The sequence below is a fragment of the Monodelphis domestica genome, chromosome 7 (assembly GCF_027887165.1).
Source record: "Monodelphis domestica isolate mMonDom1 chromosome 7, mMonDom1.pri, whole genome shotgun sequence".
Taxonomy (NCBI): Eukaryota; Metazoa; Chordata; class Mammalia; order Didelphimorphia; family Didelphidae; genus Monodelphis; species Monodelphis domestica.
Window position 1 is genome coordinate 275579430 of NC_077233.1, and position 72089 is coordinate 275651518.

General features: G+C 36.4%; 1 pseudogene; it reads left to right on the top strand.

Moving 5' to 3' along the window:
* The first annotated feature begins 6059 nt into the window (after positions 1-6059).
* Positions 6060-53497, top strand: LOC100619844 (glutaredoxin-3-like; annotated as a pseudogene).
* Positions 53498-72089: the final 18592 nt, after the last annotated feature.

Here is a 72089-nt window from a genome sequence, read left to right on the forward strand (position 1 = left end):
GGCAAGCTCTTGAATCTCCACAGCTTCTGCTATTTGCTGCCCTTCTCTGTACTATCTTCCCGCTAGTGTCCATGGTCTGCTCTCATCAGCCTACTGGGGTTTCAGGTGTAGCTGCTCTCAGGGGTAGGTCTTTGGCGGGCTTGGTCAGCTGCCAAGGACCTAGAGGTGCCCCTCACTCACTGTAGAGTTGTCCCTTGCTCACTAACTGATTCTGACATGTGCTGGCTCTGACTCTGGCTCTATAGGTGGGATGGGGGAGGGTAGATTAGCTTGCGGTTTTGGTGGGAGATTTTTCACCCCCTTATAGTGTGGAAACGCCCAAATCCTACGTACCTTCAATGCTGTGCCCTACTGTAGAGTCTCTTCATTCTCATGAATTTGGATTTTTGGTCTTTTAAGGTAGTCTATATCAGTAGGAGCTGAAGAGAGGAAGAGTCCTGCATCTAGCCTGCTGCCATGTTTACCCAGAAGTCCCTGGGAATTTGCTGTTATGGAAAGCTTAGGGCCAATAAGAGTACTTTTCAAATTCCCAAAGCAATCAGTTCTCTCTCCTCCTTTCTGATGGTGGACCCAGCTCATTTTTATCTGTACATATTGTCTATCCCAGGTATACCAAGTGTTGTTAGACAAGCTCTGTAAGGGGTCTGTCTATCCAAATGCCTATGGAAATCTGATCAATAGAAATCCTTTTTCTATTTGGTATTTCCTGGGTGGATGGACAGGCCAAACTCCTTTGAGTGATTAATATTGTCATCTGGGAGGCTTTTCTGTCTTGGGGCTTGATCCAACCAATGCAATGTCATCCATGAATAGGAGGATGTAGATGACCTCACCCCTGACTTGGAATCCCTCCTTAACGTCGACTGGATTCCTTCTACCCTGGTAGTGAATGGCATGCATATATGCACATATATGGCATACATATGTCTCTCTCTTTTATGCCTTTCCTGAAGGTTATTATCAGAAGGTTTTTGAAGAGGCATTTCTTTCTTCTTAAAAAAAAATTGCCTTTTGTCTTAGATTCGATACTAAATTTCAAAGCAGTTTCAAAGAAGATCAATTAAGGGCAGGGAATAGGGGTCAAGTGACTTGCCCAAAGTCACAGAGCAAGGAAGTGTCTGAGACCAGATTTGAACCCAGGACCTCCTGCCCTAAGCATGGCATTCTATCCTCTGAGCCACCTAGCTGCCTCAGTAGTTTATTTATAATGCTATATCTTCTTAGTAATCACTAGTGATCTTGATATATGAATGGGATATAATTCATGAAAATCCTATGAAGGAGCATGACATTTTGTTGGGTCAGTTATTTTTCATAACCATTAAATGGTATTATTCTCAAATAATGCGATCTTATATTCTCCATATCTTTTACTCTGTTGCAACATGGCAGATATCATGTGCTGTTGAACATTATTTGGGAAAACTTTCTTATTTCCCATAAATATTCCTATCAGGGAATTCATGTTTGGGTGACCCTCATTGGGATTTTATATAGTCTGGAGAGCAGGAATATGCAGGTCAGCAGATAATGATTTCTTAATAACATTATTTTAGAGTCAATAGGGTCTTAGATTTTTTTTAGTGCTTTTTGTATCTTCCCCTTCCTTGAGACAGCTTGGAAGAATTAATGCCCTCACAATTATAGTTCTTCCATCATGAATCTCTTCTATTTATATATGACTGACTCAAAACTGCCTGTTAAAATATAGTTAGTTTTCATTCATTATATTGTTTTTTAGTGTTTACTACATTTAGCAGCTAACAATTCTTTTTCTTGTTTGTTTTAAGCTAGTATTTGTATTATAAAGGGCTGACGTCTCTATCTTGGCTACAAGCCTATAATCTCTCTTACTTCTTTTTCCTGAACCATTTTTTTCTTTTTATGTTCTTATATATTTATGCTTATATGTGTTTTAATACTATATTATACATTTTTATTCTTATGTTTTCTTCTCTTCAGTGCCACCTTTTCTCTTTGCATGAATGTCACCAAGTTTTTGAGTGTTTATAGATTCAATTTGCAGGGGTTTATGACAAGTCTTCATAGAATTTATCTAATGTTTCCATTTCAGTAGCAATTATTTTAGGATGGTTTTAATACAAATACTTATCAGTAAAATTGCATTATAAAATGACTGCATTTCCCATGAAATAATATTTCTTGTGGTTTCTGGATTGGCAATAGAACCCATTTTGGTCACTCTTTTCTTTGCCTCTTCAAGGAGTGCCTGTGAGCTACGTGAAGTAAAATATCCGGGGGAACCTAGATTCTAGCTTTGATCCTGGACACCCTAGTGAATGGCAAGGCATAGGAGTCACAGAGACAGGTGCCTGACCCCTGACACTGTGTCCCCAAGCAGTGAGGCTGAGCCAGACAAACATGGTCATAGAGGGAGGAGCATGTTTGATTTAAAAAGTAAGTGCCAGGAAGAAGAGCTTTTTCACTTCAGCTCTTGAACTAACTGGCTTCCTGGGCTGGCCCTTTGCTCTCTTGTCTCTTGATCTTGGGCATGCCACAGTGTGGAGGAGAAGTGATATTACCTTAACTTAGAAAGGTTAAGCCATCTCTCTAGGGGTCAGCTGGGTAGCTCAGTGGATTGAGATCCAGGCCTAGAGATGGGAGGTCCTAGGTTCAAATCTGGCCTCAGACACTTCCCAGCTGTGTGACCCTGGGCAAGTCACTTGACCCCCATTGTCTAGTCCTTACCACTCTTCTGCCTTGGAGCCAATACACAGTATTAACTCCAAGATGGAAGGTGAGGGTTTAAAAAAAAAAAAGACATCTCTCTACATCTATCAGTCTCACTTTCTTTACCTATTAAATGCTTACAAATCTGGCAATTAGTCTCCAGATCAATTTCTACTTATAACAGAGCCATCTTTCTATTTAGCTGCATGTTTGTTCTTTTGTCTAGTTTCCGTTCTAGAAAGATTATAGTCAAGATTGATATGATTCAGCTACTCAAGCAATATGGCTACTGTTGTTAGACAAGGCAAAATGGAGACAGTAATACTTTGTTGGTGAAACTGTGAACCGATCCAGCTGTTTTGGAGAGCAATTGGAATTATGGCCAGAGAATTTTAAAATTATGTATACCAACAGATCTACTTCCCAAGGAGAACAAGGATAAAGTAAAAGAACCTACATGTTCCAAGATATTTATAGCACCCCTCTTTGTGGTGGCAAAGATCTGGAAATTGAAGGGATGTCCATCAACTGGGGAATGGCTGAACAAATTGTGGTACATGGTTGTGGCGGAATTCTCTGCAACATAAAAAAAGAGAGGCCATTTATAAGAAAAAAACAACAACTTGGGAATCCCAACATGAAACGATGAAGAGTGAAACAAATAGTACCAAGAGAACATTATACATAGCTACAGAATTAACAGTTGAAGAATGACTTATGAATATTTACCCACAGAGAAAAAAGCTAATGAATAGAAACACGAAAGATATAATTTATATTACATATCTTTTTGTTGCCCTCTGTGGTATAGGGAGGGGAAGGAGAAGTTGAGATGCTTGAGAATAAATTATATTAAAAATAAATGAACAAATGGAGAGAAGGAAGCATTTGAGTACCTAACACACAGCAGGCACTTAAGAAAGATTTGTTCCCGTTCTAACTCTTCCCCTCACCCACCCATTCCATCCCACAAAGGCAGGTTGATTAAAAAAAATTTTTTTGTAACCCTTACCTTCCATCTTGGGTATAGGTTCCAAGGCAGAAGAGTGGTAAGGGCTAAGGGATGGGGTTTAAGACACTTGACCAGGGTCACACAGCTAGGAGGTGTCTGAGACCAGATTTTAACCCAGGACCTCCCATCTTTGGTCTGGCTCTTAATCCACAGAGCTACCCAGATGCTCCCATGTTGATTTGATTAATGTTACCAGAGGTAGATTTTGGAAGGAGGAGGGAGAGTATGAAAGACACAACAGGTATCTTGGGAGTAGTAACATGAGCATGAAGGTTGGGTTAAAAATGATAAGGCTTCCCAATTAGAAGGCAAGAGATCCAACACAGTTCAGTGGAATTTCTGACTAGAGAATGATTCTTGTACGAGATTAAGTTACATTGAATGGCATAGCTTCCAGGAATAAGGAAGTAATAGGGATTTCTGGTTAAGATGGCAATGTGAAAAATTCTAGAGGAGCCTGGCTTTCCCACAAATACTCCAGCAAAGTTCTAAAAATGTGACTCAAAGAAAAAAATGAAAAGAAAACCAAGAGAAATAGTAATTAGTGACTCCATCCAGTCCAGGAACAGAAGACTGCCAGAAGCCTGAAAGTTCTAAGTTTGGATAAGACAGAAATGGAGGCATCATGAACGTGCCATGAACTGAAGATAAAGGCCAGTGATTTAGAGCCATATGAGCATTAGGGAAAAAGCAAATTCTGAAAGCACATCGCAGTTATCCAGCACAGTGGCTGGACCTCGGAACCTGGAGTCAGGGAGACCTGAGTTTAAATCTGGTCTCAGATACTTCCTATCTATGTGACCCTAGGCAAGTCATTTAACCCTGTATGCCTCAGTTTCCTCATCTAAAAAAGTAAGCTGGAGAAGGAATGACCAACCACTTCAGTATCTTTACCAAGAAAATCCCAACTGGTATTGAAATGACTAAACAAAGTTTATGATAAAATGATAACAAAGCTCACTGCACAAGGAGGCAGGGTTAAGTAGCATATGCTAGCCTGGTGACTTTCAAAGGGATGAAGTCAGAGAGAATCATAGATGTCTATCTTTGAGCTATATAGAAGCAGATAAATGCCCTGACCGGTAGCAACCAGGTAGCTCATGCCACAGCCATAGCAGAAGACTATAACTATAGCAGTCAGCTGGCCTAAGGATATTGTATACTGTGGTACCCTTAAAGGATCCTGAAAGTAATGTTCTTATCAAAGTTAGTGCAATAGATAGAGCAAGAGCAGCAACCAGGCATTCCCAACAACTGGGGAATTAGATGGTAGTTTGAACAGTGTAATCTAACAACATCTAGGCAAAGTTGAAGAGTTTCAGTTATAATGAATCATGAAGGTATGAAAGATGTATTCAAAAGCTGACTCTACTGAACAAGGTGCTCATGGACTAGACTTAGGAATAATTCTAATATTCCACAACATTTAAATCCTACCTGTGCTCTAGCCGGGGACTTGAGGCAAGGGAAAGAAAAGGCAAAGTCAAAAGTCCTGTGGGTTCAGCTGAAGAGACAGAAGTAGAAACCAGGGATTTTGATAGAAAGAAGGACCTAGTCTTGGCTAGATCTAGACTCACAGTAAATGAGACATGCATCCTACAGAGGGAGTTGGACCACATCTATCTACTTTATCCAAGAAGAAGACTGTGACCCTGGAACAAAGCTCCGACTGATAGTTGAGTTTGGAGATACAAGGAAACAAAAGACATCACCAAAATGTAATGAGGAAATTCTCTAGGTTAAGAGAAATCATGAAATAAATAAACCCAGAAGAAGGTTTAATAAATAAAATAAACCCATCCACAATGGATGAAAGTCAAACATCAGAAAAAGAAGAGCTTGTCTATAAGAATGACTAAGATTAGCTTGAAGTGCAGCAAGAGATAGAAAAAGAAATTATTTGTGAATTTAGAGATCTTGAGGAAAAAATAATTGGAATGAGAAAAGTTTAAAATGAAGATGTAAAAATTTATCCAAATAGTAGACCTCCTGAAAAATGGAATGGTAGATATTAGAATTGAATGACTATGTGACAAAACGATAAATTGGGACAAAGTCAAAATATTGAAAGATAAAGAGAAAAATAGAATGTTTTACTTCTTTTTAAAAATTGACTTGGAAACAAAAAGGTAGAGAAAAGATCATTTAAGAATCATCAGACTCCTGTGTCACTTAATCCCAATTGCCTAGCTCTTACCACTCTTTTATCTTGGAACTGATTCTCAATATTGATTCTATAAAAACAACAACAAAAGAATCACCAGATTCTGTGGAAACCATGATTAAACAAGAAACCTAGGTACCATTCTAAGCATGGGTCCAAGATTTCATTGGTTTTTCTCATTGGTAAACAACGATGCCTTGTGCTGGCATGAAGCTTGAGGAAGAGTTAAGTAAGAGCTGGAAAGAAGAATGGTACGGCCTCATCAAGCTCTTGGTTCTGCAATGGTTTCAAGCATTTTTTTGGCTTCTGGCTTCAAGAGAAAGACAATGGCAATTCCACTTTAGGTTTCTGAAGGGAGAATAAGATCATAGAAAGAAGATGACATGAGAAGAGCTAGCAGTCTTGATTGTAACTTTATCTCTACCTTATTGGCACTTGAAGCTTCAGGAAATTTCCTCTCAGGTGAGATAAAAGACTCTGCCTTGGTGAATCTGAGTTACATCCTTCCCAATAGGAAAGTTAATTTGCTGTGCATTATTTGGTATCTTCTTTTTTTTCTTCAAATTTTTACAAAAGCAAACAAGCATTTCTATATACAAAGAAAAAGATAGTACACAAATGAAATCATGAATGTCCTATATGTTTAGCTTACTTTTCTTCATCTCTTCATAAATCATAAATAAATCCCATCAACAAGTGGCCCAGCTCCTCCCCACCCTCCCCACATCCCAAAAATATTGTCAAGGAGATGAATATGTATATATAAATTAATTTTCACATGTTTTATCTTTCTGGAGGTAACATTCATAGTTTATTCTTCCAGCATTGTATCTATATCTATATCTATATCTATATCTATATATCTATATCTATATCTATATCTATATCCATATCTATCTATATATATAATGTTCTCCTGGTCCTAATTTCATTGTTCATTATCTTGTGTAGTTCTTTCCAAGTTTTAAAAAAAAGCATCCTATTTATTGTTTCTTATAGTACAGTGGTATTCTATTACAAGCATATATCATAATTTGTTCAGCAATTTCACAATTGATGGGAATACCCTCAATTTCCAATTCTTTGCCACCACAAAGACAGTTGCTATGAATATTTTGGAACATATGAGTTCTTTCCCTCTTTCCCTGATTTATTTGGGAAACAGACCCAGCAAAACCTGGGTCTAAGGGTACACACAGTTTTATAACTCTATGGATATAATACTAAATTGCCTTCTAAAATGTTTGGATCAGTTCATAACTCCACCAAAAGCACCCTTGTTTTTCCATATTTCCTCCAATATTTATCACTTTTCTCTTTTGTTATTTTAGTAAGTCTGATGGGTATGAGATGTCTGTGTTGTTTTGATTTGTATTATCCTAATCATTAGGGATTTAGAGAATATTTTCATATATCTATGAAATATATGTCTGAAAATTGTCTTTTCATATCACTTTCCCATTTATCAGTTAACGTACAGCTCTTATTCTTATAAATTTGATGAAGGTGTTGTGAAAGGGAATTCTTTATTCCATTTGTCAATTTTGAGTTAACACATGGTTAAAAAATAACTTAAATTCCCCTAATTAGTACCTCACTTGTGACTTTCCTTTGTCCTTTGACCACTTTTGGATTGAACCAACAAAAGCTTGAACTAGACGGAGGAGTTCACAAATCACTTAATACAATGGGTTACAACTCCAGAAACACGTAAATCCTTTGATAAGACTTTACAGCTTCAGAGGATGAGAGGTATCGATTCCAAACTTGTGAATCCTATGATCAGAGTTGATACCTTCAGAGATCTTTGATAAGGGTTCACTCCTCTGGAAGGTGAGAACTGGTTCCCACAAACACTACCCCTTGGGAAGTGCTAGCACCATAAAAGCCATGAATCCTTTGGCTTGAGTCAGTCTTGTGGAGATAATCTCCTGACTGGAGAGAATCTTGGAGGGAGCTTTGAAGGAGACTGCAGCTTGGATTGTGGACTTGGAGCTTAGCTTCAACTTGTATTTGGACTCCTAGACTACTTAGTGGGGTAAGTAAAAGACTGACTCCTTTCCTAGTTTCTGGAGAGACTAGCTTCCATTTTGGAGAAGGCCATGAGAGATTTACTCACTACAGGCTTCCTGGTTGAGAGCTAATTAATCTCTGTTTGGATTAAGGTAGGATAGACAACTTGTCTATCCCCTTCGCATTTCTCTTCTTTATTGTTTCCCCTGCTATTTCATAAATATTTGTAAATAAATTTCTTCTCAAGATATAATAAATACTGGCAACCACATAATTTCATATAATTTCAGTCAAACCATTATTTTTTAACCCTTACAGTCTCTATATAATATGATACCTCTATCTTAGAGGCTGCCTATAATTTTTTTCCCCTAAAGTTTAGGCTTTCCTTCTAATCTTTGTAGCATCTGTTTTGTTTATACAAAAATGATTTAATTTAAAATATTCAAAATTATGTATATTTCACAATGCTTTCCATCTCTTGTTCACTCATAAAATCCTCTCCTATCCACAAATCTGGTATATACTGTTTCCTGTTCTTTTAATTTGCTTATTATGTTTCCTTTTATGTCTAGATCATGTATTCATTTTTATCTTATCTTAGTGAATGGTATAACATGTTGGTTTATAACTAGTTCCTGCTAAACTACTTTACATTTATCCCAGCAATATTTACCAAGCAGTAATCTCTTATCCCCCAAACCTATATCTATGGTTTTGTCAAATATATGATTATTATAATCTTTTACTCTATTTGTTGTATGTCTTTTCTGTTCCACTAATCTACCTTTGTAGTTCTTGGCCAGTATCAAATAGTTTTAATAATTACTGATTATAATACAATTTAAAATCTTTCACTGCTATACATTTTTCCTTTATATATTTTTATTAATTCATTTACTATTCTTGATCTTTTATTCTGCCAAATGAATTTTGTTATTATTGTTTTCTAGATCAATAAAATAATCTTTTTGTAATTTAATTAAAATGACATTGAGTAAGTAGTTTAATTTAGGTAGAATTGTCCTTTTAATTATATTGCTCTGCCTATTTGTGAACATTTAATGTTTCTCCAATTATTTGGATCTGATTTTCTTTGTGTAAAAATATTGTATAATTATGTTATTGTGGTTCCTGGGTTTGTTTTGATGGGTATAATCCCAAGTATTTTATCCTATTTGTGGTTATTTTAAATGGAGTATCTCTTTCTATCTTTTCTTACAGGACTTTCTCAGTAATATATAAAAATGATGATAACTAATGTGGATTTATTTTATGTCCTGCTACTCTGCTAAAACTATTGATGGTTTAAACTAACTTTTAAGTTGAAATCCTAGAATTTTCCACATATACCATCATGTCATAAGCAAACAGATCATTTTATTACCTCTTTGCCTACTCAGATTCCTTCAATTTCCTTATCTTCTCATTGCTATTGTGAGCATTTCTAATACTATGTTAAATAATGATGATATTGGTCATCTTTGTTTCATTACTGATCTCTTGGAAAGACTTTTAGCTTCTACCTATCACAGATGACACTTTCTGATGATTTTAGGTAGATACTTCATATCATTTTGAGAAAAAAAAAAACATTTATACCTATGCTTCCTGTGGATTTTAATAGGAATGGGAGTTATATTTTGTTAAAGGTTTTTTCTGAATCTATTGATATAATTATATGTTTTTATTATTTTTTAAATTTATATTATCATTTATGCTGATTATTTTTCTTATATTAAACCATCTCTGCATTCCTGATATAAATTTGGTTGTGGTCCTCTTGTTGTAGTCTCCTAACTAGTATTTTTTTAAAGAATTTTTGCATCCATGTTCACTAATGAGATTGGTATATCTTTTTCTTTCTCTGTTTTTGCTCTTCCTGGTTTAGGATTCAGCACTATATTTATTTCATTAAAGGAGTATAATAAAATTCCTTCTTTACCTATTATTTCAAAAAAATTATTTAATATTGGAATTAGTTGGTCCTTAAGTGTTTGGTAGAATTCACTTGTAAATCCTTCTGGTCTTAATGCTTTTTTCTTAGGAAGTTAATTCATGACTTGGTTCAATTTCTTTTTCTAAAATGGGTTTATGTAGGTATTCTATTTCTTGCACTGATAGTCTAGGCAATTTATTTTTTTATAAATATTCTTCCATTTCTCTTTCATTGTTAAATTTGTTTTCATGTAATTTAGCAAAATAACTCCTAAAATTGCTTTAATTTCATCTTCATTGATATATTCAGCCTTTTCATCTTTAATGCTAGTAGTTTTGTTTCCTTCTCTCTTTTATTAAATGAACCAATGGTTAATTAGTTTTGTTGATTATTTTTTTCCACAAAACTAACTCCTAGATTTATTTATTAATTCAATAATTGTCTTTCATTAAATGTTATTGATCTCACCTTTAATTTTTGGGATTTCTAATTTGATGTTTAGTTGGGGATATTTAATTTGTTCTTTTTTCTAGTTTTTAAAATTGCATTCCTAATTCACTGACTATTTCTTTCTCTATTTTATTAATATAACCATATAGACATATAAATTTTCCTCTGATTACTGCTTTTGATGTATTCCATAGGCTTTGGTATGTTGCTTCATTATTATCATTCTTTTTAATAAAATTATTTATTATTTGAATAATTTGTTCTTTTGCTCATTCATTCTTTAAGATTATTATTTACTCTCCAATTAGTTTTACTTTTATTTGCATGGTCCTTTATTATGTACAATTTATATTGTGTTAATATCTGAGAAGGTTGCATTTAATATTTATGCTTTTTACATTTAATGATAATATTTTCATGCTCTAATATATGGTCAGTTTTTGTGAAGGTGCCATGTACTGCTGAGAAGAAAGCTTTTCTCTTCCCATTCAGTTCTATCCAAATATCTGTCATCTTTAACTTATTTAAGTTTCCATTCATCTTCTTCATTTCTTTCTTTTCATTTGTTAGATTTATCTAGTTCTGAGAAACAGAGATAATTAATTAAATAGCATTGAGATGCTATAACATATGGTGCATGCAGATTTTAAATTTATAATGCTTTATTATCTATGGTAACTTTTAACTAATATAGTTTCCACATTTATCTTGTTTTATTTTATACATTTTAGCTTTAACTTTGTCACAGATCATGTTTGCTACTTCTGCTTTTATTTTTAATCAGCTGAGGCATATTATAATTCTTCTACAGTCCTTTATTTTTACTCTATGTGTGTACCTCATTTTAAAGTGTGTTTCTTGTAAACAACAAATTTTTAGGTTTTAGTTTTTTTATCCATTTAGCTCTCTGAATTCATCCCATTCATGTTGTAAATGCTAGTTGTGTATTTCCTTCCATTCTGTTTTTCCTCACTTTATCCTTTTTTTTATTTCTTTTTTTTCTATATCTCTCCTCAGATGTTGAAATTCTTCTGTCTACTCCAATTTGCACCCTTTCTTAGAATCTTACTTTATCATCTCCTTTTGCCCTTCTTTTTCCAAATTGATCTAAATTGACCCTTTCTACTGTGAAGATTAAATTTAACTCTCTCCTAATTGTGATGATTAAATTGTAACCCCTGCCCATTTTTAGATTTAATCACCAAAAGTGTAAACACCCTACTTACAGTTGTGGGGAGGTCTGTCCATTTTTAGATCTAATCACAAAAAGTGTAAACAGCCCACTTAATCATTTAGTGGGAAGGTCTGTACCCAGGTTCGCAATAGGGGGTGATGAATCAGAATCAACTGACTGCCTCTTGGGCAGTCCTAAGCAAGGCTTTAGACTATAATTTATCCATGTTAAAAGTGGAGGAAGGTGCAGGAAGTGATGCAAAAGAAAGTGTCTTTAAAAGGAATTACAACTTCCTGTGAGAATCAGTTCTTCATTCTTTGGAGTTGAGACTGGAGAAGAATCTGTTGACTGGATCTGAGACCCTGTTCCTGGTGAGATTGTTCTTAAGTCTCTTCCTTTGACCTGACACATGGTGAGTGAAAAGGTTGACTCCTTTCCTGGATTTTCTGAAGAGACTAGCCTTAGGAGAGATCTACCTCTTGAGAGAGACTTCCCCAGGTCTTCTGCTTTGCCAAGACCTCTCTGGTTAAGGACTAACTGTCCCTGCCCCGGTTGAGCCAGGGGCCAGGAATAAATTACTTAGACCTTAGACTAGATATCCTACCCTATTCTCTCTCTGGTTTTCTTGCTTCACTCTTTTTATATTTTGTAAATAAATTGTAAATAAATCTCTTTGGAATAAATTAAATTCCTGGTGATCCTATTTTAAATATAATCCAATCCAACCTTTTTAATATAATTAACCCCTTTTTCTCCTTTACACTATGGTCCTTCCCTTGTCATTTTCCCTCTTCCCTTTTAGTTCTTATTCTATCTCTGCTGCTATATCATTCTATTTCATTATATTGGTTCAATTCTAAACATCCCTCCTTTATCTTATCCTAAGAGTCACTCTTTTATCCCTTCACATTATTAACCTATATTTTGATATGTACTCCCTTTTTAGTATCTCTATCTTTTCTTATCCCTTTACCCTCCTTTCTCTTAATCTTCTCTTCCTTCTCTTAGTCCCTAAGTTCCTTAAGGGGCTTTCCTTTACTTGGTCTCTCCCTTATATTATTCCATTCCCACCTGTAAAAAATATATCATTATTTAAATTGCAAAGTATAAATTCCTTTTGAGAAGAATTTTAGGTAAAGAAGATGCTACCTCTCTGAATCCAGAACAGAACTGTTGGAGAAGCCACCATGAAGAAGCCTCCAGACCACAAACTGCACAAAATGAACTTTGGGTGTGGTTAATTAACATTTATTTGCATGCATACTTTCATGCCAAAGGGGACTGCCCCCTAACTGACTTTCTGTCAATGCGTCCAGTAATTATTGGTTTTGTTCTTTTTTTTCTCTTATCCTCAAATTATTGTAATCTTTAAATTGATTATGTTTTCATGATCCTTTGGGGAAGGACTTCTTCCCAGAGGATCAAATGGAGGAATGTAAAAAAATAGACTCGAATATAGGACTACAATCCCCACAAGCCTTTGTTCTACTTCCCCAAGATGCTTTGTAATCTCACGGGAATTCTGAGGTGGGCTGAGATTGAGGAAGGATTTAAGCTGGTGGCAAAGGTTTTTGGGGCTCTTTTCGTTCTTTTGGACTTCTGTTTTGGAGCAGATGCGTCTCTTCCATGATGTGAGGTTATCTGGCCTAGGCCTCTGGCCTAGGCACGTGTTTTTTCTTATTCTGTATTTTCTTTAATCTTGAACCTTTAATAAACCTCTAAAAATATAATACTCCTTGCAGAGAGAAACTAATTTCTACCTGCCTCAGTCGCCCCATATTCCTAAATTTTAACTGTTATACACCTCTATCCTCTCCCATTTCCCGCCTATTTCTCTGTATGTTAAGAATTTTACCCTTTTATAGTGTATGTTATTTTCTCTTTATCCCAGATCTGCTAAGAGTAGTGTTCTAATACAACCAGCCATCCACCCACTCTTCCCCTTTTCCATGGCAATTTCTCTACTCTTCTTCCTCCCTATGAGATCACCATTCCACCCTACCTCCTCCTAATATACTCTAATACTATATTAGCTCATTCCATTGCATTAATCTTGACTTCAAGTGTTCCATTCATGCATACCCCTTCAAAATATCCAGGCAATGATGCCATTCCCTAGTGCCTTAGATAACATTATCCCATACAAGAACCAAATATTTTGACTTTTGGGACTGCTTATGGTTAGTCTTTCATCATTACCTTTGTATGTTTCTTATAAATAAAATTTTCTATTGCGTTATGGATTTTCCCCCAAGAATTGTTGAAACACCTTTAGTTAATTAGCCATTTTTTTTTACATTTTATAATTATGTTCAATTTTTCTGGATATGTAAAAAAAAATGTTGCAGCCAGGCCAACAGACTTAATTATTAGCTTTTTTTCTTTTGCTGGAATTCCAGGGTTCTTATGGTTCTGGGGTATGTTACCTTGGATTTCAGGATGTTACCATTAATTGGCACATGCTCTTTCCTCACTCCCCTCTTCTACTGTTGCAGCTTAGGATAGATCATGCTTCCAGTTCATGTTTCTTAGGTCTTCAAAATCCATGGCTTGTCATTAGCAAGGTTTGCTCTTACATTCTGGCTCCCGTAAACTCTGGTTTCCACTCCCTCAATCCCTAGCTACAGGCCAATAGGGGTCTTGTGAGAGGAAGGCCACCACTGACACAGCTACTTCCAAGGTCTTATACCTGCTGGTTCCAGAAGTATTCTCATATATGTAATTTCTGGGACTCAGCAAACATGGTGAAGTTGCTGGTCTTACCCCTAAGGGGCAATGTTGTTGAGTTTTACTCTGTTTGTTCTATTCTTACAGCCAGGGCCTTTGGCAGTTGGATCAATGCCAAGGAGGTCAGAACCTTCCTCTTTAGTTATCCCATACTATTCAGCTTCACTCCTAACTCCAGTCTCCTTTTCCTGCTTTTAGCACGGATTCTGTGGAATTATTTTTGTTTGTTTATGGGGAGTATTCGGAAGGTAAGGATACTTTAATCCCTACTCTGCCATATTCCCACTGTGAATCTCCTATATTTTCCTATGAATACTTAATCCAATTGCTCTTTTTCCATCAACTTGGATAAATGAGTTTCTTTGCTACTTTCTATGTGTGTTCATTGTAGAAGTGGTATTTGGTGGGAAGAGAGCAAAGTCTTGATTATAAAGCTTGGGTCTTACTTTACCTATTAATGAATAGTGGTCAGAATTTTAGTTTGAAAATGAAAACTATATTTTATAGATGAATAATATTCATAAGAACACATAAATATGATTCTAGCTCAGTGATCTCATTCTCTAAGGAAAATCAACTGCCAGCTTCTGTCATCCAAATTCCTGCTTTCTGTTTGGGAAAGAAATATCTCCCTTGGAGAAAGGTTGTGAAAGGGGAGAAGAGTCTAGAGATGCCTATTCTGTTTCCTTAAAACACCCCTATGCTATATGTGGAAAACAGCCTCACTGCACCATATTTCAAGAAATCACAAAACAAAAAACTACACAGATATATTAGAACAAGGTGGCAAAGTGAAAAGAAAAAAAAGAATCTAGTAATCATTCTCAGAAAGAAAATAAATTGAAAATATTCAGGAATACCAGTCAAAATCCAGAACTTTCAAGTTAAAGAAGAAATTTCCAAGTAGCCAGAAAAAAAAATTAAGTTTCGGATAACCAAAGTCAGGATGATATAAGACTATACTAATATTATTATAAAGGAAAGAAAATCTTGGAATAGAATACTGAAAAGGGGAAATGAAAAAGACACAGAACCAAAAATAACATGTTGAAATTCTAGTATAATCATACAGGGAGAGAAGATGAATATTCCACAGAAAAGAGGTCTTTGAAACTTTCTGGATTAAAGGAAGAGACCTGGGTATAACCTTTGAAACTCAAATATAGGAGGCAAAGGAAACACAGAAGTATAAATACATCTGAGCAATTAGAAGAGGATAAATAACCATGACACACTTACCTTTTATTTTCTTTTTTAAAATTCAATTTTATTGACTAATTAAGAAAAATTTCCCATGGTTACATGATTCATATTCTTTCCCTCCCCTCTTCCCACTCCCCTTCCATAGCCAACATGCAATTCCACTGGGTTTTACATGTGACATTGATCAAGATCTATTTCCATATTATTAGTATTTGCACTGAGGTGATCACTTGGAGTCTATATTCTCAATCATATCCCCATCAAACCATGTGGTCAAACAGTTGTTTTTCTTCTGTGTATCTGCTCCTACAGTTCTTTCTCTGGATGTGGATAGCGTTCCTCAGAATTTTCCTGGATCATTGCATTGCCGCTAGTAGAGAAGTCCATTACATTTAATTGTACCACAGTGTATCAGTCTCTGTATGATGTTCTCCTGGTTCTGCTTCTTTCACTCTGCATCACTTCCTGGAGGTTGTTCCAGTTCACATGGAATTCCTCTAGTTCATTATTCCTTACAGTATAATAGTATTCCATCTCCCACAGATACTACAACTTGTTCAGTCATTCCCCAATCGAAGGGCTTCCTCTCATGGAAACCATGTTTTCTAAGAGGTGAAATTCCTTTTAGGCAGTCCTGAAATATGTAAATCTGGATTTTCACAAAAGAAAAATTTGAGGACTACTTACAAATTTATTTTTCACTTTTTAAAAGACGTTAAACTATTTTTAATATCTCTCCAGAATCCACTTATCTTCTAAGATCACAGAGGGGATAGAGTTAGACAAACCCAGGTCCTATGGATAATTTCATCTTATATAATATATTTATAAGAGGAAAGAAAAGACAATACTGTAGGGACAAAATAGGAAGAAACATTGTTGAGATTTTTGGTTTCTAATGTAATTCTCTTGTTCTGTCCTTATTTGTGTATGTAAATCATGTTTGGCAAACTCAAAACAATAAATATTTATTATCAAAGACAATTATTAGAGTAGTTTAGTAAGCTATAAGCTCAGTCAGTATTAGTCTAAATGTACTAAATATAGATATTTGTGTATATTTGTATATATATATAATTTGTGTATATACACACATATACAAATACATATACACTGATTTAAGAGTCTTCCAAAAGGTATTTACAAAACCCTAAGTGTCCTAAGCAGAAAGGTAAAATTTCAAAGTGGATACAGGAAGTTTGGAAGACTTGTATTCAAATTCTATCTCTACTTTCTTCCAGGCAACTCATTAAGAATATAATTTGCAAACCTATTTACATTAAGAGAGAGGATTTCTACACTGGAAGTTGTTATGCTAAAGAAATCACAGCTCAAAAACCAACGATTTTCCTTTATTCCAAAAAGTGCTCAAACAATAACACCTGAAGTTTATATTGTCCAAATGATTAAAAAGCATAAGGGTCCAAGGAGTTACTGAAGCCTAACATTTTATCTAGAGATCTGAATTTCTTTAACTGAGCAGACTGAAAACTGAAAAAGTGACTTGGAACATGAAAAGAGAAGTGTAATTTGGGGGGGATCACTCCCCATCATTACAGAATAATCGAAAAAATCTGACTCAGTTATCTAAAGATATTGGGTAAAGGAGACCCTACAAAAATTTAGATCTTTCTGGGAGTAAAGATATTATAATTACCTCTCCAAATTACCAGGAACACCTCTGGTCATCTAATCTCCTTCACATATTCCTCTCCCTTGGTCCCCTCCCCACACCCTATAGATAATGGAATTTAAAGAAGTTACATATTTAAGCATTTGCAAATTAACAGTTCTCTTAGGCTTAGACATAAATTTTCAGGAAAATCAAACATAATTGTAGAAAGGAAGAGACATGAAATAGATTTTCCAGCCAAGCCCAATGCCAGTATGACATGGACATGTATAGTACATTTTTTTCCTTAGCTAGATTGATAGGAATAGTACTTTTTTCCCTCGTTTAAGGGCTGGTTAATGTGCTGTTCCCTAGGCAACTTTCAATCATCTCTTCACCAAAGTCCATTTCCCCAGAGAACAGAGATATTCTCTGTGGCTCCTAGTACTGGGCTCGGACCCTGGCTGTGAACATTTTCCTTGGTTTCCAAAGAGAGTCTCTTCCTCAGGGAAAGTATGGAAGCAAAAAAAAAAAATGAATTCCTAGGTCTCAGGTATAAAAAAGGAAAATTTCAGTGTAAGGGGCTATTGGAATTTATAATACTTCTTAAGTCTGTAGCATTTTCTTTAGAAAGTAATCCCTCAACTGCCCAGAAGGATTTTAGAGAATTGCTGGTTTCAGACTAACACTGAAAAATGTGAATTAATTTTAATTCCATAATTGGTCTCTGTGGTTGCTGTCAAGCTTGAAGGAAGGGATTACCAAAGGGAAAATGTGTCATTCTGTAAACCAAACATCTTAGTCAATACCATTCTGATATTAAATCTCTGTTTGCTTAGTGTGTTAAACATAAGATGCTTTTAGTTTTTGAAACTAGTTTGTGTTTAGAGGTCCCAATTTAACTCTCCTTTAAATCAGTTTCAAATGTACTTGGCTCAGTACCCACCTTAGCAATTAATTTAATACTGATGGAATAGTTGTCAAGCTTCCCACTCAAGTTTTACCTTCATCTATGGCTTAAAGTGGTGTGTCACTGTTCTCATTATACATTCTATGCCATCTATATAAGAAAGGCACTTGGAGAAAAAAAATTCAACCGGATCTATGTCTCCCTATTAAGGTGTGTAATGGGAGTGTCAGGGATACCCCAGAGTTAAAAAGCTTTCCCCTAGGGATGGTGTCTGTAGGACCCCTTGAAGTACAACATTTTTTCCTCTTAATGTCTGACTCCCCTTTAAATTTGCTGGGGAGAGACCTTCTATGCAAATTCAGAGCCACAATAACTTGCTCCCCAGATGGTTCCTTATCATTGGAAGTATCTGAGGAATCTTTAAATTTACTCTCTATACTTCTCTCAGTGAGCCAGGAGGGGAAAGAGCATCCCATTTTTGCAATACCTACAGATATACCAGAGTCTCTTTGGGTCACATCCTCTAATGTAGGCTTCCTTAAGTCAGCTATTCCTATGCAGATAAAAACCAAATCTAGCCCACCTTCTTCCATTCCTCAGTATCCTCTCTCAAAGGACACAATAGAGGGCATAACCCTGGTAATAAACTCATTAATAGATCAGGGCATCTTAATTTCCTGTAAATCTGAATACAACATGCCCATCCTGCCCGTTGAAAAAAACAAAAATAGGGTCCATTGACAAGCACCTCTATAGGATTTGAGGGCTCTGAATAATGATGTTATAGAGACACTCTGTAGTTTCCAAAATAAAAATGATCATTTCTTCTATTCCTAGCTCAGCTACATACTTTACAGTAGTGGACTTGTTCTCAGTCTTCTTTTCCATACCCATTCATGAGGATTATAGGCATATGTTTGATTTCACCCTGGAAGGCCTCTGAGTATACATGGAGTCATTTGCCCCAGGTTTATGTGAAAAGTCCGAGTTTATTCACACAAATTTTGAGCCAAGACAATGATAATATAAAATTTAAAAACATCAAATTAGTCAGATACATACATGATGTACTCTTGGCTTCAACAGATGCAGAAGCATGTCAGGAAGATAGTAAACACCTTCTTTTGGAACTGCACAAAAAAGGACATAAGATCTCAAAGAATAAAGTTCAATGGTGTCTCCCCAAAGTAGAATATTTGGGGTTCATCCTGACTGAGGGTGTCCACTCTATTTCTTCCAAACAAATTGAAAATATCCAAAAGTTAAGTGCTCCTACCACTAGGAAACCATTAAAAGCAATTTTAGGAGCAATGGGGTTTTATAGACAATGAATTCCTTGCTATGGGGAAATTACTAAACCCCTTATAGCACTAACAAGGGATTCGGTCATTGAACCCCTCAAATTAGAGCCAGAACACCAGTCAGCTCTGTCAGATCTAAAACAGGCTATCCTGTCTACCCCATCTCTAGGCATCCCAGATTACAACAAGCCATTTACTTTGTATGCTTCAGGTGTTTTAACTCAGACTTTGGGACCTTCTCAGCATCCAATTACTTATTATTGGGCCCAACTGGACCCAGTAACTTCAAGAGCACCACATATGTCTTAGAGGAGTAGCTACTACAGCCTTACTAGTGACAAAAACTGTTGATCTAGTATTGGGATGCTCATTAACAATTATTTGCCCACATGAGGTAGAAGCATTGTTGCTAAGTCATAGAACATAGGCATTTTCTGATCAGAAAATTACAAGGTATGAAATAACCTTGTTAAATAATGAAAACATCACCTTGAAATGCTGTACAACTCTTAACCCTGCCATCTTGCTTCCATATTTGCCAACTTCAGGAGAACCATTACACAGTTGTGAAACACTAGTGTCTATAGCAGAAAAGCCTTGAGATAATCTCTTGGACACTCCCTTAGACAATCCAGATCTGTTCTTATTTATTGATGGTTCCTCTTTTATGAAAGATGGCATAAGCTACACTGGAGCTGCTGTAGTCACAGAATTTGCCACTGAGTGGTCAGCTTCACTGCCTTCTAATATTAGTACTAAAGGTGCAGAACTCATAACTCTTGTTAATTAATAAACACACTTGTATAATTGCCATGGATAAAAAGGCAACAATTTATATGGATTCTAGATATACTTTTGACACTTGTCACTCAGTTGGGATGCTATGACTCCAGAGAGGATTTTTAACCTCAGCTGAAAAATCCATAACTAATGCAGAAATTATTAATGAAGTTCTTTCTGCTCTCCAGTTGTCTGAAACCCTAGCTATAGTCCATTGCTCTGCCCACACAGGTGGTACTGACCCTGTGTCTAGGGGAAATTACCAAGTAGATACCACTACAAAGCTAGCAACTATAGAAGGGCCTGAATTAATTTTAACATTAACAGCCACTGATGACTTAAATTTATCACTTTCCTATAATGAAAAGGAAGTGGAAAAATGGGAGCAAAAATTTAAAGCAAAACAGATTAATGGAGTATGGGTGTCATCTGAAGGAAATCCCCTGCTCCCTAAAAGTTTCTATCACCCAATTTGCCAATCTGTTCATAAAAATGGTCACTTTGGTACCCAGGGCATCGTGGACTCTGTTAAAAGAATATGGATAGCCCCTGGTATAACTCCTATAGCCTCTAAAGTGTGTATAGTTTGTTCTACCTGCCAAGCATACAACCAAGCTTGAGGGGGCATCCTCTGGCTTACACACCTTTTGAGCACCTGCAGATAGATTTCATAACAATGCCAAAGGCCAGACATTATGTATTTCGTCTAGTCATAGTAGATCAACTGACCAGATGGCCAGAAGCATTTTCTACAGCCCAAGACACAGCAACTTTTGTTGCTAAAGTGCTTTTAAAAGAGACTATTCTTTGCTTTGGCTTGCCAGCAAGTATTGATTCAGATACAGGAAATCGTTTTACAGATTCTGTTCTAAATCAGATATATTCTTGCTTGGGGATAACTCCCAAATGTCATGTATCATATCATCCCTCAGAGCTCAGGCCAAGTTGAAAGAATGAATAGAGAACTTAAAACTATGATTGGCAAATTATGCAATGAGACCCATTTAAAATGGCCTGAAATTCTCCCTCTGGCCCTATTTTATTTTAGAAGCAGGCCCAGAGGACACCTACACATCTCACCATTTGAGAAGCTTTCTGGATGCCCACCTATACAGGCTAAGCCTTTCTCCCCTGCATATACATCACTATTAGGGGAAGATACTACTATTGCTTCCTATATACAGGAATTATAGCACAAACTGCATGAACTTCATGAATCTGGAACTGCAGTACAAGTCAGGCCACTAGACTTTTCCCTTCATGACCTGAACCCAGGAGGCAAGGTGTATATAAAGAATTTCCAGCATACTGTAGCAACTTGGCCTTACTGGAAAAGGCCATTCCAAATATTGTTAACTACTCCAACCATCTATAAAGATTGGACAGAAGGACTCTTGGACACATGTAAAGAGGGCCTTTTCTTTTGAGTCTGATTGGCTGTATCCTATAACATGCATTGGAGATAATAATCCATAGACAAGATGATACTGTTTTTTGGGAACAAATTGAATTTTTGAATTCTAATTTTATTATTGCTTTTCTTCTATTTTGATTAGAATATTAAATTTTTCCCTTTTATCATTTTTTGTACTTAAGGTACATATAATCAATATTTTTTATTCTACAGTAATATAAGTTTAAAATATGTATATATACATATATATATACATCTATATATTGTGACAAGGAAATCACTTTAAAAGACTGATATATATTAATTTAAGGTCGTCAAAGAATTCAACTATGTAATTCCTAAATGAAAACTCAAGTCAGCAGTCAACCTTTTATGGAGTTTAATTACAAACAGGAGGAAGAAAGGTATTAGAGATAGAGAGAGCAAGGGAGAGTGAAAGGGGAGAGAAGGGAACAGGGCTTAAATACCCCTTCTGTTTAGGCTGGGCCAAAAGGCCCAAGCCCTTAGATAGCTGAGGCAAAGAAAAGAGATCAGTCCCTATCACTCACGTGACCAAAATGGAGAAACAGTCTCAGGGGCCTCCACCTCCAGCTTCCTTCAGAGCAAGCTTCTCAGAGCACAACCTCTCCAACCAACCACCTCAGTCCTCAGACCCCTCTCTCTTTAAGGAAACCATCCAAGTTCCCTCCCCTCAGTTCTCACATCTACCAATCACTGTCCATGTCTTCCCTGTGCCAATGGTGGTTCTAGCTTAACCCAGGACCGCCCAGAGGTCTGTGGCTTTGCACATGTCTGTTGAAGGTCATATTCTCAAATAATTAAATTAATAAAAATATTTTAAAAATTAATTAAAATTAATTAAAAATTAATTTAATTAATTTAAAAATTAATTAAATTAATTAAAAAAATTAATTAAAAATAATAAAAAAATCTATGCTGCAGCCCTTCCTAAATCCTGTTAGGACTGAGTAGGGTGGAGATTGTATCAATTCTAAACTCAATCATGACTCAAAGAACTTCCTGTTCTATGCTTAAGCATAGGTCAAAGCCCTTTCCATTGTTCAGCAAAAGGTTTCTGTCCTAAAGTAATCTTAAGAAGGGAGGAGGAGGAACCTCCCTTGCCAATGGGGTTCACATTCCAATGGTGAAATTTCCAACATTCACAAGTCTAAGAAATTTTAAGGTTTACAATATATACATGCTATACTATTAATGCATACTCAAAAGCTTTAAACTGTCAGAACCTGCCATTTATTGATAAAATGTTATGGGACTGTGATTAATGTTTGTGTCTGATTCTAGGAAATGGGATCAAAAAGGAGCTCAGACTTCATCTATACAGTGCCATAGGAGCACAGACTTAATCTGAATAGTGCCAAAAAGAGCACACAGATCAAAAAAGAAAGAAACCAATTCAGGTAGGATTGATGAAATTCTAAGCCATTACAAAAGGACTTGAACCTAGTGTAAGACTCAAGGTTGCAACACTTGACATATGTTAAGATGTAGGACTTCCTTGTATCCACATTCTTTGTGAAATACTCGTAGACAAGTACCAAAGTTTAGCTATCATCCTGGCTCCCCTATCCCTGAGAATGATGGTAAAATCAAACTAAGGAATGACACTTCCCTATCACACAAAAATCTAGTACTTTTTCTCTCTTATAATATGGCAACTTCCTGTAGTCTTGGTTGCAAATGGGTAAGTGAAATATTACTACATTCTGTCCTACACAGTTGTGGGATAGAAATTACTTTAATTGGACCCAAATACAGGGTCCTGTTAGAAATTTATTGGACCCTAATACAAGGGACTTTCATGAATTTATTCTTGTTTAATCAAAATGTTATATACATATATTTTGATATTTTGATTCTGATTTTGAATTTTTTTTTCTTCCTCCCAGAAGTTTAACTTTCTTCCATTTTTAATTTATGTTTTTGGGTTTTTTCTCTCCTTTTGATAATTGACCCATACAACCCCATAACTCAACCATGCATCCTGAGCTGAACTGGGTGTTTCTTAACACACACTTCAGAGGGAGATTGTATTTTAATAAAAATCAAAGATGAAAAAAAAAATGTCTTAGAAAGATCTTCAAGGAAAGAAGCTTTCTAACTCCTAAATCCAGAGAATGAACAGTTTGCAGAAAGATGCCTGAAAAACCTACACTACATCAAGAAGATCCAGAATGAACTTTGGGTGTGGTTTGTTGAACTGAAGGTTGATTGAACATTTAATTTGAATGTATACTCTTATGCCAAAAGGGGATTTCCCCCTAATTGGTTTTTGTCAATGCGCCCAGCAAAACATTGGTTTTGCTTTCTCTCTTCTATTCCCCTCTTATTTCTAATTATTGTAGTTTCCTCTTAGAAGGGAAAATTTTGTATGCACCTGCAGTTAGAAGAATTTAAAGGTGCAAGATAATTATGTTTAGTGATCAATTGGGGAGACTAGTCCCTCAATCATCATCATGGGGGATTGTGAATTTTAGTTTTATTCTACCTTGCTTAGTCTTTAGAATTCTAGCAACCAGGAATATATAAACCCCCACTTAAGTGATTAACTATGAGGAGGATGGCCTTTGACCAACATGTGCTAGCAAGTGACAAATCAGAAACGAATGACAGACCCCCTGGACTATCTTAAGCCAAGCTTAAGCTACCATTGGTAGTGATGTAAAGAACTGTCTATATATTTTGCATCACTTCCTCTCTCTGGCCTCTCTCTCTCAGAGATATTGGGGCTCTCTCAGGGACATTGGGCTCTCACAGTTTGGCATTGGTAGCTCTTGGTGGCGTTCTTGGTGTGCTTGCAGGTTTTGGTTCTGTAGCGTGGTTTAGGTGAGGCATCTTCCCTGAGTGACCTTAGTAAGTGGCTGCTGATTCCTCCTTTCCTTTACCTCCTAAAGCACTATCCTCCAAGGAGACCCCTCATCTTGTAGGAGGCCTCATGGCTGGAATCTGAGCTAGATTAAATCTTGGAGGAAGCCTCATGGCTGAGGTCTCTGAACTTCCCTTACCTTTAGCTAGGCTGGAGAAATCTTATACCCTTTCCTCTCTCTCTTCTTCTTAATTTCTTCCCTCTATTGTAATTAAACCACCATAAAAATCCCAAACTGACTTGAGTATTTTATTGGGATTGAATTTAAATCCCTGGCAACCACTAAAATAATATATTCAGTCAACAACCCTAATTTTACCCTTAACAGGTGTATCAGTTTTCAGGTTGATGAACAGAATGTATTACCTTGGCCCAATATCCTGATATAATATTATTTTCCCAAATCTTGTGTGTATTAATTTCTGGAATGTTCGAGAGGTTTCCAGGAGAAATAACGCAAAACAGTTTGACCTAACCAATTGGATGAAGAGTGTCTATTACTCAGAAGAGTTCCACAATCATCTTACTAAACTTAAAGGGTGTGAACTTTTGTCTTGGATTTTTGAAAGTACTTCTCCCTGTGGAGTGGGCTTCTTAGTCTGAACTTTATGCACTTTTATTTAACATATTTTGGTAATTATATTTCAATATTTGTATTTTCTGTATTTAAACATATTATTCTGAGGGGTCCATAGGCTTTCAGTATCTTACCAAAGGGGTCCATGACAGAAAAAAGTTTAACAATCCTTGTATAGAGCTATCTGTCCATTGACAATTTGTTAAACGGAACAAAGACAACTGTTGGATAACAAAGACTGCTTAAATCCACTCCAAACACCTTTTAAAAAACATCCATGCTTTGGCAGGCAAATGAGGAAGATATTTATAGGATGCCACCTCTAAAACTATAACACAAGCAGCGATAAACACCTGAAACACCACTGTCACGGTCTGTTCCCATTTTCCTATTTTGACAGCAAATATAGCATCTTTTCTCATTTGTCATACTCTTCCTTCCCTTCTCTCATCATCCATTCTACAGCTTGTGATTACCCAAATACATGGCTTTGACTTGGATTTCTCAACAAGCTTTGCTTAGTCCATCCTTGGAAGAAGTACTCAGTATATATTTTTGATTTTTTCCCCTTAGATTACATATAGATACAATTTTAATAATCATTTTCTGATGGTTTGTGATCCATTTTGTCTCCATCTCTCTACTCCTTCCTCTTCTTAAGACAGTAGACAATATGATATAGGTTGTACACGTGCTTTCATATATTACATATTTCCATGTTCATCATTGTGAAAGAAGACATATATATTATTTATGCCAGAGAAAAATTCATGAAAGAAATAAAATGAAAAATATCTGCATTCAGACTTCATCAGTTCCTTCAATGCTGGTGAATAGCTTTTTGTTTTGTCCTGAGTCCTTTGTTGTTGTTTTAAATCCTTACATTGCTGGAAATAATCATTCACATTTGGTCAACTTACATTATTAGTGTTATTTTTTATGCTAATTTAGTATTATATTAATATATGTTAACATTTTAACCTGAACTAAGATTTTTAGGATAGCCTGGGTGTGGATATTTGTATTTGCATCTTCATATGTCTATATATATATGTGTAAATAGACAGGTACAAATATATGGAAGCTCAAATATTAAAGCTTAACCTTCAATACTTTGGCCATATAAGGAGAAGGAGAAGGCAGACGTCATTGGAAAAGTCTCTGTTGTTGTGAAAGATTGAAGCAAAAATGTAAAATATACAGTTGTAGATAATGTTTGACAACTCCAAAGAGTCCAGCTTTTGGGACAAGAAATCACTACTTTGCAAAAATTGCTGGGAAAACTGGAAAATAGTATAGCATGGAGACTAGATGTAGATCAGTATCACCCCTATACCAAGATATGGTCTAGATGGGTACATGCTTTAGACTTAAAGGGTGATTCCATTAGCAAATTAGAGGAGTTAACTGTCAGATCTATGGATAAGGAAAGAATTTATGACTAAATAAGATAACATTAGGTGATGTAAAATGGATAATTTTGATTGCCTTAAATTTTAAAAGTTTTAATAAAATCAACACAACCAAGATAAGAAGGGAAACAAGAAACTGGGGAAAATTTGATAGCAAGTCTCTTTGATGAAGACTCCATTTCTTAACATGCAGAAGAACTAAGTCAAATTTAGAAGAATACAAGTCATTTCTCCAATGACAAATGGTCAAAGCTAGGAACAGGCAGTTTTCAGATGAAAAAAGCAAAATCATCTGTAATCATATGAAAACAAACTCTGAAGTACCATCTCACACTTACTGCATTGACTAGCATGACAATAGAGGGAAATGATCAATGTTGGAGGATATGTGGCAAAATCAGAATACCAATACACTGTTGGTAGACTTATGAACTGTTCCAGCCATTCTGGAGGGCAATTTAAAACTATGCCCAAAGGGCTCTGGCATACCTTTTGACCGGTAGGACCACTACTAGGTTTGTATCCCAAGGAGATAAAAAAAAATGAATTACTAAGCTTTTTTTAATGACCATAAACTTGTCCCAGAAACAAAATTTGACTTAAAATTTTTAATGTATCTTTTATTTTGTTAAATATTTCAGAATTACACTTAAATATTTTTAACATTTAATTTAAAAAATAGTTTTAAATTCTCTCTTTTTTTTTTTTGGTCCTTCCCCACAACATAGGAAGGCAAGCAATATGATATCAATTATACATCTGAAGTCACGCAAAACATTTTCTTATTAGTCATGTTGCAAAAGAAAATACACACAAACAAGAAAAAGAGTGAAAAAGTATGCTTCAATCTGCACCCTCCTGTTCATCAATTCTCCGTGAAAGTGGATTTTTCCATCGAGGCCTTCGGTATTGTCTTGGATTATTTGCTTCATCAGGATAGCTAAGTTTTTTAGTTTCATCCTTACAATAATACTGTTATTGGGGCAGCAAGTTAGAACAGTGACTTGAGTACCAGACCTGGAATCTGGAGGTTAAGGGTTCAAATTTGACCTCAGACATTTCCTAGCTATGTGCCCGTGGGCAAGTTGTTTTACCTCTCTTGCTTTGACCTTGCTCTTCTGTCCTGGAGTTGTTAAAAGAACAGAAAGTAAGGTTTTTTAAAAATGTTGCTGTTATTATTACAATGTTCTCCTACTTCTGCTCTTCCCAGGTATTTCTGAAATCATCAGGCTTGTCATTTCTTTTTTTTTTAACCCTTATCTTCTGTCTTAGAGTCAATACTGTGTATTGGCTCCAAGGCAGAAGAGTGGTAAGGGCTAGGCAATGGGGGTCAAGTGACTTGCCCAGGGTCACACAGCTGGCTTGTCACTTCTTAAAGCACAATAGTATCCCTTCACAACTATCTAGCTCAACTTGTTCAGTCATTCTTCAATGTCTAATTCTTTGCCGCCAAAGCTGTAAAAAGCCCATTTTAAAATTCTTTTCAATTTTTTTGATACATATTTATTGTTTTGCCATCATCTTCATTTCTAAATACATCTCTCTTCCTTTCTCTATCCCATGAGTCAAACCTTGTAACAAGCAAAACATAAAATAAAATAAAACAACAACGAGAAAAAATGTTGAGCAGAACTAATGAATTCAGTGGACAGCTATCATATTCCATATCCATAATACCTTACCTTTGCAAGAAAAGATGTTCATTTTATCACTTCCTCCTTGTCAACAAGCTTGGATGTGGCAACTATTCAGTGTTCGTTTTCAGGATCTGAGTTGTTATTCTGTCACTTTGCATTTTTGTAGTCATTTGTATATATTGCATTTCTGGTTCCACCACACTACCGCACTAATAAATTCTTTTGTTGAGATCATTTAGCCTCACTCCTCTCTTGTTCCATGTGTGCTGCAATAATGTTGGAGGGGAAATCTTATTGCAAGGCTCAGGTGTGGGTATTCCCTTAATTCTCATCCTCAAATAGACACATGCATGAAAGGCACATTGGACATTTGTGTTCGAAAGCAAGGAAAAAAGAGGGTAAACCAAACATCCCCCTTTTATGTTTCATCCTGGTGAGTAGCCAATGTAAATGCTTATGCTCCGAGAACAAGTCTATTTCCTGCCCTTAAAGCTTTGGTGTTTATCATAGAGCTTCTCACTGCCACTGGCTGCTCTGACAGACTATTAACCCCTGCTTTTAGCTGGCAAACCAGATGTGGGTTTCTTAAGAAAATTATTGGTTATTTGACCACATGTAGTTTTCACAGTTAAGTGTTTCCAGCTTCTCAGAGCATTCCATGGGAATATCATCATGTGTCCCCCTCCCCAACCTGTTAATTAGCATAATTATTTACTCCCCCCCCCAAACCCCCCAACCACAGCTTGAGTTTGTTAAGTGACAGGCTAAGCCCATATGCTTCATTCTTAGTGGATGGCAGCTCATTAGATTGGTAAGATAAAGCCTGTGAGAAAGATTGGAATAATAATAATAGCTCCCCCTTGTATGTGGCTTCAAAATGTGCCAAGCACTTTATAAACATTATCTCATTTTATCTTCCTAACAATCATATGAAGTTAGTTATTATCCTCCTATCCTCATACCCATTTTACACATGAGAAAACTGGAACTTCGAGACTTGGCTTTGATCACATCCAGAGTAGGTGTCAGAGAGATGATTTGAACCTAAGTCTTCGGGACCCCAAGTCTAGCATTCATGCCATCACTGCCTCTCTGTAGCAGAGTGGACACCATTTTTATTTTCACCCTGACTTCTCTGGGAACCCATAGGCTGCTTACGGGCCAGGAATCCAAATCACTACAAGCTCCACTGGGGTCCCACAGTAAAGTCAGCCCTAACCACTGGTTATTCTAGCCACTAACTTTCTCGAATTATAATTGTAGTGTTCTTAGCAAAAGCTAAAGGGAAATGTTAAGGAAATTTAAAATAGTTCCAGTGACATGGCTAGGGAAAAGGGATTGTGAGACTCTGGCACGCAAAGGTATCCCGTATCTCAGCATGTGTGAATTATTCCTTGAGAGCAGAAAATTCAGTGTCCACATCCTGCTTCAGGCCAACCTGTGGTTCTTATGAAGCCGGTAATTAGCTGCTTACCACGCTCGTCACGTGATCATCACAGTGGCTCCAGGCAGAATTCGGGATACAGAGTCCCAAAACGAAACCAAATGTTTGGTTTTGATTTAAGAAGAAATTTTAAATAGGTAAAATTACAAAACAATTGGAATTCATTCCAAATCTGGTAAATAAGATTTCGACTTGGAATGGCTTGCTACAAGATTCCATCTCCCTTAAAATGAATTAACTGAAAGTTTGACAGCCTTTTATTAATAGAGTATTGGCCCCTCCCCAAGGGGGAATTGACTAGCCAGGAGGCACAGTGGATAGAGTATTGGGTCTGGAGTTAGGAAGATTACAGGTAGGAGAATTGGATGAAAAGTGGAAACCAAAGGTGGATGAGCAGCCCTGAAAAGGGCTCTCACACTTGACGTGCTAGCCCTCCCTAAATGAAATCTACATCATTTTATACATATACATATATATATATATATACATAAATATATAAATAATGATTTAAAATATTCTTAGTACTTACTAAAAATAGAAAAGTAAGTTAACGGACTCTACAGGATAAATAAGAATAAGTAGCACTGAGACTCAGTGATTCAATACTTGACAAACAGGATATTTACAAACTCCTGTTGGGGGGAAGCTACTGGGAAAACGGGAAAGTCATTTGTCAGGAATTAGATTTAGACCAGCAACTTATAATATACCACAGTGAGCTCAAGATGGGTACTTGTCACAAATATGAAATATCATACTGCTTTAAAAAATATTAAAAGTTAGATTAAGTTTTATGGCTAAAGAGATAATTCTTAACCAAAAAATGGTAATAAAATATAAAATATATTACAATAATAATAATAGCAATGATTTCTATAATAATAGTTATCATTTATGCAGTACTTTAAAACTTGCAAACCACTTTACATATTATCATCTCTTTTCAGCCCCATAAAAACTTTGTATGTGCTATTATTCTCATTTTACAAATAAGACATAAAAAATTAAGCATCTTGCCCAGAATCATAGTTAGAATATAAACATTGATTCAAACGCAGCTTTTCTTTTCACTTCAACTTTATTGCTCTATCTAATACTGCTTCCCTAATTACATAAAATTGAAATACCTTTGCATTAATAAAATTTTTCTACCCAGGATAAGAAAGCAAACATCCGGTTGGGGAAATACTTTCACAAAATATTCTGAAAGAATTCATATATATAAGGTATTTGGGCAATTTACAAAAATATTTGACCCAAGTGCTTTTTTTCCCCAATGAATAAGTGGCCATAGGCTATAAACAAACATTTCTCACTTCTCCATAACCAGCTGGTTCCAGGATTTTACTGACCATTGCCTTGATCATTGAGCAGAATATCTACCTTTCTATCCCTTTCATTCAAAATAGTTACTGCTCCAAGAACAAAGAGAGTCCCCTGCCCCCTAACACAAACACACACTCCCACCCTTCTGATACTGAGTTAGAGATGGTACAGGTCAGTGTTGGCAAACCTTTTAGAGATGAAGTGCCCAAACTGCAATGCTCACTCTGCATGTGAACTCCCCACCTTACCCCAGACAGGGGAAGGAGGAAGCATTCCCACTGGGCTCCTGGGTAGGGGGGGCAGGTGATGTGAGAAATGTCCTCAGGTGTGCGTGAAGAGGGGGAGGGGAGCAGCTCCCTCCAGCACATGTGCCATAGGTTTGCCAACACAGATATAAGTGAGTCTTCCTTCATAGACCAAGACATCTTTGTTCCTCTTCCCTATCCTGGTACTTCAAAACTTTTGGACATACTATCCCACTTCTCCCTTCCTTTTCATTGAGTCTATTGAGCCTCTTATTGTTAATAAACTACCTTTTATATTCGAGATGAGACATTCCCTTGGAACTTACTTTGTCTACATTTTGTATTTTTTTTTATATTTTTTGTATTTACTTTTATTTGAATAATTAATTCCCTTTGATTTCAATAGAAAATAAATTCCTTGAAAATGGAAATGCTCAGAATTCATAGTCAGAAGATTCTGGTTCAAATCACATCTCCTCTCCTTATTATCTGTTTGACATTGAGTAAGATACTTTGTATGGGTTTTCTTTTGCATAAAATAAAAAAAAGACTTCCTTTCTGTGACCTCTAATCACAAAATGCATGAAATCAAGAACTGTTTTGTTTCAACACAGTATCCACAGTGCATGGCAAATTATTATTAAGTATTACTGCTTAATTAGTGTTTGTCATATCAAATTGAGTTGAATTGAATTCAACTAGGCTAGAAAGTAAATTGCTAATTGTGGGAAATATTTGCACTGAATCTTTCATGAAATTTGATATTCAAAAGCAATGGGAAAGGAACAGAAATACTTAGACCTAAGAGTTATTTCTAATACCTTAGTAATCAAAAGATATAAACATTAATATAATTAAATATATTAATAATTAATATAAACTATTAATAACCATTGTTCCAAGTTTGTAATAATAAGAGAAGTGATAAGAAAGAGAAATAATAAGGAAATAATATTATTTTGAGTCTTCCTATCTTTTTAAACCATTCCTTCATTTCTGTTACCACTGCCACACATCCCATTCCAAGCATCATTTCAGACTTCGACTTTTATACATCTCTAATTGCTTTCTAGATAGTATTTCCTGTCCCCAATCCACTTAATATGATTAATCTAGATTAGTTTTACTGCCATCTATGTGATCATCACTGTGTACTTAAATTTTTTTTGTTTTAATAATCTATGTAAATTAATTTAATATTTTAATAATAAAACATTCTGTTTTTAACTCACATCCAGCAAAGTTAGAAATAATGTTGAGTGGTGGAAAAATAGGCACACTACTACATTATTAGTTATAATTGCAGATTTGCTCCATTCTAAAGAAATAATTAAAGTGAAAATCAATTATCTTTTAAAGTCTATTCCCTTTGATCCAAAGATTCTGCTGTCAAAGTCAAACATGGAGGTTTATTACTTTTATGTCTTCTCTACTTTGAGTCTTTATTGAAACCAGCATTTAGGAATGACCTAAAATCAGTAATTTAGCGTTACCTCTTCCAGAGTGACTTGCATTTTGAGCCTTATCTCTAATTATGAAATGAATATATTTATGTTCTTTAGCTTTCATCAATACTCTTTTATCTTTAACTTTCTTCACTATCTGAGCTTGCTAGCACAGTAGGAAGCAGGGTGCTCTGATAGTAGGTGAACTTCCTTGGCATTCAAAGAACCTTAGTCCAAATCCAACTTCTGAGAGTTCTTATGTGATTTTAGATAAGTCATCTAACTTTCCTGAACCTCAGTTTCTCAGCCTATAGAATGGAGTTAGACTAGATGGATTCTAAGGTCTTTTTCAGCCCTTCCCCCCCCTCCAAATTTACAATGTATGGGTCACTTTTGAAGATTCTCTCTTCTCATATTTTATGCGACATTTTACTATATTTGTTTTCTTCCTATCTTTACAGTGATTATGTTGATTCTATTTCTTCCCACCTAGCTGTTTTCCAGAAAAACTCTTTTTTTCTTCTTTTATTCTCTACTTCTTTTGGGTTTTACTATTATTTCTATTCATAATTATTTTTCTGTTATTAATATTATTTTATTCTATTTTTACATTATTTCTAATATGTTAATTATTCACTATTTCTATTCATCAAACGTACTATTTTGGACTTCTCTTAGTTCTATCTTTACTTAGATATTCCTCTTGGGGGTCCATCCTTTGCCTCAAACTCAGTATTAGTGTTAAAAATGAATTCATTACCTTTCCAACCAAGCTAACTTTTTCTTCCAACTGTCCTTTCTTTCAGCCTCCACATTCAAGAGTTTCTATCATTGTTAAGTGGTGTCTTCCTTTGCACATGGAGTCCTGTTGTTCCCTTCTGTGGTTCAAATGGTTGTTTAATTCAGTTTGACAATCCTTTATTAAATGCAAAGCCTAGTTCTAGACGCTGTCATACAAAGATGAGATGGGAGACTCAAAGGTAAGTCTGAAGTTTCATGGCTAGGTTATTGGGAGTAAACAAAAATATCACAGGATAAACTATAAAATTCTTGAATTATTTTCCAAGTGCCCCTCCTCCCTCACCCGCCAAATCTAGACATATCCAACCTATTCAAATTTGTCTCTTTACTACTTGCCCATCAAATCTTCACAATAGCCAGGTCTTATACATGATGTATTCCAAACTCATGGCTTCAAATAACTTTGTCCATAATGTTCTTGTGGGGAAAAAAAACAAAACAAAACAACTTTCTACCTTCCTTTCTATCTGAGCATCTGCAAAGCATATCTTCTCTATTTGTTAACCTATGCCTTACCATTCCAAACCATGCTGATCTCTCTTTTCTCTGACTTCTTGCTACATTTATCATTTTAATTGGTAGCATAGTGGATAGAGCACTGGGCTGGAAATCAGGAAGACTCATCTTCCTGAGTGCAAATTCGGCCTCAGAAATTTACTAGCTGTGTGGCTGTGGGCAAGTCACTTAACCCTGTTTGCCTCAGTTTCTTCTTCTGTAAAATGAGCTAGAAAAGGAAATGACAAACTACCCCAGTATTTTTGACAAGAAAATCACAAATGGGGTCAGAAAGAGTTAGACTTGACTGAAATAACTGAACAACAAAACAACTTTTCCTTAATGATCACTAGATGGGATAGTGGATCTTGCACTGGGCCTGGAGTCAGAAAGACCTGAATTCAAAGACAACTTCAGACACTTACTCTTCCTCAGTTTCTTCAACAGAAAAATGAGGATACTAATAGAAAATACATCACAGGATTGTTTTGAGGATTAAATGGGATATTGTTAAAATTTTTAACACATTTTTTGTACAAACAAAACCAATACAACCAAAATTAGAAGGAAAGCAATAAACTGGGAGAGCATTTTTATATAAAAACTCTCTGACAATGGTCTAATTTACCAAATATACAAGGAACTAAGTCAAATTTAGAAAAAAATAAGACATTCCCCAATCGACAACTGGTCAAAGGACATTATTAATAGGCAGTTTTCACATGATGAAATCAAAACTATCAATAAGCACATGAAAAAGTATTCTAAATACCTCCTCATTAGAGAAATGCAAATTAAAAAACTCTTGAGGTATCACCTTACATCTAGCTGACTGGCCAATATGGCAGCAAAGGAAAGTAATAAATGTTGGAGGGAATGTGGCAAAACTGGGACACTAATACACTGCTGGTGGAGTTGTGAAATGGTCCAACCATTCTGAAGGATAATTTGGAACTATGCCCAAAGGACTTAAAAAACAAAAACCTACCCTTTGATCCAGCCATACCACTGCTGGCTTTGTACCCCAAAGAAATAATAGGAGAAAAGATATACAAAAAAATGTATAGCTGGGCTCTTTGTAGTGGCAAAAAATTAGAAAATGAGGGAGTGTACCTCAATTGGGGAATGGCTGAACAAATTGTGGTATCTGATGGTGATGGAATACTATTGTGCAAAAAGGAATAATAAAGTGGAGGAATTCCATGTGAGCTGGAAAGACCTCCAGTAATTGATGCAGAGCAAAAGGAGCAGAACCAGGAGAACATTGTACACAGAGACCAATATGTTATGGCACAATCGAATGTAATGGACTTCTCTCCTAGCAAGAATCCAGGGAACTTATGAGAAAGAACACTATCCATATACAGAGAAAGAACTGTGGGAGCAGAAACAAAGAAGAAAAAGATATGATTGATCACATGGTTCGATGGGGATATAGTTAGGGTTTTGGCAATAAAAATCACTCTATTGCCAATATGAATAAAATGGAAATGGGTTTTGAACAATGATACATGTGGAACTGCTTTGTCAGCTCTGGGAGATGGGAAGGAAGTGGAGGTGAAATAATGAATCATGTAACCATGGAAATTATTCTAAATTAAAAAAAGGAAAAGAAGGACAAACAAAAATAAAATTCTTAACACGGTTCCTGGCACAGAGCAAGCACTTAATAAAAACTCATTTCCTCCCCTTCTCCCTAATCAGACTGCAAATACCTTAATATAAGAGACTTATACTATATTTTTGCCTTCTATAATGCTACCTATCCACAGAACCTAAATGTACCATCTTAATTAATCAATAAACATTGTATCAAACTAAATTTGACTTACTGGATCAATTATTTTCTTATGCAACTCTGGATGATCCTGAGTAAAATTTAAGTTAAACTGACTTCCCATTGTACCCTATGATTTGCTCCTCCCCAACAGGGATTCTATGCTTATATGGACAGGCTCTGATCCTGGGGATCTAACTTAAAGGAATCATCATATCTCTTTGCCTTTTGTCCTCATCCTGAAAACTCTGGGGAAGTCTCTAAGAATAAAGCCTAAGAGGTTTGCCCAGATGTGGGTAAAAGTATACAATTCTCATGTAGGCATTAGAAATTAGAAATAAATAAGTCTTAATTAATTAATAAGGTTTAATTAATTAAATAATCCACTGTACTTCACCTCACCAAAAATAATGGCATGTTGGGAAACTACTGAGCAAATATTCCTCATTTATTTTGGAACTACATCAACCAAACAACTCATAACATTAGCAGAGCCCACCAGATCCAGATCTCTTACTCCTTGTCCCACCACAATCTAGTTTAATTCATTGAACTGCAGGGTTGACTCGATTGGGAATCTTTTTCCATGTCTAAGAAACATGATATTGAGTCTCCCCCTGGAAGACTAGTGCCTCAAAACTACAACTAAACAAAAAAACTCATACTTGGATTACTCATGACATAACTTTCGAAGCTGATGCTCTTATTCAAATCTTCCCTCTCTGGCTAGAAGGATATAGTCTAGGATCATGAGTCATAGAGAATCCAAAATCCCTCTTTGTCTTCAGAGGAGGTTGGAGCTCAGAAAGAGTGACATTAGCATCCCTCTCTTTTCCAGGCCAAAAGCAAGGATGCAGTAAGTTCTGTGCTCATAGGGAGCAAGAGAAGGGAAATATCCTTTGCAACATCTTATACTTCTTTCTATATGTCCATAGCTGCTCCATACTTGTATGTTGGGAATTTTAGTACTTTCATAATGGTAGTCTTTGAGGTTTTTTCAGAAGAGTTGTCTACCTCCATGGTTGTTGCCCTCCAGATAAAAGTTCATGCTATGTAATCTTGGGGAACAAATAATCAAACTGGTTACTCTGATCAAGGTTCCTCTTGCACCAGAAAAGACACTGGGACATTTAAAGAGTACCCCTTTAGCAAAGATGGATAATAGCTGTGAAAATATCTTCTTGGAGAAGAGAAAAATCTTCGGTATTCCTTAGAATTGTGATGGCTGATTATAACATCTGCCTGTAGGACTTCACATCTTTTCAACACCATTTTCCCAAAAACATAAGCACAGGTTGCTTTGGTGAGAAAAGTCAGTCTAAATTTAAAACAAGAGGACAGGAAATATGCTGATACACAGCAAGCATAGCCTTTGCTATTCATTAGGAAGCCCCATTGCACTGTTAAAGCCCAGTCTTCCATGAATTTGCAAATGATTGTCCTTGTACTAACATTCCACAGCAGTGATAAAAACTGGGGAGCAAATCAGCCACTGCCAATTTGTTTTACTTTTCTCTCTTTAGAATTCCTTTAGGAATAGGTATTTAAAAGCTGTCCCAAAAGTCTGAGGGCAGGTTTAAGCATTAAACCTTATGTCCCTATGGATGGTAGTGTTAAAATATACAGATCTCTTTGGCTACTCCATCATTAGGAAAACCTCTGTGTCTAGAAGTTGTAGATTTTTTGAGTTTGAAAAATTCAATGTCTTTACCCCCAAGCCATAGAATCTCTCCCTTCGCATACCATCTGAGTCACAACCTCTGACATCTTTAACTAGAATAGCAAATGGCTGGGAACAGAACCAAGATGGAATATTAGCAGCCACCAGAGAGCTGAGCTGGAATGCTGGTTCCAACCACAAATTGGTACGCAGAATTTATGTTTTTCATTATGCTCCCTGCTGCAAGGCTGGTGTCTAGCATTCCACTGCACATTTGGGCTCAGATTGAATTAAATTTTTAAAAAGCCTCACCCTATATTTGAATAGTGTGAAGGGTCAGGCAGAAATCAACAAACTCCAGGAAATAGAAGGGGAAAACTAGCTCTCTATTCTTTGCTTGTGCTGTTAGAAATGTGGTGTCCAAGTCAAAAGGAGAATTTACTGTGTATTAAAAAGATGTACTGTCACCCTGACTGCTGAAATCTCCAAGTTAGCTCTTCAGGCTAAGCCTTTGATTATACTTCAGTGTATTGTGTTTTATTGTTTGCCTATGTAAAACATAAGTCTACGTATACAGGCACACATATATACACACATACAGATATATACATACATAGAATGTTCAGTTGTTCAACATAGACACTCACCTTCTCTGGTCTATATCTTATAATTCAAGGTCCAAACTGACTAAAAATAAAACAAAGAAAGGGATAGGAATATGGAAAAGATCTGTGAGAGACAATGAGATACAGTGCAAAGGAGAGTGGTCTGAATTTAAGCCTTTACATTTTCCTGAGGTCAAATTTGAATCCAGGACCTCCTGTCTGGCTTGGCTCTCAATCCACTGAGCCACCTAGCTTCCCTCCTCAATCTGATTCTTTGTGACCCTCATTGAGGTTATATTGGCAAAGATACTAGAGTGGTTTGCTATTTCTTCCTCCTGCTCATTTTACAGATGAGGAACTAAGACAAACAGAATGAAGTGACTTATTTGCCCAGTGTCACAGAGCTAGTAAGTGTCTGAGGCCAGATTTGAACTCGTGAAGAGGAGTCTTCTTGACCCCAGATCCAGTATTCTAACCATTGCACCCCTTAGCTGCCTTATAGTCTCCTTAATTTCTCACCACTTCCAGAAATTCTACCAGGGTACTTTCACTACTTGAGCTTAAAGCTTTGGTCTTTAATATGATGTGTATTCTCCCTAAGAGAATTAACTGTTAAAATTCATCTATATCTCTCTTCCTATCCTTGGATGAAAGTACATTTTGAGGAAGAGGGATCAGAGGGAGCTGTACTTGGTGGTTAATGCATAGTCCATTATTAAGACAATGGGAACATTAATAAAAATTATAATAATAAATTATTAATTGTGACAAAGAACCTTCTGTAGTGTTTATGTGTACCAAGCCCTGTGCTAAGTAGGTGCTTTGCAATTATTAGCATAGGTCCACTAAGCTTATGACCATGTAAAGGGGTCAAATTATTGCAATAGGAAGAGCCACTCATTAGGGAAAATGACCTGAACTTCCATATTGGTCTGCAGGAGTCTCAGGTACTTTTCACACACAGCATCCACCTTGAAAAAGAATCACTGCAGAATTCTCAAAGGCCAGCCCTGTAAAATAGTTGGGGTATTTACTTCTAAGAGTATAAAGCATGACCGTTTCATCATCCATCTAGTTCATGTTAATATCTTTATTAGGAAGAAATTGAAAGATACCTATTCTTCTACTTACAACATGGTTGTGCTCAATATCAAGAGAAATGACTTCCATTGATTGTGATCCTGAATGGTCACTTCTTGATATTGCTCCAGGATGGACTTGTGCTTGCCTGAGGGTCACCTCAGTCAAGAGTTCAGGCAGAGAGGATGAAAATGGTGCTATCTGTGGGATGACAGAGTTGGGTAGCTGTCACAATTAAGGCCATGGCAAAATACCCTCTTTCTCCCCCACCTCACATTATAATTCTGGTTGAAGAGAGGGATGGGGGCTCCTTGAGAATTTTTTTTCTTTTTTATTATTCCACCTGGAAATAAGAAGCTTTCAAATTTTTATGTTCTATTAAAAATCCTCTTCCCCTCTTTCCCTACCTCAGCTGTCTGGTCCCTAAAGCTCACCTATCATTTAGCATCTTGTACCTTGAAACCAGAAACCCTTTCCCCTTAACTCCCCATGTTTTTAATTCAAGTTTCTGAAAAGTGAGAATGGACCAGAGGTAGTATCTCCTGAGGCATCCAGAAGAGCATGTGGTTCTCATGGGCCCCATGTTTCCTAGCAGATTTCCACTTAATACATTTGTTAAAATCAAACCTGAATAAAACTACAAGTTTAATATGAAAAACAAACAAACACAAAGGAGTTGTGAGAGTTAAGAAGACCCAGAAAAGGAAGATAAAATTGAGAAATGTAGGTCAAACCTGGCTTTTTTTGGAGTTTGCCTGAGGCTTATCCAGTCTTTCTAGTTATCAAAGCACACAAAAGAAACAGGATTATGAATGAATTCACTCAATCATTCTACATAAAGAAGAAAGATGATTTCATCTGTTGGAAAGAATGAATGTAGTGATGCCCTAGCTAAGACCCTTGTGCCACAACTCTGTTCTCTTGAAAGACTGTAGCATTTGTGAATATGGAAAATGCCCAAGAGCAATGGGCCAGGCATTCAGGTTGACAAAATCCTCTAGTTTTCGAATGTTATCACTGAGATACCTTAATAGCCATCTAATTAACCAGATCCTTCTACAGGTGATAAATCTAGGGTTCTGATGGTAGATGTTTAACAAGTGGCTCCTGTGACACCCTTTTAAGTTTGATCTGTATTATTAACATTTTCTTCATCACTTTCCTAAGTCTAGATAAGTGGTGTCAAACTTAAATAGAAACAGAATTGCTAATGGATGCATGTTCACCTAGCAAAACACAAATGATCATTATCAAATTTTATTGTATTTTTATTTATTTTGTTAAATATCTCCCAACTGCATTTTTAAATTTTCATTTTTATCTTATTTTTATTTTATTTTTTACATGTTGATACAATTTTAAATAATTATCTCTGACATTTTTTGATCCATATTCTCTCCTTCCCTCTTTCTCCTCCCCCCTCCCTGAGACAGCAGGCAATATAATAGAGATTAAACATGTGCTATTATGCAATGCATATTTCCATGTTTATCAGGTTGTGAAAAAAAGACATATACCACATATGCAAGAAAAAAAACTCTTGAAAAAGATAAAGTGAAAAATGGAATAATTCAACATGCATCCAGACTCTCATTTCCTTCTATGAGTCTCTTGGAGTTGTCTGGGATCCTTGAATTGTTGAAAATGGTTAAGTTATTCACAGTCAATCATCATACATTAGTATTATTACTGTGTATAACATTGTCCTGATTCTATTCACTTCATTTTGCATCATTACATATGTCTTTCTGTTGATTTTTTTTAATGCTAGTCATTTCTTATGGCACAAGAGTATTCCATTTCAATCATATCCCACAACTTGTTCATTCATTCTCTATTTGATTCACATCCTTTTTTTCCAATTCTTTGTCACCACAAAAAGAGCTGCTATAAATATCTTTGTACAATTAGGTCCTTTCCCCCTATCTTTGTCCCAATTATATTTTAGTATCTAGACTTGGCTTTTAATCCACTGAGCCACCTTGGTGCCCCATCCTCAATAACTTTCAAGAATGCAAAAGGATTGTCAATAATTATTGAATGTAAAGGTGTCTTGAGATCAGTTTGAGAACTGCTAGACTAGATGGCCTCTTACATCCCTTCCAACTCTGAGATACTGATTGTCAAAGTACCTTCATAAGAGCAAGAAATGACTGCTTTTCTTAGATCTTATTATTCCCTGGTAAAAAATGAATAAGTGAATGAATGGACACATTTGAATATAAAAGTTTAAATGTTTATATAAAACACTATACTAAGCACTAGAAAAAATGAGACAGTCTTCCTCTCAAGTAGCTCACAATCTAACAGGGGAGATAATATATAGTAAAGGTTTAAGCTCCAGGGTGAATGGAAAGCTTTGGTGGTCTTTAGAAGGAAGCTGCAGTACAGATGACAAGGCCTAGTGGTCCTTAGGGAACAATGGCAGAGCAGATGCTAAAGCCTGGTGGTCCAGATGGCAATTAATCCAATTTGATGGGCATGCAGTATTCAAACACATCTTCTTTAATGTCATTTCAACTGATAAAACCAACAACCAGTTGTTGAATCATTTGGCTTTGCCAAGGACTTTGGTGCTGAGAACTTTCTTTCTGGGTCTTCTATAATTGTGGTTGTTGAGGTGAGGGTTTTGCCAGTGCCAGCAGAGGTAGCTACCAGGTCTTTGCCACAAACAATGGAGTGTTTCTCAAGACTTTGACAGAAGGATAGTTCCATAGATGTGATTGTTGGTCTGACTGATACTTCTGTTCTTGGAATTGTTGAGCAACTAATCCTGATGATGCCAGAATGGAGGGTGATGATGATGGTGGTAGTAAGCTTGTCCATCTTGCTCATCCTTTCTCTCTTTTGGAGTGCTTCTGTCCTCTGGCAGGATTGCCAGCTCCTTTGTTGCATTTGGCTAGCACTTAATGGTCTTAGTGGTGATGTTGGTGAAGTTGGATATTCTTTGGGGTTCCTTCCCTGTAAATGGTGTATGCAGGGATTGGTGGCCTAAAGGGTGCTTTTACTTATAAGGTGACAGGTAATTAACATGTCTATTTGGCTGCTGTCAGCCACTCTCTAATACATCAGGTCAATCAATGTGCTAAGTAACTTAAAGCTGGTAGACAAAACTGAGCTGAAAATGGAGACCTGCTAAGGCAGCTAAATAAGGATTCTAAAGTGAGTGATGTGCCAAATATTTTTGTTTTCTTCAGTTACTAACATGAAAACAATAAGGAAAAGAAATATGACCTTTGGGGCAGGAACAGAGTCTTTGCCAAGTTATGCACACAAATAACAAAAACATTTCAGGAAAGTACTTGATTGCTGAATTACAGCAATTAGCTAATGCATTTACCCAGACACTCAATTATTTTTCAGTGTCTAATTGAGGAGGTGTTAAGGATGAAAAATAAAAGTGCCAGTTGTTCCCCACCACAATGCCAGCTGATAATGAGTTCTAAATTTAGTATTTGGCAAGAAAGGGTGGAAAAGTCACTGAGTCCATAAACTGAAAAGCAGTAAGTCTTCTTTTTTGTTTTGGTTTGTTCTGTTTTGTTTTGTTAATTGATGTGCTCACTAAGAAAAGCATCAGTAGGTAAAGAAGAAATAGTCTTGGTAACCTGGACCTAGGTGTTAGATGTTGAAACCCAGTCAGATTGGAATGCAATAAATACTGAAAACTGATTTGTAAACATCTGGAGGAATCAGAGCAAAAAAGCAAGTAGAGAACAGCTGGGTTTTATAAACCGTCAATCATACCCAGAAAAAATGGGCTTGGATAGAAATACCAAGGATGCATATAAGAGCAAATTGGCAATTACTTCATGTCTGGGTTCATAGAAATGGGAATAGCTCCACAGACTAGTGGAGCTGATCATTCCTTTTGATGATGGCTCTGGTAAGGATTTATGGTGACTACGTGTATGATAAAATAAAAACTCTTGGTATTTAAGGTTCTTTACAATTTGGCTTCCATCTACCTTTCCACACACTCTCTCTAATCCAGTCAAACTGAATTGGCCATTCCCCAGACATGACATTTCATTTCCTACGTGCCATTGCCCATGTGCTACCCCAGGCCTGGAATTCATTCTTTTTTCATATTGACCTTGAAGCATCTTAAGTCTCTTTCAAAGCACAGTTTCAATACCACACGCTACATGTGGCCTTTCTTGGGCCCTTTAGTTTTAAGTACTCTCAAAATTATTTTGAACTACTTTACATATAATTTGCATTTACTTATTCAGATGTAAGAGGATATTAGAAGCCAATTCCTGCTGATGAATAGGAAATTCTAACCTTCTCGACTGAGAACTTTGTCTCATATTTTACTGGGAAAATTGGAGCTATTTACTGAGAGCTCCCTCTTCTTCTCATCTTATATCATATACCCTCTGCAAATATTTTCCTCTTAACTCCTATTTTACATAATGAAGTAACCTTTCTTGTTGCAAAAGTAAATCCTTCTACTTGTCCAATTGATGCCATTCCATCCCATCTTCTCCAGTAGATTGATCATCTCTACTCCTTCACCAATCTTGAACTGCTCCCTATCTGTTAGATGCTTCCCTACCACTTATAAACCAAACCTTATTGTTTCCATGTTCAAAAAAACCTCATTTGATGCATACATATAAACCCACTATCTCTTGTTCCATATCTCTCCTCCATTTTGTGACTAAACTCCTTGAAAAAGTTCTCTACAATAAGTGCCTCTACCTTCTTTCCTTTTACTTTCTTCTTGTCTTTAGCTTCTAAGCCTGACTTCCAAATTCATCATTCAGCCAAAATCTCTCTCTTGAGTTACTAAGGATTTTTAAATTGCCAAACCCAGAGACTTTTACTTAATTCCCTTTTCCCATGAACTCTGTAGTATTTGGCCTTATCAATAAATCAATCGATAAATGCTCATTAACTGATTATAACAGATCCTGTGCTAATCATGAGGGATACAAAAAAAAGGTGAAAGATGGTCCCTGCCCACAAGGAATTTACAATGTAATGAACCTTTCATTGTATATATACACACACACATACATATATAGTTTGTACACATAATATCACATAATACATTTTTCCCTGTTGATCATGTTATGAAATAAGATACATATTAGTTACACTAGAGAAAATTTCATGGAGGAAATAAAGTTGGGAATGGTATGTTTAAATTTGCATTTGGACTCTGTTCCTACTATGGCAATGGGTATCCTTTTTCATCATGAGTCAGGTGGAATTGTCTTGTATTCTTCCTTTGTTGATAGTAAACATTCACAGTTGATCATTATACATTATTGTTGTTACTGTGTACGAGCTTTTCTTCTTTTTTTTATTATTTTTTTTATTTTTTTATTTTATTTTATTTATTTTATTTTTTTAAATATATTTTATTTGATCATTTCCAAGCATTATTCGTTAAAGACATAGATCATTTTCTTTTCCTCCCCCCTCCCCCCCCCATAGCCGATGCGTAAGTCCACTGGGCATTAGATGTTTTCTTGATTTGAACCCATTGCTTTGTTGATAGTATTTGCATTAGAGTGTTCATTTAGAGTCTATCCTCTGTCATGTCCCCTCAACCTCTGTATTCAGGCAGTTGCTTTTTTCTCGGTGTTTCCACTCCCATAGTTTATCCTTTGCTTATGAATGGTGTTTTTTTCTCCTGGGTCCCTGCAAGTTGTTCAGGGACATTACACCACCACCAATGGAGAAGTCCATTACGTTCGATGATACCACAGTGTGTTTGTCTCTGTGTACAATGTTCTCCTGGTTCTGCTCCTCTCGCTCTGCATCACTTCCTGGAGGTTGTTCCAGTCTCCATGGAACTTCTCCACTTTATTATTCCTTTTAGCACAATAGTACTCCATCACCAACATATACCACAGTTTGTTCAGCCATTCCCCAATTGATGGGCATCCCCTCGTTTTCCAGTTTTGGGCCACCACAAAGAGCGCAGCTATGAATATTTTTGTACAAGTCTTTGTGTCCATTATCTCTTTGGGGTACAGACCCAGCAGTGCTATGGCTGGGTCAAAGGGTAGATATTCTTTTAGCACCCTTTGGGCATAGTTCCAAATTGCCCTCCAGAATGGTTGGATCAGTTCACAGCTCCACCAGCAATGAATTAATGTCCCTATTTTGCCACATCCCCTCCAGCATTCATTACTTTCCTTTGCTGTTATGTTAGCCAATCTGCTAGGTGTGAGGTGATACCTCAGAGTTGTTTTGATTTGCATCTCTCTGATTATAAGAGATGTAGAACACTTCTTCATGTGCTTGTTAATAGTTTTGATTTCTTTATCTGAGAACTGCCTATCCATTTCCCTTGCCCATTTATCAATTGGAGAATGGCTTGATTTTTTGTACAATTGATTTAGTTCTTTATAAATATGAGTAATTAAACCTTTGTCAGAGGTTTCTATGAAGATTTTTTCCCAATTTGTTGTTTCCCTTCTGATTTTAGTTATATTGGTTTTGTTTGTACAAAAGCTTTTTAGTTTGATGTAGTCAAAATTATTTATTTTACATTTTGTGATTCTTTCTATATCTTGCTTGGTTTTAAAGCCTTTCCCCTCCCAAAGGTCTGACATGTATACTATTCTGTGTTTACCCAATTTACTTATGGTTTCCTTCTTTATGTTTAAGTCACTCACCCATTTTGAATTTATCTTGGTGTAGGGTGTGAGGTGTTGATCAATTCCTAATCTCTCCCACACTGTCTTCCAATTTTCCCAGCAGTTTTTATCGAATAGTGGATTTTTGTCCCAAAAGCTGGGATCTTTGGGTTTATCGTATACTGTCTTGCTGAGGTCGCTTTCCCCCAGTCTATTCCACTGATCTTCCTTTCTGTTTCTTAGCCAGTACCAAATTGTTTTGATGACTGCTGCTTTGTAATATAGTTTTAGGTCAGGGACTGCAAGGCCCCCATCATATGTGTTTTTTTTCATTATTTCCCTGGATATCCTTGATCTTTTGTTCTTCCAAATGAACTTTGTTATGGTTTTTTCTAAATCAGTGAAGAAGTATTTTGGTAGTTCAATGGGTATGGCACTAAATAGATAGATAAGTTTGGGTAGGATGGTCATTTTTATTATATTGGCTCGTCCTATCCATGAGCAGTTAATGTTTTTCCATTTGTTCAAGTCTAGTTTTAGTTGTGTGGCGAGTGTTTTGTAGTTGTGTTCATATAGTTCCTGTGTTTGTCTTGGGAGGTAGATTCCTAGGTATTTTATTTTGTCTAAGGTGATTTTGAATGGGATTTCTCTTTCTAGTTCTTGCTGCTGAGCTGTGTTGGAGATATATAGAAAAGCTGATGATTTATGTGGGTTTATTTTGTATCCTGCAACTTTGCTAAAGTTGTTGATTATTTCAATTAGCTTTTTGGTTGAATCTCTAGGATTCTTTAAGTAGACCATCATGTCATCCACAAAGAGTGATAACTTGGTCTCCTCCTTGCCTATTTTGATGCCTTCAATTCCTTTATCTTCTCTAATTGCTACTGCTAGTGTTTCTAGTACAATGTCAAATAGTAGAGGTGATAATGGGCATCCTTGTTTCACTCCTGATCTTATTGGGAATGCATCTAGTTTATCCCCATTGCAGATGATATTAGCTGTTGGTTTTAGATATATACTGTTTATTATTTTTAGGAATGACCCTTCTATTCCTATGCTTTCTAGTGTTTTTAATAGGAATGGGTGTTGTATTTTGTCAAAGGCTTTTTCTGCATCTATTGAAATAATCATGTGATTCTTGCTAGTTTGCTTGTTGATGTGGTCAATTATGTGGATGGTTTTCCTAATGTTGAACCAGCCCTGCATCCCTGGTATGAATCCTACTTGATCATGGTGAATGATCCTTCTGATCACTTGCTGGAGTCTTTTTGCTAGTATCCTATTTAAGATTTTTGCATCTATATTCATTAGGGAGATTGGCCTATAGTTTTCTTTCTCTGTTTTTGACCTGCCTGGTTTTGGAATCAGTACCATGTTTGTGTCGTAAAAGGAGTTTGGTAGAACTCCCTCTTTGCTTATTATGTCAAATAGTTTGTATAGTATTGGGATTAACTGTTCTCTGAATGTTTGATAGAATTCACAGGTGAATCCATCAGGCCCTGGGGACTTTTTCTTAGGAAGTTCTTTGATGGCTTGTTGGATTTCAATTTCTGATATGGGATTATTTAGGAATTCTATTTCCTCTTCTGTTAGTCTAGGCAGTTTGTATTTTTGTATATATTCATCCATTTCTCCTAAATTGGTGTATTTATTGCCATATAATTGGGCAAAGTAATTTCTAATGATTGCCTTAATTTCCTCCTCATTGGAGGTGCTGTCCCCCTTTTCATCTTTAATGCTGTGAATTTGCTTTTCTTCCTTCCTTTTTTTAACTAGATTGACCAGTACCTTGTCTATTTTGTTTGTTTTTTCAAAGTACCAGCTTCTTGTCTCATTTATTAAATCAATAGTTCTATCACTTTCGATTTTATTAATTTCTCCCTTAATTTTTAGGATTTCTAATTTGGTTTTCTGCTGGGGGTTTTTAATTTGATCGCTTTCCAGTTTTTTCATTTGCATTTCCAATTGATTGATCTCTGCTCTCCCTTGTTTGTTAATATAAGCATTCAGGGATATGAATTTACCTCTGATTACCGCTTTGGCTGCATCCCAAAAGGTTTGGAAGGATGTTTCGCCATTGTCATTTTCCTCGATGAAATTATTAATTGTTTCTATGATTTCTTCTTTAACTAAACGGTTTTGGAGTATCATATTGTTTAATTTCCAATTGGTTTTAGATTTGGTTTTCCATGTACCATTACTAATCATTATTTTTATTGCCTTGTGATCTGAGAAGGCTGCATTCATTATTTCTGCTTTTCTGCATTTGTGTGCTATGTTTCTTTGACCTAATGTATGGTCAATTTTTGTGAATGTGCCATGTGGTGCTGAGAAGAAGGTGTATTCCTTTTTATCCCTATTTATTTTTCTCCATATGTCTATTAATTCTAATTTTTCTAAGATTTCATTCACTTCTTTTACCTCTTTCTTATTTATTTTTTGATTTGATTTATCTAAATTTGATAATGGTTGGTTTAAGTCTCCCACTAGTATGGTTTTATTGTCTATTTCTTCCTTAAATTCTCCTAGTTTCTCCATTAGAAATTTGGGTGCTATATTATTTGGTGCATACATATTGATTAATGATATTTCCTCATTGTCTATAGTCCCTTTTAACAAAATATAATTACCTTCCCTATCCCTTTTGATCAGGTCTATTTTTGCATTGGCTTTATCAGATATCATGATTACCACTCCTGCCTTCTTTCTATCAGTTGAAGCCCAGAAGGTCTTACTCCATCCTTTAATTCTGACCTTGTGGGTGTCAACCCGCCTCATGTGTGTTTCTTGAAGACAACATATGGTAGGGTTTTGGATTCTAATCCATTCTGCTATTCGTCTACGTTTTATGGGTGAGTTCATCCCATTCACGTTCAAAGTTATGATTGTCATTTGTGGACTCCCTGGCATTTTGATTGCCTTCCCTAATTCTAACCTTTTCTTCTTCGGCTCTACCTTTTAGTCCAGTGATTTACTTTGAAACAGTCCCCCTTGTCCCCTCCCTTGATGTTTCCCTTTTTAGTCCCTCCCTTTTTGTTCCCTCCCCCTCCCCCCTCTCTTTCCCTCCCTTTTTGTTCTCCCTCTCCCCCTCCCCCCCTTGGTTTCCCCTTCTCCTTACCCTTGTTGGGTAAGATAGAATTCAAGATCCCAATGGATCTGGATGTTTTTCCCTCTCAGAGCTGATTTCCCTGAGATTGAGGTTTAAGTAACCCCCCCCCCTCTCTTCCTCTCCTTCTTATAGGAGTTTTCTTCCCCTCCCCTTCCCATGTGAATCTTTGTGTGAGAATGATTATTCTATTTGGTCTTTCTTTACCCCCTATTTATACATTACATTTTCCCCACATGTTAGTATACATAGGTTGATATAAATGTAGTCCTTATAGAAGAGAGTTTGAGTTAAAGAAGAAGATAACATTTTCCCCTTTCCTTAATATTTACCTTTTCAGGTATTCCTTGCTCTTTGATTTTCGGTATCAAACTTTCCACAGAGCTCTGGTCTTTTCTTTGCAAAAAGTTGGAAGTCTTCTATTTTGTTGAATGCCCATACTTTCCCTTGGAAGTATATAGTCAGTTTTGCTGGGTAGCTGATTCTTGGTTGGAGACCCAGCTCTCTTGCCTTTCTGAAGATCATGTTCCATGCCTTACGATCATTCAGAGTAGAACTTGCAAGGTCTTGGGTGACCCTGATTGGCATTCCTTTATATCTAAATTGTCTTTTTCTGGCTTCCTGTAGGATTTTTTCTTTTGTTTGATAGCTTTGGAATTTGGCAATTACATTCCTGGGAGTTGTCTTTTGGGGGTTTAGTGTAGAAGGTGTTCTGTGAGCTCTGTCAGTGGCTGTATTGCCCCCTTGTTCTAGAATCTCTGCGCAATTTTCTTTGATTATATCTTGTATCACCATGTCCAGTTTGGTGTTTATTTCTGGCTTTTCTGGGAGTCCAATTATTCTTAAATTATCCCTTCTCCCCCTATTTTCCAAATCTATCACCTTGTCGGTGAGATATTTTATGTTCTCTTCTAATTTCTTGGTATTTTGGCTTTGCTTTATTGATTCTTGCTCTTTTACACGATCGTTGTCTTCCAGCTGCCTGATTCTGGCCTTTAAAGCCTGGTTTTCTTTTACAGTTTGGTCGAACTGGTTTTGTAGATGCGTGAATTTCTTTTGCATTATTTCCAACTTTTCCTCCCAGAAGGCTTCCATCTTTTTGGTCATTTCTGATTCAAATTCTTCATAGGTTTGTGGAGAGTTTCCATTTCCTTTGGAAGGTTTTGGAGCATTTTCTTTTATATTATCTTCTGTCTGCTCTGTATTTTGTATTTTGGCACCATAGAATGTGTCCAAAGTCGCCCCTTTCTTCTTATTTTTCTTGGTATTTTGGGGCTTCTGTGGTTCTGTGGAGTTTGCCATTTCTGAATGTGGAGGATTAGTTTTTCTTGCCTCTGTCTGGTGTTCAGAGGCAGTCCTGGGCAGATGGTTCTATGAGCTTTCCCTGGGTTAAACTGAATATGCCTCACTGGAACTGGAATGGAAGGGTCGGACCACGAGGCCACACTCTCCCCCGGCTCGCTTTCCGGAAGTTGCCTTCAGAATCGCTGGCCGTGAGGCTGTTTCGTCGGCCTGCGGGGGGGATGGGCTGCAGCTTTCCCAAGCTCTAGGGCAAGGACTTTCACTGCGACTTGGATAGCAGGATCCAGCCCGTGAGGCTGTCTTGCCCGCCCTGAGGGTTGCTGTTGTTTTGACCAGCTCTCTGCAGCGGAAGCCCCAGGCAGTAACTTTCACCGGGACTGTAGAAGGCCCTCAGGGTTCTGCTCTCTGAGCCCGGCCGGGCTGCGGCTTCCGGGAGCCTTGGACTCTGCGCTCCTACCCCTGAGGTCCGAGTGATCTCGGGTTCTGGCTTTTAAGGGGAGCCGTACCTTTTGAACCGGGTCCAGGTCCAGGAGGAGGGTTCCCAGGGTCTGTGCTGTTGATCGTTTTGAGTTTCGGCGCCTTAGGAGCTTATCGTTTGAGATCGGTCGGGAAGGGTTTTCCGGAGATCTGAGCTTTAGCTTTCTCTAAGCCGCCATCTTAACCGGAAGTCCCGAGCTTTTCTTCTTGATATTCTATTCTTTCTTGGTTTCCTTGAAACCACTCTCTCTTGGGTTCTCTTCTATCTATCTGATTGTTCTTTTTTAGTCTCCTTTGATAGATCTTTATCCAAATCTTGCCTGCTAAATGCAAATGTCTTAAAGGGCTCAGCCCTATGTCCTCTCTCCTCTCTGTATTCTATTTACTTGGTGATCTCATCAGCTCAAACACATTAAATTATCATTTCTATGCTGATGGTTCTCAAATCTATTTAATCTAGTCCTAACCTCTCCTTTGACTTCCAGATTTGCATCTCCAGCAACCAGTTGGGCAGCAATTATTTGTTAACCTAATAATGATAGATGAGATACCAACTTTCTTCCCAGGATGAGATGGAGAACATTCCCAAGACTTGTCAAATTAGGTGACTTTTACCAACTTTAGGTTATTCAAATAGGCACAAATGATATTGTAAGAAGAAACCTTGTTAAAATTATGGAGTTAAGTATGAAAAATAAAGACAATTAGGATATGTATGATATTTCCATATTCTCTGCCTATCAAAGGAAGGCAAGGGAATGAGAAATGAAAGGCAAATTTAAGAAATGACTGATGTTGTGGAAAGGAAATTAGAAATAAGTTCTGAACTTTCTGCCACTGTATTGGAACAAGCAACAGTAGGAATATCAAGAGAGAAGAAATTGTCAAGACTGACAGCTGGTGGGGGAAGGGGCAACTGGGAGTGGCAGTTGGGTCTTGTGACTAGCACTTCCTTCCTGCCGGCTTTACTTCCTTCCTGGGGTAGGAGATGGGAGGAGTGTTGACTTCCCAGTCTGGATTAGGAGTGCCTCTATTCAGTTCCACCCAAAGACACAGGCCCAATCAGCTCTGAAAATTAGAACTTTTCTTGTTGCTTCCTATCTACTGCTAAGATTCTGAAATTGACAAAACTAGCACAAAGGACATGAGTGGGAGAAACCCTCCATTAGCCTGTAAGGCCTGGCCTCACCTCCAAAAGCTGAGAAAGACTCCAACCTTATTTAGGGACCTCCCTCTTCCCTTTTCCCCTGATATCTCTCCAATCTAATCTGATTATTAAAATTTCTTTTATTAGAATATTGTAGTCATATAAGTGGACTATCTTTTCTGGGCATAAAGGGAGCTAAACATCAGCTCAGTCATTCAATGACAAATCCTTATCGGACCCTTGCTGCTGCCTCTCAGCAGGGGACATCTCTCACTTTTGCCTTACCAGCAGCAATATTCCTCCTCTCCCTTAAACTCCTCCATTGCCTCCTACAAACCTTCCTTATTCCCTGTTTTTCCAATCCCCATCTTCCTCGATAAATATTACAATGTTTAAAAAAATATGTTGTCAGAGGATGGAATTTGAATTTCTAAACACCAGCTTAAAATAAGAGTACTGGATTGAGAGTCAGAAATCTTGGGTTCAAATCTTGCCTGTATCATTGCCTACATGTCCTTGGACATGACAACTTAACTTTTTAGACTCTCAGAGATATTTGACTTAATGACCACCAAGGTTCCTATTATGCAACAAATTTTATCATATATATATGCATATGTATATATATACATTATAATTCTGACTATAGGTGGAGTCCATCTGCCAAAGGTTAATAATAATTCATCTTGTAGTCCTTCGAATCAAATTAGAAGGGCTTTGCACTAAAAATAAAGGGGAAAGGAGAAAATTGCCTATAAATATATTCATTGTGCTAAATACAGAGAATAACTACAATAAAGGAACAAAAATAACATTCAGAAGAGACGGGAAAGGAGCAAATGATAAATTCCATGTCCTCATATGTCTACACACAGCTGTGCAAAGGGGGAAACAAACAAGATAAAGTAGAGACCCTAGAAAAGGTGGAAAATTTGATGTATCACTAAGATGTAGTGAGATGAGGTCAACAATTAGAATATGATTTTGGAAAGGTAGGTCACAGTCAAAAGAAACACAAGAAATAGCATGGTGGAGGAGGAAGATGGAATGAAGAATTACAGACTCAAATTATGTATTTGTTGACTTTTTTCAGTCATGTTTGACTCTTCATATCTCCATTTGACAAAGATACTGGAATGGTTTGCCTCTTCCTTCTCTAGCTCATTTTATAGATGAGGAAACTGATACAAACAGAATGAAGGGCTGGCAGCAGGCAGCATGGTTGCTGAGGTAACAGTGGGCAGAGATTGGAACCCTGCCTGGCACTGTGCTGGAGGTGGCATCTCTAAAGCAGTTTGATGAGCTGCTGTGCCTCTTGGCCATGTCCCTCGTTGTCATCCATTTGGGGGCACCATGGGCTCCCTAGGGCATACAGATGAATGATGGAATGGTGGAGTGCCCAGAAAGTAGATTGGCTGGATGGCACCCATGCCCCTGAGCTGACCAGGAAGGTGGAGTGCCTCACTTCCAGCAGTGGTCTTCCCAGTACCTATACTGACCACATGAAAAAAGACCTCAATCTGAGACAGAAGAACATGATGAATGTAGTCCCAGGCATGCTCTTCATGAAAGGGTCCCCCCCTCCCACAGGAACCCCACTGTGGTTTCAGTGGGTAGATGGTGGAAATCCTTAATAAGCATAGTATTCAGATTAACAGTTTTGATATCTTTTCGAATGAAGAAGTGCATCAAGGACTCAAATCATACTCCAGATGGCCACTTATCTTCAGTTATATGCATCTAGAGAGCTCAATTGAGGACTTGATATCATTAATGGACTGGAAGCATCTAAAGAAGTGGATACAATTTGCCCCAAAGCCCCTAAACTGGAGGAAAGGTTCTAAGTACTAACAAATAAATCATCTGTGGTATTATTTATGAAAGGAAGCAGATGGCAAAATGTGGATTCAGTAAACAAATTCTAGAAATACTTAATAGTACTAGTATTGATTTTTGAGACATTTGACATATTGGATTAAAAGCTGGCCAACATACCCTTCATTGTATGTGAAAAGTGAACTTGTTGGAGGATTGAACATAGTTAAGGAACTGAAAGAAAATGCTCAATTGTTGCCTATTCTGAGAAGGTAAGATGGTCATGGTCACCACCACCATCTTACAGGCTGTAGAAGTGCTGTAAGATCATTTCCTGGGCATGGGATGATTCCTGAATCAGTACTGGGTAGTAGAAGAGCCACTTACCCAGTATCATTCAACTAGTAAGTATCTGAACTGTAAGATTTAAATTAAATTAAATTAATTTAAATTAAAGTATTATTTTTATGAAGTTTATTATCTGACAAAATAGAACCACATAACTAAGTTTTTCTACCTGCTCAAAAATCCCCGCTCCATCAAAGCCACAATAGGAAGAAAAAAGAATGAGAGGTGCAATTACACCCAATTTATATCCTGTCTATGTCAGCACAGAACAACAGGAAGTGAGTAGGGTGCTGGGAAACAGTTTTGCTGGGAATAGTAGTTTTTAGGGTAATAGATTCTAATTACACAGTAGCTAGATTTGAATTTAGGAAAATTAATCTTCCTAATTCCAATTCACTGTACTATCTTGAGAAAAAGGACTAAAAGGACTGGAAAGGTCAGAAGAGGCCTGGTTAGGAAGTGTTTTGCATACCAAATGGAGGATTTTATAGTTGATTCTTGAGCATGAGTTATTAAGTGTCTATTAAGACATTAGGATTTTATGGTGTAAACTTTTTTATCCCAAATATGGTTGTAACTTTTTAATTTAATTTAATTTAATTTTTCTGTAGACTCTTGAGATCGATAAATTCCAGTTTATCAAGAACTATGGAATGCACATGGGGAACAATGATGCCTCTGGAGTCAGAGGACCTGTCAAATCTCAGCCCTGTCACTTACTCTGTGTTACTTTGGGGAACTGATTTAATCCATTTGGGCTTCAGGCTCCTCTTAAAATAAGGGATTGGACTAAATGTCAATAAAGTTCCTTCCAGCTCTGTCTCCTATAACTTGCCCGTTATCACGGCACTAGTAAGTGCAAGGGGCAAAACATAGCCCAGCTTTTCCTGACTATAACCTCCGAACTCTATTTGTTAGCCACCTGCCTCTCCATGCACATATATATGCTCATATATACACATTTAATATAACTGTTATATAACATTATATGGAAAACCAGTTTGGTTTCAATGTCTGATTGCACCCAGAAAAAGGCCTATTTTGATGTATGGTATATCTAGAAATAACAAAGGCAATACAGATGTTCTCAAGCCTTTTTACTAAGGTGTGGCAAGCCAATTTTATTATAGTTATTATTAATATGAGTGCTGGTCTGGCACTTAGTCATGACTACCGAAAATTATTGTTTTTGTGCTAAAACTATTCACTATGCAATTAGAACAGGCCAACAAAACCAGGAAATCATTTGAGACAAAGCCTTCTTTTGTTATGTTTCTCCCCACTAAAAGCCTAGGGCTAATTTTATCAGTCTGTATCATTTTTTGAAAGCATATGGACTGTTAGGATCATTTTGTTTCTTCCTTTCATTTTGTTTCTTTCCTTTTTTTTTTAATAGGAAAAAATTAATACCAAAGCGAAAAGTGCAGTGGAAGAAAGGGTCACTAAATCACATCTGTTCATGTTTCAGGAACCTTAGAAATAGACGTAATTGGTCCAGGAGAACAAGGCAGGAACCACTGATAACTTCCTGGTCACCAAAATACAGAAGGCAGTGTATAAAGAATCTGGGCCGCTGCTGGGAAATGCAGTCAGGGAAGGTACATTCATCTGAATCAATGCTGTTTCCATGCTCAATATCATTTCCATGATATTGCTTAAGTAAGTTTTCCTTAATTAACTCTTAGAATGGTCTATGAGTGCCTTATTTCATTGTAGTCCTTAAATTACCAGATGAGTTCAAGTCAAGCCTGGCAAGAAGAAGAAGAAGAAGGTAATATAATTTATTCATTAAAAACACATTTTATTGGTACTTTATCTCTATCACAATAACCTCAACCCTCCTCTCTCTAGTCAACCATTCCTTCTGATTAAAAAAATCAATTAAGAAAAATATTTAATACAATGACTATATCTGGCAACGTATCCAATTTTCTGTCCCAGTTGTTCCCCCATCACACACACACACACACATATCTGTCTCTATTTCTATATTCCTCTCTTTCTGTCTCCCTGTCTCTGACTCTGTCTCTCAGTCTCTCTGTCTCTGTCTACTGTCTCTTCCCCATACCAGAGATTTTCTCTAGTTGTTACAGTTATCCAGAGTTTTAACTTTCTTGAGTAATCTTATTTACATTGTAGTCACTTTATATATGGTGTTCTCTTGGTTCTGTTTATTTTGAACTACATGAATTCATAAAATCTTCCCATGTTTCTCTAAGTTCCTAATAGTCATCATATCTTACAATAGAGTGATCGTGTATTAAACTTATATGCTTCTGTTTTTCCAGCTATTCCCCTAAACAATGGGGTCTACTTCTTTGCTTTCACAAAGAATTCGGCTACAGTTGTATGGCCCACAATGAATCTTTGTTGCGTTTTTTTTACTTCTTTGAGGTATGTGCCTTGGAATGTGGTTCTGAGTCGAAGGTTTTAATTACTTGGCTGGAGTAATTCTAAATTGATATCCAGAGCCATTGGGCTGTTTCAGGAGTTGAACACCAGTGGTGCATGAGCAAAACTATCTTACTAAAGCTCCTCTAATGTGTACTATTTACATGCTTTGTTGTCTTTGCCAATATACATGGGGAGGAAAACTTCCATAGCTATTTAAATATCTCCCTCTCTCTCTCAATGATTTAGAGCATGTTTTCATGTAGTAATTTTAATTTAAAATTTTTTCTTTTAGAGCCTCTTCATGTCCTTCGACCAATTATCTATAGAGCAACAGTTCTTGGTATAATAGAGTTGTGTCAATTCCCTATGTTGGTAATAACTCGATGAAAATCGTTTTCCCATTCCTTTCCTTGTGTAACTCTCTACTTTTCCAAGTTTAATGTGAAATAAGAGGAATTTATGTTATTATTATTTTCTTTTCCATCCTTTTTCCCTACATACACACACACACACACACACACACACACACAAAAAAAAAACACAAATCAGGAGGAATAGTAGGGATTTGATCAGGGTTTAAAGAGACAGCCAAGCTAGATTTGGAGTCAGAAATATCCAAGTTCAAATCTTGCTTCCGACATTTATTATTTGTGTGATCCTGAGCAAATTACTTTACCTTATTAGTCTGTTTCCTTATCTGTAAAATGTAAACAATAATAGTATAGACATCTCTGCATTGCTTGCAAACTTCAAAGTGCTAAATAAATACTAATTATATTGTTATTATCAAAACTATGATGATAACTTCTCCTGGCATGGGTAATTGAATGTATTCATCCTTCTTTATAATGGGATATCTGGAAGGTTACGAATCCAGAGCATCCCTTTCTTTTTCAGAGAGATGAGACTAAAACTGTAGAAATCACGATACTCCTGAGGTCCAGTTTGTATTGGATCCTGAGTTCCTTTCCCCAGACTAGAGCAAGATTCAGATTCCAGTTCCTACCTTTAACCATTGGTCCTGGTTTAAGTTGAATATCCCATGAGAACTATATGATTGCACTCCTTTTCCAGTTACCCTCATACTCTATTTTGCCCAGAACTATTAGATCCAAATCAGTTGTGTCTGGGAAGAATTCTGAAGTTAAGGAGAGTGGTGGACTCACAGCTTTCTGGTAGATGATTTGTATGTTTGCAACCTATTTATCTGCTTGTCAATACTATGCTAAAAATATTTGTCAATGACACATGACTAGCCCTCTGAAATGTATACAGTTAAAAAAGAAATTATGTTAAGTAGCAGGTACTCAGTGCTAATTTTCACTGGGTAGTCACCAAGCCACACCCCCATTGACAATGAGTTGGTGCCACCCAGTAAAGAAAAGTGAAAGTGACAAATGGAAGGTTGCTGATTCTTTGGTTACTATAGAGAACATGGCACCCACTCCAACGTTTGCTCTAGTGAGACCTGTGCAGTTTGCCAGTGAGAAGTAGGTCTCCCAAATTGAATAGTCCTCCAGAGTACCTGGTAGTGAAATTTTCCACATTTGAGTAGGAAGAAGGGAACAGCTTTCATAAAGGCCATGGAAGATAACAAAGACTTCCGAAAGAGGAAATGAAATTTTGACGAAGACCAGAGAACACATTCTTGGCATGGTTCATATTGCTCCATTTCTCAGTGATATAAGAATCCTTACCTTTTGTTTTGAGGTTTTGCTTTTTGTCCTTAACATGCATATTTGTACATAGATATTTTAGGGAATGTAGGTGGTTCAGTGGATAGAGTGCTGGGTTGATGTCAGAAAGACTCATCTTCATGAGTTCAAATTTAGCCTCAGATACTTAGTAGCTGGGTGACAGTGGGCAAGTCATATAATCTTGTTTGCTTCAGTTTCCTCAACTGTAAAATGAGCTAGAGAAGGAAATGACAAATTACTATAGCATCTTTGCCTAAAGAGCCCCAAATGGGGTCACAAAGAATCAGATATGCCTAAAATGACAACAAACAAACAAGCCAAATATGATCTTTACTTCTCATCTTATTGGCACAGCTCTTCCGCCTTCCAACATAGCTACAGACAAAGCAGGCATTGCCAGAGCAATGAATTCTTTACTCCCAGGGACCCTGGCCATTATCCACTGTATGTATGTGTCCTCTGCCTCCCTTTCTTTCTATTTCTCATGTAATGGGGGACTGGTGCATGTATAGAGCATCTCAGATGACATCTTTCCACATGGAGGAGGCCAGGGAATTTGTCAAGATGACATGGAATTGAAGGGTCTTGGAGAGATTGTCAAGCATGTGTAGACATTCTATAACTGATTCTAATCGACTAACCACCAGTTAAAGAAGAGGTTTTTTGACTGACTGCAAAGATATTAAAAGATTTGTCAGCTTCAGCCCCTTCCTTGCCTGACTTTATTCCTTGACTCTCTCATTCATGGCATCTAGTGAGACACAATAATGTAAAGGGAAAGGTCATGAATCCTTTACCCCTCTGAGGCAATATAATTTTATGAATTTATGAATTTTATGAATTTATAAATTTATGAAAAGGCCTTGGCCCTTGGCTTTGTTCTTTTTTGTTTTAGAGGAAGGAGATTGGAACCTTTAATTTTGTCATTTTGAAAGGCCAAGTGGGTATTTTAGTACCTTTGACGTTTCGGATTCTAAGTTCTATATCCAGTATAGTATCAAAAGCCCAAGGAGCAAGAACTGACATTTGGAATCACAGCCTATTGGTAGTTAAGACAAGAGTTTATGGAGCAGAGATAGAACCTTTGAATGTGAACTTCTTAGGACCATTATTATATAGGATATTGATTAACTTGAATTTATTCTCCCCAGAGATCATGGTAATGTCAAGGAAGACTATGTCCAAGTTATTTGGAGAATGTTTCTACTTTCTTCTTGTTATATCTTCAAAATAAATATCTATTTGTAAAAATTGCCTCATGTTAAGTGGTTTAATTTAACTCATGTGTTAGTTACTTGCCACTGATCATAGCTGGTGGATGATTGAACAAATGTCAGTAGAAACGACATACTCCTAGGTTCCAGGATATCCTGAAAGGGAGATGTAGCAAGCATAGTTCTTTTCCGGGATCCTGAAAGTCACTGCTTGCTTCCTTGGATGTAAATACTCTTGAATCCAGACTCTAGAAATCTAAGATAAGAGAATACCTTTCTGACTTTTTAACTGACAAGGTCAGAGATTCTAAATTCCTTCACCTAAAAGAGAAAAAGAATGCACACAGGGGCTAAAGAAGAAAGCCTTATCCTAGGGCCATATAACTTTAGAAGGAAGAAAGTCCTATAGCCTCTTCCATTAAAGCATTGTTTTGTACTGGACCCCAGGAGTGAAGAAATGAGCCAAGAGAGGACTGACAGGTCTATTTTGAATGCCATCTCAGCCAATCAAAGAATCTCAGCCAAAAGACTGACTCTTCAACATATGGTTGGCTGACTGGAACTAGTTATACAATGCCCACACTTATTCTACAGTCTTCAATGCATTGCTATTCTGCACTGTGTCTCTCCCAGAAGCAAGCTCACTATTTTTCATGTGGAAAGTCAGGATAAGGTATTAGAATAATTCTGTCGGAAGTGACAATGTGTATATATGTAGATACACATAAATACATGTATATTAATACCAAATAATATAAAAATATACATACAACCTCCATATACACGCATGTATAAAGAGAGATTTTCTTTGATACAAATTTTTCAAAAAACATTTGAACATATTCCTTTTTAGGGTACATTACTTGAAAAAACCCTAAGAATTATATTATAGTTGTTCAAAGATAGGTGGCATATGCCCTTTAACTTTATGTTAAATTTTGTGTCATTACTGTAACTTTCCAATGCCTTCCCTCAAGAGAACCCTCCTTCATGACAAAGACAAGCATTTAAGTAAAGTACCTACACATTGACCATGTCTATTAGATAATGCCACATTTCACGGCTATCGTTCACCAACTCTCTGTCAAGAGGAGACATTCTTCATTATCTATAGTTCCAGGTCAATATTGGTGATTTCACTGATGAGAGACCTATTGTCTCTCTACATCCCTCTTTAACTTTGGCAACACAGTACCAACTTTGACTGGTGAACAAGTCTGGAAAACTATTTGTAAGTTAAATTTCATCAGTAGAATGAATATTTGTATTTGCAAGTACTTGTGGCTCTCCAGCTAAAAGGGCCTTGGTAAACAGAATATTACTATTAAGTGGCACAGGAATACACATTGAAACTCTGTTGAAAGTTAATGTTGAAGTTGGACATTTTTCAAATAAACAATTGAATTGAACTTTGCCGAGATCAAAGAGGTATTATTGTTAACCTCCACAGTTAACTTAGTCCTGGCTAGGCTCTTGTTTTCATTCATTTAAATACTGAATGCTGTCAAATTCCTATTCCTCAAGTTCAAAGAGAAATAGATGATCCAGTACGAGATGCATCTTAATAGTGGAGGAAGAAAAATTCAGTATTCATAAAATATTTGAAGAGGAAGCCAAGATATGTTGGTCTTGAGCCTACAAGTGAATGAATTTAGTCTCAAGTGATAGGAAACACATGACTAAGAGGCAAAACGGACCCGTAACAAAAGATGCTTTTGAAAGGTTATAACTATCATTCTTAATCTTTAGGATTAAGTCTTTTAGAGACTTTTAATGGACAATATGTCCTGATATCAGTATGTATAGATACAATTACCATAAGTGAGAATCAATTTACCTAACAAACATTTATTAGAAACTTGCTATGGTTAAGGAACTTTCCTAGGTGCTGAAGATATAAGTACAGAAAGAAGACTGTCCCTGTCCTCAAGATTACATTCCAGTGGTGGAAGGTAAGAGAGAGCTAAAGCATGTACAATCAGATAACTAGCATTTATTAAAATGCCTACTATGTGCCAGGGAATGTATTAATCACTGAAGAAACAAAGGCAAAAAGAAACAGTCTCTATTCTCAAGGAACTTATAGTCAAATGGAGGAGGCGATCTACAAACAACTAGGAACAAACAAGGCATGCATTGAAAAATTTGGAGGTAGTCTCAGAGGGAAATCAGTAAGTTTTAGGAGGCCTAGGAAAGCCTTCTTACAAAAGGGGGGACTTCAGGTGAGATGATATAAGTACATTCAAGGTAATTTGAGAAGGGAGGGAACAGTCACATCTGGGCCATTAGGCAGTCAGAGAAGACTTTATGGAACATATGGTACCTGAACTGAGTCTTCAAAGACGTAAAGAATGCCTATACTTATGAGGTGGGAAGGCATTTTAGGCATGTGCATGAAAGTGCATGAAGGTGAGAAATGGAATGTTGCCTACAAGGCAATAAAGGTCACTTTATTAACTAAGTAAGTAATAGGTAGTCATTTTTATATTTCAATTTCCTTCTATGATCTGCAAGCTGGCCCACATGGTGTCTTAGAGCATATTTAAATCCCTGTTCATTTTTTATTGTGTCTTATTCTAATAAAAGTAGCCTTCAAATATTTCAGAAAAAAATAATTTGGCTTGATTGTTTTTGTTTAAATTTGAGGTACTGAATCACCACAGGATAACCTGATGAAAGTATGTTTTTCCAAGTCACTGAATCCTTTGCTTCTCATCCATTTTCTTAGCAAAGATATTGAAACAAAAGCAGTCATTCATCTTGTCTACTGTGACTTCTCTGATTTCTTTCACCATTTCTGTTCTCCACTTCAATAATGACTAAATAATCTCCCCTAACAGACATTCAGATCACATCATTCCCTTCCTTTGTACTCTAATGTGGCTCAGTGAAACTTACCCATCAGAATCTCAAATTGATGCTTCCTTTACTTTTCCCCACTACCCCAGCAAAAAGACCCACCAGATTCAAATTTCAAATCATTCTTTGAAATTTCTCGGTCCTCTTTGCAATAGCCTGTATATACTTTATTTGCATAGTCCCCCCCATTAGATTGTGAGCTCCTCAAGGGCCAAAACTGTCCTTTGCCTTTGTTTTCTCAGCATTTGGTACTGTGCCTGGCATATAATAGATGCTTAATAAATGTTTAAGACTCTTTTTCTGCATCCTATCTATATTTTTTCTATTATTTATCTCTGACTTTTAGCACTTTACACAAGCTTTTTATGTATATGTTCTTTTCTTCCTATATTTAAAATCTCTTTCCAGTATTCTCAGATGTTCCTGTAGAATGATTATTATATCCTTTAAAATGGGATCATGTGTCTGCCAGCACCAAGAGGATGAAGGGAAAGGAGGTAGGGTGATAAGTTCAATCAAGTAACCTAGCAAAACTCATGTGGAAATTTATTATATGTAATTGGTAAATAATAATAATCACAGTAAGAAAAATTTAAAAATAAACAAAAGGAATCATGAATTGAGGGGAGATATCCTAATATAACATTAAATAGGTGTTTCAAAATATTTAATTCACATTTACAGTTGAAGCGGCTATATTTTACCTTTAAAATGCATTTGTGTACTGTAATGTCAAGAATGAGATATAACAAGAAAAATTGTGTCATCAGGATGGGAGAACATTAGAATGCCTGAGGGATATGAGTAAGATTCTGTGAAATGCAATGGGAGGGAAGGACAAAGTTGCAGAGTATTTGAGTTGTTAGATTTATAGAATATCTGGACTAGGGAAGTTAGATTGCGCAGTGAGTAGATAGAGTGATGGGCCTGGAGATTCATTTTCCTGAGTTCAAATCTGGCCTCAGATGCTTACTAGTTTGGTTATACTGGGCAAGTTACTTAACCTTTTTGCCTCAGTTTTCTCATCTGTAAAATGAACAAGAGAAGGATGCAACAAACCAGTTCAGTATCTTTGCCAAAGAAACCCCAAATGGGGCCAAGATGAGTCAGACATGACTAACAACAACAATAACAAACTGAGTTAAAGCATCACGGAAAAGACAAAGTTGTGTGGGTGGAAGAGAATCTACATTATGCATTGTGCACTGTGATAGGGAGAGGATGTTTAGAAAAGACTGTGTAATGCAAAAGTTAGAGTGATTGACAAGAGCATGTGTCAGAGAGTCACATAGGAGCCAAAGGGTCAAGATCTGGGTAAAGATTCCAAGGTCCCAACAGTCTTGACAATTTTCTCCTGAAGGACCTTGGGTTAGAGGTTTGAAAACAGGTTTCTGGCTTTTGGTGATATCAGCTGAAGAGAGGAATCTTTTGAACCGGCTGCTGGTAGATTGAATAGAAGACTGAGGACCCATTTCTCCACTGGACCTGTTTTGGACAGTTTTCATCTGAACATCTCAGCCCATTTGATTGGATTCCTCTTGTGAGATTTGGTTATTGGGGAAACTTGTTGTTTTAGCCTAGATAAGATAGATGTGTAGAAATTAGGGTTTAATATTAATCGTAATAATTCTCCTAACTCCTTTTCCTTCCTCCCTTTTCCAAAAATAAACCTGATTTTTTATATCTTTCCCTCTTGTTTATTCCTCACCCAAATGTCACAATTACAGCATTAATTCCAGAGGAAGGCAAAATAATCTTTTTCAGAAGTCATTAAAGAAATAAGGTACAAGTGATTAACATCTAAAGTCTTATCATAGACAAGAAGAAACAAGAAATAGAGAGACAAGGAATGACTGGAAGTTACATTTCTATAGAAGATTTTTTTTTATAGACAACAGTTAAAGGTAGTTCCTTTTGAGTTAGGACTGGAAGGATCAAATACCCTTCAACAAATTGCATAAGAAAAAGTACAGAAAAGGCTGGGGAAAAGGTGAAGAAACCTTACAGAAAAAAAAAAACAAAAAATGCAATCACAAGCCTCTCTTTCAAGCATTCTGATGGAAGTGGGGAAATGAGGCCAGGTTGATTATCTGCATGAGCAACAGAGAGAAATGAAGATTTCAATTTAGCAGGTATAGGACATAAGGGAAATGTTTTAATCACCCAATAAGATAAAACTATTTCCATGTTCCTTCCAATGCTAAGAAACAACTAGATATACCCCCCAAAATTCATCTCTTTTCTTTTTTATAATTAGCAATGAAAATGTTTATTGTTTAGTAAATGTTTAAACATGGTGGTGACAGTGGAAATAGCACTGGTCTTGAGGTCAGAAGATTTTATTTGAGTCCCAACTGCACCATTATTTGGGTAGAATGAGGCCAATTGAGACTTAACTTGCCTAAGTCTCCACTTTGTCTTTTATAATTCCCTATGGCAGATAGTGAGTTGTGAAAAATAATATCAATAAGTAATGTTCCTTGTAATTTAAAAGTAATATATAAATGTCAGCTATTATTATTGGTACCAGCAGCAAGTAGCATAGTATTTACGTTGTTTTAGTAATCAATCTAACCTACATGCAGAGAAGAGTGATTATCTTAAAAGGAACATGGTAAGGGAAAAAAAAAAACAGACAACATTGTTTGGTGTATTGGGGGTCTAGTGCTCATACAAAAGCTGACTGCTATATGGTAAGAGGAAGTTATCCTCCAGGAGATCAAGGATACTTTCATTGTTCATCTTTATAAAGAAAAAAGTAATAGATTGTCCTCTGATAGTCACTATGGGGTGTCTCCCTTAATCATTGTTGGCAATGATTAAATCCTTCACCTGGAAGATAATAAGAACACAGCCCCTAGATTCACAGTTCTGCAAAATAGGGGTTGGACAAAATTTCTCAATTATCAAATGTTGATTCTTTTAATCATTTTGACTTGAGAAGAAATAATCAAGAACCATGGCAGTAAATATCCATATTCAGGAACATGACTTTTCTCCCTGAATGCCACTTTTGTTCACTGTATTTCCTTGTGCTTTCATCTAGTTGGGTAAAAGCTTAACAAGTTTTTTTAAGAGTGTCATTGACTTTGGCAAGACCCACTGTAATTCAGAAAAATGAGGCCACTAGAAGCTTTATGCTATCATTCGGGAACTAGTGAAGTATTTGAGTTATTTACTAACCTTGATAAGTATCTAGGTGAAATATTTGGGAAGCTCAAATTAGGAAATTAGAGAAAACTGAGATGAATGAGAGTAGCTTAAAAAATGACATTTTCCATAGAAATATGTCTGGTACTTATTTATAACTACTTAAAATATTTAAAGTATTCATGATTTAATTGGTATTCAAGAATAGTGGGATGGTAGTGTGCTAGTTTGGAAAGAAATGGATTTGGAGTCAGGAAATCCAGGAGTGGGGAAAATGGTCAAAGTTCTGAATACTGCATAAAAGTCAAGAGATATTCTCATCACTGAGAAAAGATCATGCAGTTTAGTAAGAAGTAAGATGTCACTAGTAGATGTTACCAACAAAATGAAGTGGCACTTTTTCTCCAGTTCTCACCAACTTGAAAAACCTTTTGATAATTCTCTTGAGTTCTGTGCTTGTGCATCAAAATTTCTGTTCTGTTCTGGTCTTTTCTTTACAACTGCTTAGATTTTTCTATTTTGTTAAATGACCATACTTTCTCCTGTAAGAATATAGTCAGTTTTGCCGGGTAGTTGATTCTTGGTTATAGACCTAGTTCGCTTGCTTTCCTGGAATATCATATTCCATGCCTTTTGGTCCTTCAGTGTTGATGCAGCCAGATCCTATGTTATTCTCACTGTGGTTCCATGGTATCTGAATGACTTCTTCTTAGCAGCTTGTAATATTTTTTCCTTGGTCTGATAGTTCTTGAATTTGGCTATAACATTCCTGGGTGTTGTCAGTTGGGGATTAAGTACAGGAGGTAATCTGTGGATTCTTTCAATCTCCACTTTTCCCTCTTGTTCTAGAATATCGGGGCAGTTCTCTTGGATAATTGCCTGTAGTATGATGTCCAGGATTTTTCTTTTGTCATGGTTTTCTGGTAGACCAATTATTCTTAAATTGTCTCTCCTGGAACAATTTTCTAAATCTTCTGTTTTGTGAATGAGATGTTTCATATTTTCCTCAATTTTTTCATTTTTCTAATTTTGTGCTGCCTTGTGAAGTCACTTGCTTCTAATTGTATTCTGGTTCTTAAAGACTGGATTTCATCCCTGGCTTTTTAGGCATCCTTCTTCTGGTCTGATTTTCTTTGGAGGTCATCTTTCATCTTCTTTGCCTTCTCTTTCATCTCCTTTGCTTCATTTTCAAGCTGATTAATTTTGGCTTTCAAGACACTGTTTTCTGTTTCCAAATGACTTATCTTGCTTTTAAAGTTGTCTTGAGCCTCTCTTAATTGTGTTTTGAATTGAATTGTAGTTTGAGTTCTTCCAGAGCCTGTATCCAATTTGCTAGGTTTTCTTTCTTTCTTTGTTTCATTCTTTGTTTGTTTGTTTTTTGCTTGGAGTTCCCTCATCCTTCTCTGTTCCATTTGCTCTTTGTTCATTGCCTGTATAGGGGCTGTTCATGGCAATTTCTTTTTTCTTTTTCTGTTGTTTGTTCATATTTACCCCTTCTTTACTCCCTGTTGTTGCCTGAGCTCTTGTTCCTCTCATTTTTTTTTGTGGTTTTGGGCTTTTCTTTCAGCCTTTACCCTTGGAGTTTTGTCAGTAAATCACTCAAAGCAGTCTGTGGGGGAGGGGTGTTGGAGCTTGAACTTCTCTGCCCTCTGGAAGCTGTGATGGGATTAAATCCAGCAGTCTGTGGGGGAGGGATTTTGGAGCTTGAGCTTCCCTGTCCTCTGGAGGCGTTGTACTAATATAATAGTAATATCTGGAAGCTTTGATGGGATTAAGTATGAATGGGTTGCTGGATATGCCCTGGGGCCAAAACATCAGGGGTGTTTAGGGGTTTTTGGGGGGAGATATAGAGTGTCTCCACTTATGCAACTATGCCTCTCTCTCTGTGCTCTGAATTCCTCCTCTGTTTTCCCACTGCCTGTGCTGGAAGCTCTGACCCTGGTACAGCTTTGCCTGCAAGGTACTCCCTCCAGACCAGAGCCTTTGCCTGCCCAGACATTTCAGCTGCTGCTTGAGGCTTAGTGCTCTAGGTGGGGGAGGGGTCCCAGGACCTTCCTTCTTCCTTCCCCTTGAATAGTAGAGTTCTCGAATTCTGACTTTTGGGAGTGTGCCTTTTAAGTTGAGTCCAGCAGGAGGATTCCTTGGCTCTGTCTTATTGTTAGGTTTGATTTTCAGTCCCCTAGGAGCATTTAGTTTGTAATTGGTAAGAAAGTGTTTTCAGAGGTCTGAACGTTTGCTGCTTATGCCATCATCTTGACTCCACTTCCTCATCTCTTTTCTTGAAAAGAATTTGAAAGTGCAAGATAAATGCCTCTATGGTTATCAGAGAGAATAAAACACACCTCATGAGAATTGAAGAAGTGTTTCAAAAGAGAAAATTAATACAAAGAGGCAGAGGAAAATCCAAACAACTAAGGAGGCTGAAGGATAGAAGAACATGAGGCAGGTAAGAATGACTGCTGACCACTGGATTTCTTTTTAAACCCTTCCCTTTAGTCTTGGGATCAATAGTAAGTATCAATTCCAAGGCAAAGCAATTGGAGTTAAATGACTTGACTTGTCCAGGATCACACAGCTAGGAAGTTTCTAAGGTCAGATTTGAACTTAGGACCTCCTATCTCCAGGCCTGATTTCTATCCACCTAGCTGCCCTTGGCCACTGGGGCTTTAAAATATGTTTAGATATCTTCCCATTAAGGGTGGAGATGTGATATTTTATTTTATGTTTTTAATAGTCAGAAAAAAAGTCTTTAATCAGGAAAGGGATAGGTATAATTCACTACATCCAGAGTCCAGCGCCAAAAGCTTTTACAGGGTCTACACCTTGGGACTCTCAAGGTGTGATATTTAAGAGATAGGAACCAGAATTTGGTGGTGAGACTTTGGATGAAGATCAATGTAGAGAAAAATAGAATTAATATTATTGCAGGACTATGCACTCCTGTGAAAAGATTGAGATGGTGAAGTAAATCGCAAATGTTGCATTTCATAACAGTGATATAAAACTTCAACTATCTAAGCAATCTACTCTAGCTCTTAAGAAAGCATATTGCATGCTAAATAAAAGAATAATTCAATTTGCTAGTAATAAGAGAATTATAAATCAAAACAACCCTGAACTTTCATCTCATACGTCACATAAAAAAATGGCTACGATGATAAAAACTGTAGTACTTAGTGATCAGCACACTAATTTTTGGTGAAGTTGTGAATGGTACAAACATTTGGGAAACAGCAAAAGAAAATGACTAAAAAATTTATGTTTCAAACAAAGACTCCATTATTGTACACCAAGGAAGCTCTTGTTAAGAAGAAAGTCCCCATATAGACCAAAATATTTATAGCATAGCTTTTTTGTAATAGCGAAGAATTGCAAATAAAGCAGATGTTCATCAATTGGGAAGATTGTGGTACAAGAATGTAATATAATATTACCATTCTGTAAAAAAAAATATGTGTATGAGGAATACAAAGAAGTAGGAAAGATCTACATGAACCATAATAGAGTGAAGTAAGCAGAGCTAAAAATAATCTAACAATAACTACAACAATGTAAATGGAAAGAATAACCAAACTCCAAACCATCAAACTTATTTTAAAAAATGACTTGAATGATAAGACATGAGAAAACACCTCAATTCATCCCTTCATAGAGGTGGGAGTGCACAGCTATTGCATAATACATGTGTTTCTGGACTTTCTCAGTGTATCAATCAGCAAGGCTGATTATTTTTTTCTTCTTTAAAATATATTGTTTGTTCTATGGGATGGCTCTCTGGGAGGGGGAAGAGGAAGGATCCTGAAAATAACTATAATGTAAGAAATAAGAGATCAATAAAAAGTTATTTAAGGAAACAAAAATGAAAATCAGTGCTGAATTTTCTATAGTGGTCATTTCATTGCTCAAATGGAGAAGGAAAAATGAGGGTAATTGTTAACATGGACCAACACCTAATCTATAAGAATGAACTGATTGTTGTAACTGAAATGGAGGAAGCTTTGGAGTTTGTGATGGATAAGAATGTAGAGAAATGTGTCAGAGTTTGATGCATATCCTAGAATTAGGGAGACCAGATTTATAAGAATGAAAGTAAAGGAATCATTGGCCTCCATAGCCAAAGACTATAAGGAAGAAGTTAGCTTAAACTTAAACTTAATAGATTAAAATGCTCTCAAGGTTCAAATTCTAATGGCACCAGAGTGGCGGTGGGGAGGAGATTCTGATGAGGAAAAGATTACAGGGAGGAATTACTTAAAGACCGTGACAGGTAGAGAGGCCGCTAGGTAGTACAGTGGATAGAGTGTTGAAACTAGAATCAGGAAAACCAAACCTAGCATTAGACACTTACTAGCTATGTCACCGCAGGCTAGTCACTTAACCGCATCCTCAGTTTCTTCATCTATAAAATGAGGATAATAAGAGCACGTATCTCCCCATAGTTGTGAGGATAATATGAAATAATATTTTTAAATTGCAAACCTTAAAGTTTACAAAATATTTGTAAATTGCAAAATCATAAAACCTTCAAAATCAATATTATTACTATTATGCGGATGAATTGGAAACTCAATCAGCATCCATTATAATCATAGAAGATTGGAAAGTTCCTTAAGCTAAAATATGGCTTGGTCTTGTGCTTAATGATATCAGGGGAGTTAAATCTTTACATGACTTGGTTGTTCTTGAAAAAAAAAAGGATAAAGACAATAAAAGAACTTTGAAAACTGTTATGGGTAAGTGAAAGATCAAAGAAAGGGATATGAAGACTGATAGAGCTGATGATAACAATGGATGATATAGAGAACATTAAAAACTATTCAATCCCTATTTGGATATTCTTTTCTCTAAGAGAGAAAAGTCTGTCTTTAGCCAGGAAAATATGTGACAGAACTGGTTAAAATCCAAGAAATGAGGAAGTTATAAAAGCATATCTACCAGGTCCCAATGAGTTCAAGTCACTAGATACTTATGAATCAGATATTAGAATAATTAAATGATCTGTCAGTGTGAATGTAGAAATACAATGTTAATTAACCTTCGAAACAACATTCAGAATGGGATGGTGCTAAAGATCTATAGAAGCGAAGGGAAATGACTTTGACTTGGCAAAATTATAGATAGCATAAGGATAAATGGACTTTCTTAATGTAGTAAATATTTTCTATTTGAACATCATCCTAGTGTTATGGAGAAGTGCTGAAAGTTTTTTCAGTATGACTGCGGTAAAGCAAGGATATATGTTGTCACTACTATTATTTTATATATTTCTAGAAATATTAGTTATAGCAGTTAGACAAGAAAAAATTGAGAGAATAAACATAGCTAGAGAAACATTTGAATATATTATAGGTATTATATAAATTTACTACAAAAAATAGATAAAGGAAGAACTTGATAATTGGAGATGAGTTCATTTATCATGATCAAGCCAGGTTAACATAATAAAAATGTTTATATTATGTAAATCAATATCTAAATTCAAGCATCTCCCTAATCAAACCACCAAAGACTTACTATATAAAACTAAATAGTTATAACAATTCATTTGGAAGAACAAAAGTTCAAGAATATCAAGGGGAATAATGAATAAAAGTGGGGAGAGGAAGAAGGAAGACTAGAAGGACCAGATCTCAAACTGTACTACAATGTTATAATTATCAAAATAATTTGGTTAAAAATACTAAAGTGCAGATGATTCAGCTGCAATTGCAAACACAATGTACTATACAAAGCATGGTGTTTAATAAACTTATCCATATAAAGAAATAAATATCAATAAAATATCAACTACTATGATAAAGACATTTTTCAGGAAAAAAAACTACTGAGATAATTAGAGAGTATCTGGGAAAATTAGGCTAAAATAAACACCTCACATCATATACACAAATAATCTTTATTTTTTAATTGAAAATTTTTATTTCATTAATTAATTGAGAATATTTTTCCATGGTTGCAGTATTCATGTTCTTTCCCTACCCTGTTCCCATCTCCCTCCCATAGCCAACAAGCAGTTCCACTGGGTTTTACATGTGTCATTGATCAAGAACTATTTTCATAGTATTAATATTTGCATTAGGGTGATCACTTAGAGTCTGTGTCCTCAATCATATCCCCATCAAGCCATGTGATCAAGCAGTTGTTTTTCTTCTGTGTTTCTACTCCCACAGTTCGTGCTCTGGATGTGGATAGTGTTCTTGCTAAGTCTCTCAGAATTGTCCTGGATTATTGCATTGCTGCTAGTAGAGAAGTCCATTACATTTTATTGTGCCACAGTGTATCTGTCTCTGTGTATAAGGTTCTCCTGGTTCTGCTCCTTCCACTCTGCATCAATTCCTGGAGATTATTCCAGTTCACACGGAATTCCTTCAGTTCATTGTTTCTTTTAGCACAAAAGTATTCCATCACCATCAGATACCACAATTTGTTCAGCCATTCCCCAATCGAAGATGAGGAACTGATGCAAACATGGTTAAGTGACTTGCCCAAGATCACATAGCTAGTAAGTATCTAAGGCCAGATATGAACGAATGAAGATGTCTTCCTGATTACAAGAGCAGTTTTCTATCCAGCTATCTAGCTGCCCAAGCTATCAATTACCACATTAAAACTGCTCTAAATCACTAATAACAAAATTAAATTCAAATTAAAACAATTGTTCCACCTAACATAAATAACGATTGACAAAAATTATCCAAAAAATGGAAAATAACAAATGTTGAAATGCATGGAGGACAAACACTAATGCATTCTTGGTGAAGTGGTAAACTGTTCCAAACATTCTGGAAATTAAAAATTATACCTCTGAAGTCCCTAAACCTTCTATAATGGAAAAATTAATTGGATAAATTAATATATTCAACTGAGTAATTTTCATACAAAACTTTTCTTGAATCTTAGATTTAGAATCTCTTTGGGTGGGCTTTCATTGGTGGTAGTATGGAGACTTGCTCCTTGTTTATCTGTAAACCAGAATTCTAGTTAGTGATGAAGTCAACAAGCTCTATCTACTGGCAACCACCATTTTGGACCCCAGGGACCTAGCCATGTGATAGAATGTGTTAGAATGTGTTAGTGTTTTCTTCATCTATTGGTGACATTACAATACTCCTCTTTCTGTGATGAAGTAATGAGGGAGAATTGAAGTCTTTGAGTCCAGGTCCCGTGTGACTGATTTCTAATCAGCGATGTTCTGGGGGAAGTACT